The 65,762-nt window shown below is 34.3% G+C and overlaps 14 protein-coding genes and 1 pseudogene across 15 annotated transcripts; 5 read left to right on the top strand and 10 right to left on the bottom strand.

Moving 5' to 3' along the window:
* The first annotated feature begins 563 nt into the window (after positions 1-563).
* Positions 564-3,553, top strand: LOC106312611 (serine--tRNA ligase, chloroplastic/mitochondrial). The gene is made up of 10 exons (XM_013750193.1): positions 564-831; positions 909-1,057; positions 1,441-1,534; positions 1,614-1,762; positions 1,856-1,948; positions 2,195-2,374; positions 2,464-2,630; positions 2,716-2,850; positions 2,912-3,005; positions 3,090-3,553. Exons 1-10 carry the CDS (start codon positions 618-620, stop codon positions 3,363-3,365), a joined length of 1,551 nt encoding a protein of 516 aa, XP_013605647.1. The 5' UTR covers positions 564-617; the 3' UTR covers positions 3,366-3,553.
* A 182-nt stretch (positions 3,554-3,735) lies between these two features.
* LOC106312612 (GPI mannosyltransferase 2) lies at positions 3,736-5,956 on the bottom strand. Its single transcript, XM_013750194.1, has 7 exons — positions 5,569-5,956; positions 5,381-5,486; positions 5,206-5,298; positions 4,895-5,090; positions 4,541-4,719; positions 4,058-4,457; positions 3,736-3,972 (listed from the first exon to the last, which is right to left on the bottom strand). Exons 1-7 carry the CDS (start codon positions 5,906-5,908, stop codon positions 3,808-3,810), a joined length of 1,479 nt encoding a protein of 492 aa, XP_013605648.1. The 5' UTR covers positions 5,909-5,956; the 3' UTR covers positions 3,736-3,807.
* A 203-nt stretch (positions 5,957-6,159) lies between these two features.
* LOC106309846 (25.3 kDa vesicle transport protein-like) lies at positions 6,160-7,832 on the top strand. The gene is made up of 6 exons (XM_013746987.1): positions 6,160-6,256; positions 6,413-6,636; positions 6,845-7,005; positions 7,096-7,242; positions 7,343-7,419; positions 7,551-7,832. Exons 2-6 carry the CDS (start codon positions 6,449-6,451, stop codon positions 7,632-7,634), a joined length of 657 nt encoding a protein of 218 aa, XP_013602441.1. The 5' UTR covers positions 6,160-6,256; positions 6,413-6,448; the 3' UTR covers positions 7,635-7,832.
* Positions 7,833-8,520: 688 nt separating this feature from the next.
* Positions 8,521-10,219, top strand: LOC106311625. The gene is made up of 2 exons (XM_013748859.1): positions 8,521-8,882; positions 9,591-10,219. Exons 1-2 carry the CDS (start codon positions 8,600-8,602, stop codon positions 9,971-9,973), a joined length of 666 nt encoding a protein of 221 aa, XP_013604313.1. The 5' UTR covers positions 8,521-8,599; the 3' UTR covers positions 9,974-10,219.
* Positions 10,220-10,704: 485 nt separating this feature from the next.
* On the top strand, positions 10,705-13,704 carry LOC106311624 (F-box protein At2g32560-like). The gene is made up of 6 exons (XM_013748858.1): positions 10,705-11,060; positions 11,158-12,194; positions 12,294-12,373; positions 12,447-12,625; positions 12,707-12,781; positions 13,165-13,704. The coding sequence occupies exons 2-6, from the start codon at positions 11,592-11,594 to the stop codon at positions 13,350-13,352; spliced, it is 1,125 nt and encodes a 374-aa protein (XP_013604312.1). The 5' UTR covers positions 10,705-11,060; positions 11,158-11,591; the 3' UTR covers positions 13,353-13,704.
* Positions 13,500-17,087, bottom strand: LOC106311623 (aspartic proteinase A1). Of its 2 annotated transcripts, none has more exons than XM_013748856.1 (14): positions 17,017-17,087; positions 16,108-16,461; positions 15,958-16,018; positions 15,656-15,750; positions 15,470-15,582; positions 15,205-15,373; positions 15,079-15,118; positions 14,930-14,994; positions 14,729-14,842; positions 14,550-14,614; positions 14,290-14,446; positions 14,073-14,192; positions 13,896-13,984; positions 13,500-13,799 (listed from the first exon to the last, which is right to left on the bottom strand). In XM_013748856.1, the coding sequence occupies exons 2-14, from the start codon at positions 16,453-16,455 to the stop codon at positions 13,715-13,717; spliced, it is 1,521 nt and encodes a 506-aa protein (XP_013604310.1). In that variant the 5' UTR covers positions 16,456-16,461; positions 17,017-17,087; the 3' UTR covers positions 13,500-13,714. The 2 variants fall into 2 exon arrangements, with proteins under 2 accessions (XP_013604310.1, XP_013604311.1); XM_013748857.1 differs by lacking the exon at positions 17,017-17,087 and adding an exon at positions 16,648-16,668.
* A 3,624-nt stretch (positions 17,088-20,711) lies between these two features.
* On the bottom strand, positions 20,712-22,122 carry LOC106311008 (epidermis-specific secreted glycoprotein EP1-like). Its single transcript, XM_013748238.1, has one exon. It carries the CDS (start codon positions 22,106-22,108, stop codon positions 20,771-20,773), a length of 1,338 nt encoding a protein of 445 aa, XP_013603692.1. The 5' UTR covers positions 22,109-22,122; the 3' UTR covers positions 20,712-20,770.
* Positions 22,123-24,248: 2,126 nt separating this feature from the next.
* On the bottom strand, positions 24,249-25,239 carry LOC106310786 (lectin-like protein At1g53080). Its single transcript, XM_013748007.1, has one exon. The coding sequence runs from the start codon at positions 25,206-25,208 to the stop codon at positions 24,333-24,335; it is 876 nt and encodes a 291-aa protein (XP_013603461.1). The 5' UTR covers positions 25,209-25,239; the 3' UTR covers positions 24,249-24,332.
* Positions 25,240-30,709: 5,470 nt separating this feature from the next.
* On the bottom strand, positions 30,710-31,398 carry LOC106311094 (stigma-specific STIG1-like protein 1). The gene has a single exon (XM_013748329.1). The coding sequence runs from the start codon at positions 31,295-31,297 to the stop codon at positions 30,878-30,880; it is 420 nt and encodes a 139-aa protein (XP_013603783.1). The 5' UTR covers positions 31,298-31,398; the 3' UTR covers positions 30,710-30,877.
* Positions 31,399-34,269: 2,871 nt separating this feature from the next.
* On the bottom strand, positions 34,270-36,653 carry LOC106309359 (putative FBD-associated F-box protein At5g56700). The gene is made up of 5 exons (XM_013746389.1): positions 36,647-36,653; positions 35,071-35,846; positions 34,838-34,975; positions 34,573-34,755; positions 34,270-34,479 (listed from the first exon to the last, which is right to left on the bottom strand). The coding sequence occupies exons 1-4, from the start codon at positions 36,651-36,653 to the stop codon at positions 34,705-34,707; spliced, it is 972 nt and encodes a 323-aa protein (XP_013601843.1). The 3' UTR covers positions 34,270-34,479; positions 34,573-34,704.
* Positions 36,654-36,790: 137 nt separating this feature from the next.
* Positions 36,791-37,524, bottom strand: LOC106307732 (stigma-specific STIG1-like protein 3). The gene has a single exon (XM_013744765.1). The coding sequence runs from the start codon at positions 37,436-37,438 to the stop codon at positions 37,019-37,021; it is 420 nt and encodes a 139-aa protein (XP_013600219.1). The 5' UTR covers positions 37,439-37,524; the 3' UTR covers positions 36,791-37,018.
* Positions 37,525-39,383: 1,859 nt separating this feature from the next.
* Positions 39,384-42,289, bottom strand: LOC106307730. Its single transcript, XM_013744764.1, has 10 exons — positions 41,939-42,289; positions 41,733-41,849; positions 41,330-41,430; positions 40,987-41,058; positions 40,776-40,857; positions 40,541-40,621; positions 40,329-40,370; positions 40,187-40,243; positions 39,941-40,087; positions 39,384-39,858 (listed from the first exon to the last, which is right to left on the bottom strand). The coding sequence occupies exons 1-10, from the start codon at positions 42,209-42,211 to the stop codon at positions 39,694-39,696; spliced, it is 1,137 nt and encodes a 378-aa protein (XP_013600218.1). The 5' UTR covers positions 42,212-42,289; the 3' UTR covers positions 39,384-39,693.
* A 289-nt stretch (positions 42,290-42,578) lies between these two features.
* LOC106307729 lies at positions 42,579-46,206 on the bottom strand (annotated as a pseudogene).
* A 4,742-nt stretch (positions 46,207-50,948) lies between these two features.
* On the top strand, positions 50,949-52,579 carry LOC106309653 (1-aminocyclopropane-1-carboxylate oxidase 3-like). Its single transcript, XM_013746731.1, has 4 exons — positions 50,949-51,156; positions 51,361-51,587; positions 51,679-52,012; positions 52,103-52,579. Exons 1-4 carry the CDS (start codon positions 51,043-51,045, stop codon positions 52,391-52,393), a joined length of 966 nt encoding a protein of 321 aa, XP_013602185.1. The 5' UTR covers positions 50,949-51,042; the 3' UTR covers positions 52,394-52,579.
* Positions 52,580-56,483: 3,904 nt separating this feature from the next.
* LOC106310012 lies at positions 56,484-57,560 on the bottom strand. Its single transcript, XM_013747205.1, has one exon. The coding sequence runs from the start codon at positions 57,407-57,409 to the stop codon at positions 56,729-56,731; it is 681 nt and encodes a 226-aa protein (XP_013602659.1). The 5' UTR covers positions 57,410-57,560; the 3' UTR covers positions 56,484-56,728.
* Between the last annotated feature and the right edge of the window lie 8,202 nt (positions 57,561-65,762).

Raw genomic sequence — 65,762 nt, 5'->3', positions numbered from 1 at the left:
GTGGGGGGGTGAGGGGTCTAGGGTTTAAGAACCGGTTTTTAGTTTTTTTTTTCTAATAAAAAGTCAAGAGACGGTTTCTTATATTCCGCTAACATTCCACCCTAAAAACTTTCATTAATCATGCTCTAACTAAGGGTCCGATTGGTAATGGCTGTAGCTTTAAAATTTTTGCTAGACTTTTCGCTGTGATTTTAAATTTTATTACCGTACAATTTTATGTAAAGCACTAAAAAATTGTTTTGGATATTTGGCTCTGCAGAACACTTGTACAGCTATAGGTTATTTCAAGACCGGTGGTTTCAAAAAAAAATTTAAAATTTGATTGTTCTGAATTTGATACCGTAGAAATAAATACGGTTGTGGACAATACCTACAACAACTACCGATGACCTCGTTAATTATACCCCACCACAATTTATATAAAACACTTTCTTACATATAACCAACCGAACTGAACCAACCGAACTCAAACTGATCGATACCAGATCAATGTACATGTCCCAATAATTCGGTTGGTTCGGTTGAGTTGATTTAACGGCACCGTTTCAGCATCAGTACGCAAAGAGCAGATAATAAATCAACAGTCGCGGTCATCCCTTCTGTTCTCAGCTCCGGCGATGGGTTTACACACATTAAGACTCGCCGCGGTTCCGATGACCTTCTCCGCATTCACCTCTCGCCTCTTCCTCAAGCCACTTCCTCCCAAAACTCTCCAAACTCTAACTTTGGTTTCCCGTCATGTTCGACCGGGTAAGCCTTTCCTCGTCAGGGCCTTCTCTGCTTCCGCCGCCGTACAAGGGATTCCACCCACGCAAGCTTCGGATTCCTCTGGTATCATTCCTGTTTCGATCTCTCTTACCTCGTCAAACTCTTTGAAACGTGACTGGTTATTGGTTTCGAGTTTTCAGCTGCGAGGCCTCAGTGGAAAGCCTCCATTGACTTCAAGTGGATAAGGGATAACAAGGAAGCGGTCGAAATCAATATCAAGAATCGAAACTCGAATGCTGATTTGGGAGGTGTGATCGAGCTTTACGAGAACATGGTCAATCTCCAGAAGGTTACTTTCCTGTTACCAATTAAGCTCAATTTCAAAGTTGGGATTTTTAGTTATGGAAACATATAAAGTCTGCTGCTTTCAAGAGGAGGAGCTGCTAAAGCTTGTGTCTTTGTTAGTTTGTTTGTTTCTGGATAGTTTACTCATTGAGTGTTTTAATCTTCTCTCCTGTTACCAATTAAGCTCAATTCAAAGTTGGTACTTTTGGTAATGGAAACATCTAAAGTCTTCTACTTTGAATAGGAGGAGATGCTAAAGCTTATGTCTTTGTTAGTTTCTTGATAGTTGTTATTAATCTTGTGTTTTGGTGGCATTGGTTTAGAAAATTGAATTCAACCTTTATCTTTCTTCTCTCGGTTCGGCTAATCAACGCTTGCAGATAGCAGGAAGTCGAGGGGATTCGTGAGGAAAGGAACAACGTTGCCAAGAAGATGAAGGGGAAGCTTGAACCTTCAGAGCGTGAGAGACTCGTCGAAGAAGGTAATATGAGAGGAATTTCATTTTCTTTTTTCAGTTTGTGTTCTTTGTTGAAGATTAAAAAGAGTGTTTTTGACTTTAGGTAAAAGTCTTAAGGAGAGTCTTGTAACTCTGGAAGAAGACCTCGTGAAGCTTCAAGATGAGCTCCAACAAGTGGCGCGGTCTATACCAAATATGACCCACCCTGATGTTCCTATTGGTGGCGAGGATTCATCGGCTATTAGAAAGGAGGTAGTTAGTGTGATTATAACTCACTGAACTGTTGCATTGATTATAGCATTCTCCTGTTAAACACTGATTATAAATATCAATCATTTTTTGTAGGTTGGTAGTCCACGTGAGTTTACCTTTCCAATCAAGGATCATCTTCAGCTTGGGAAGGATCTTGATCTCATTGATTTTGACTCCGCTTCAGAGGTATACACTTTGTCTATGTAAAGGTATCATGTTTGGCTTTAGCTGATGGGCCAATATCTCATCAATATCCATTTATCCTACATTGAAAGACATCAAGTAAACTTTCCCCCCAGTAAAGTAGCTGATGAACAACTAATTTTTCAATATGTGCAATTGTATTTAGGTTTAAGCTTATCTTCAACATTTGAGTATATTTTAATAAAAAGATGGGGTGAAGTAAAGGCCTTTTGCTTTACATTCTCTCAGGTAAGTGGTTCAAAGTTCTTCTATTTGAAGAATGAAGCAGTGTTATTGGAGATGGCCCTCCTTAACTGGACGTTATCAGAAGTCATGAAGAAGGGTTTTACTCCCCTAACAACCCCTGAGATAGTGAGATCTTCTATTGTTGAGAAATGCGGTTTCCAACCTCGTGGAGATAACACTCAGGTTCCTACAATACTTATGTGCTTGCTCTTATTGATAAGTCAAAACTTCTTTTTATCTGTTGCCAATCTTATTTCTATTCTCCTGGATAGGTTTATTCTATAGATGGAACTGACCAATGTCTCATTGGCACCGCTGAAATCCCCGTAGGAGGAATCCACATGGATTCTATTCTTCTTGAATCAGCACTACCTTTGAAGTATATAGCATTCTCTCATTGCTTCCGAACCGAAGCTGGTGCAGCTGGCGCCGCTACAAAGTAAGTTAGCTGCTGCCTGTTCTTGGCTTCTTCAGTAGACGCATAGGTGTACTAAAAAGATCGTACCTTCTTGATTTTTTTGCAGAGGTCTTTACCGAGTTCATCAGTTCAGCAAAGCAGAAATGTTTATCCTGTGCCGACCTGAGGATAGTGAGACCTTCCACCATGAGCTCATTCAGATTGAAGAAGATCTCTTTACTTCTTTAGGATTACACTTCAAGTAAGATACTGAACTTGAATCAGATGTTTTTGTCTTCAGAAATCTAACTTTGTCTTTGCAGAACATTGGACATGGCCACAGCAGATCTAGGCGCTCCAGCTTACCGCAAGTTTGACATTGAAGCATGGATGCCCGGTTTGGGAAGATATGGCGAGGTAGATATAACAAAACCCTTATTTTATTTGTGTCCTGAATCTTAGTTTCTTCTATGAACTTGGTGTTTTTAACTTCTGAACTAGATATCAAGCGCATCCAACTGCACGGATTACCAAAGCCGGAGACTGGGAATACGTTACCGCCCATCTGAACCGCTTCAGACGGGTTCTAAGAAAGGCAAAGCGAGCCTTCCGGCTACTAAGTTTGTGCATACTCTAAACGCAACAGCTTGTGCTGTCCCAAGGATGATGGTGTGTTTGCTGGAGAATTACCAGCAAGAAGATGGATCTGTGGTGATCCCTGAGCCCCTTAGGCCTTTCATGGGAGGCATTGGGCTTATTAAACCCAAGCTTAGATAAGTTTTTAAGGTTAGCTCTAAGCGAGTCTTGTTGTAACTCATGATTGAGGTCTGTTTCATACATTATACAGTTCACATGAGGTGAGTTTTGTTGTGTTCTTTTCTTCAATTGTATAATGGAAAGGGAGTTTCCTTTTCTTTTCACTTATTTGTATATACTAAACTTCATTTTCAGAATATCTGAGGATATTGCATAATATTATCTTCATTTCATAATACAAAATCTTTTACAAAAGTCACAAACAAGATATATCAATGTCTTGCCAAATAAGATCACAGTGAGCAAAACCTAATACTAATGAGCTAGAATCCTGCAGAAACAACAGAACTGGTTGGTGGTTCTCTGGACTAACGACAAGTATCGTTATTTTTGCCGTTAGGAAAGGTAGAACCAACGTCATGATACTCTAATGAAACAACAAAGATGCTGAAAACTTTTTAAATCAAGTGAATGGATAAAAGTTTGAGAAGAGGAGAGTGCCAAGTAGGATATAGGCTGCACAATATGAGCATATCAAGTATTCCCATTTCCTATGTTTAGGAGATGCAATCAAATGAGATGCAAACCAGTAAAGAGAAGGGCTCGCTGACAAGAACCGTGTTCCAACCTGCAATAATCACAACACACACATGAGGACAGTGAACAACTATCCCACTAACCTTTATGTCATCTTAACTTCTGGGGATTGTAACCTGAACATGCATGATGAAGAACGCTGTGGCTGTCATTAAACCCAAGTGGACGACAAATGGAAAAACATCAGCTGAAAAGTATCCTGTTGTCTCCGGCGAGGTGGATTTCGCAGCTGCATTGATGACAGTCACGTCCTTTCTCCTCGGCTTTCGCTGCCTAATGTCACGGTTATCATTTGATGAAGTTATACCATCCAGTTCAAGTGCATCCTTCAGAGAATAAAGCCTTGCAGAAGATCTCTTTTCTTTCTCGGTAGCTTGAAAGCCCAGTGAAATGAAGAGCTCAGGCCTAGTCTTCATGTAACTTATAATTGAACACACAGCTAGAGAGAGAATTGGGGATGCGAGAAGAAAGTTTGGGAGCTGCTTAAACTGAAAGTATCTAAGAAAACCTACTCCCCTGTCACACAGTTCATACCAACGAGAAAGTTAAGGCTCATAATCAAATAGATGAACAAGAAACATGTTATTGTTCAAACTTACCAGTAATGACTTTGAATGAAGTTGTACAGCAAAGGTACCTTTGCTTTGCACCAAGGCCTCAATTCATCTAGCTTATGTCCATGACATATGTTATAGTATCCGTATGCTTGAAATGCGACGAAAGGAAGACAAATGCAAATGCACCGAAGTAATCCAGTAACTAAAACCTGCACAGACAACTGGGAAGACAAACAAATCACTAAAATATTAGATCTCAGAAGTACACCAAAATAAAGAGCTAGGATGTAATCATTAAGAGATTACATGAACCAATAAGCAGCTGCCATTTGAGAGATACTAATTCTAGAGACCATAACTTCTGAAACTTAAATGAAATATGTATAACTCACTCACACAAACGCGTTTTTTCAGATATAAAGCCTCATATGCTCGATGCATGGTCTGGAAGCAGATATAACCAGCATTAAGAATCCCATTGGACCTTGCACAACCAGAGAGTGCAAACCAGAGAACTGCTACATTGCTGGCGCCAGATAACAAGTGATACAATCCTCCAATTGAAAACAGAGCATACAGACTTTCTGAATATCTGAGATTCACATAGAAGTAGTTCAACATTCAATTAGTCACCATTTTAATAAAGATTGAACATTTTAACTCCATCCCCATAAATGAATTAAGAGATCATTGCTTGGATACATTACACTGATGAATAGAATATGGACGCTGGATTGAAACAGAACATAACTGAAGCTCTGAATGATGCTTCAGTGTCCTTCAAGACAATAGCTGAAACCCTGTCAGCAAAGACTGATGTAAGACACTTGTAGTGGTAAAAAGACTCAGACTTTGACTTATTACCAGAGCCAAAGATGTTACCTGAATAGATAGATAGCAGCAAACACGAAGGCCAAGTTGCTGACGACGTAACCAGACAACACCATTACAGCTCGAAGACCAATCAACGGAACCAAAGGCGCAAAAACTGAATCAAAAGATCACATTTTTCTCATCAGTGAGAACTCGAAGAGATCTGAAAGAGAATCAGAAACTAAGGAAAATGTCACCTGTGCGAGAGAGAAGAGAGATGAAGAAAGGAAGAAGAGGCAAGAAGGCGTAAGTCTGCTCATACTCATACCCACACTGACTGATCCTGACGAAATACACGCTGTCCCAAACGACGCTGTTTTCGAGAGTCTTCGAGACCTTATTGAGTGGAGGAGACTCCTCGGTGACTTCTTCGTGATGCAGACAAGGCGGGTTGAGCAGAGCGGATGTATCGTACGGTTGGAGGAAGCTCCGCCACGAGACGGTTAAGAACAGAACGAGGAGTCGCGAGAAGATGGCGTATCTGATCAAGATGGATTCCCTCCTGGATGTAGATTTTGATTCCATGGCTTTCGCCATTGATGACGTGATCGTCTTCGAGGAGAGAAAGCTCGACGGAGAAGACGATACGAATTTGATTTTAAGTTTCAAACCCTCTAAAGCGTAAAGAGGTTTCCGATTTGCTCATGAACCGACCGGTTTAATCAAACTAACGAGTCAAGCGTTATCAAACGCGCCATGTCAGCAAGACGCGTCAGAAGCCCAATCACGTGAGGCCAGAGCGTTGACGAGTCATCATAAATAACATTTCGACCAACAAAAAACTATTATTAAAAATAATAATTCACTCCCTTGGATCATCGTCCATCTCCTGGCTCTCTCATCAGATCCTTGAATCGAGAAGAACCGTTTGAATACTCGCATCAGGTTAGTTCGAAATTTTGAACTTCAATTTTTTTTTTTCTGGTGCAAGGGGATTAGCTTATTTGGAATCGAAATTGTTTGAATTCCGAAATGGATCTATGATTTATTTCGGATTAGATTACATGGTAAATTCGAAATTGATTATATTGTAATTTGCAGTGAGTTTGTTATTGGAGAGGAAGGGATAAGGCGGAGATGGTGAAGATGACATTGATAGCTCGTGTTACTGACGGGTTGCCTCTAGCAGAGGGACTCGACGATGGACGTGACTTACCAGATTCCGACATGTATAAGCAACAGGTCAAGTCTCTGTTCAAGAATCTCTCCAGAGGTCATAACGAAGCTTCGAGAATGTCCGTTGAAACTGGGCCCTATGTTTTCCAGTATCCTCTTTATATCTATCTCCTATTGATTTGATAGATTTCATGTTAGATGGTTGATTAAGATTTGCGTCTATTATGTAGTCTCTCCTAGGTTCCAGTCTTCTTGCATTATGTTTTACATGTCGTGACTACTTTTCTCATGTGTGGTTATTTGTATACGTCAAAGAGCCGCATATCCATATGTTATTCCTTGATCAGAGAACTTTAGTTATATCATAGAAGGACGTGTTTGCTACTTGACAATGTGTGACCGCTCTTACCCCAAGAAACTCGCGTTCCAGTACCTTGAAGATCTCAAGAATGAGTTTGAACGTGTCAACGGGCCTAACATTGAGACAGCTGCTCGACCCTATGCCTTTATTAAATTTGGTAATGTGTAATGGAGCTTCTCTTCGGTATTCATTTAGTATCATTGAAACATACACTCCTAGGTTCCTCACTCTTTTTTTCCTTGTGTAGATACTTTCATACAGAAAACGAAGAAACTGTACCAAGACACTCGTACGCAACGAAATATTGCTAAGCTGAATGATGAACTCTATGAGGTCCATCAGATAATGACGCGGAATGTGCAGGAAGTCCTTGGTGTTGGTGAAAAACTGGACCGTAAGCCCCTTTCTACTCTTTCTCCTTTGCACATTTGTTATAATCAGTAGAGCAATATGCTCATCATGTGCCATGCCCTCTTCTTGTTTTTTAATTGCAGAGGTGAGCGAGATGTCGAGTAGGCTAACTTCTGAGTCTCGTATATATGCTGATAAGGCTAAAGATTTGAACCGTCAGGTGAGTTTCATTGTGTATATTCCCTATACTAGACAATGCAACATTGGTCACCTGTTACAATCATGTTTAGTTTATATAGCTCAAGGTTTTGGTTGCATATGGTTCTGAAAGATTTTTATTTGGCAAACCAGGCTTTGATCCGGAAATGGGCACCAGTAGCGATCGTTTTGGGTGTCGTTTTCCTTCTTTTCTGGGTCAAGAACAAGCTATGGTAAATGAAAGGAGGAACTTAAAAGGCTATTTTCATAATTTAGCAGACTTGGCCGGCTCACATCTCCTGATTCCGGCACCCAGAATATCTTCTTTCTTTTAAAGAGAAACTTCGACACATTTTGTACTTCTATAGTATGCAGACTTTTATGAGACCTGGTCATATTATCATCATCTATTATACTCTTTAAACTTGATTCTCATATTCTCAATTGTCCTTCATCGATGAGAATAACCTTAGCATCTCATTCACGAAGCCAGCTCGTCCCAAAATATCCAAAACCGAGTTGTATGTGATCATATCTCGTTTACATTGCCACTCTTTCATCTCCTCAGTTATCATAAGGACCTTGACGATCTGTCGAGACTTGGCAAATGCAAGAATGATTATGTTTATCGCTATTAACCTACAGGGAAGAGAAGACTGATACTTCTTTGTGAAAGACTCAACAAGTTTACCCGCTTGGACCAACAGGCAAGCAAATGTTCTCGTCTTGTAAGGACTGCAACAGGTCATATGCAGCAGAGAGATTTCCATCTCTTCTATAATATCATTTCCAGGTTTTGATTTGTAAGGGACGTGCTTGGCCTACAGTGACAAATATACAAATAACTGAGCTATTTGGTAAACCGTTTCAAACTTTAGTGACTAAAAAGATAAATAAGCAAAAGTTCAAAAGCAAAGGTGGAAGACGACAGACCCGCCGACTTCAACTTTCCTTCATCGTCAGGTTTTGATTTTTGTAAAGAGAATTGTTCTGGCTAAAATAGTAAATGTATAAGTAATCGAGCTATTTTATAAACCATTTAAAATTATAGGGACTAGAAGGATAAATATACAAAAATTCAAAAGCGAGGTAGTAGAGTAGATGTCATACCTGCCTATTTCCTCCTCCTCAAGGACTTGAACTTTCCTTCTTCGTATTTGCCGACGGCAAGGAAAGTTCTCGAGATCACATCCATCAACACGATGCAGCATCTACTCTTCGCGGTTGTACTCGCCGAGGTCGCGGTGATACTCGCGCTCTCTTTCAAAACGCCGATTCGGAAGCTCCTGATCATGAGCCTGGATCGCGCGAAGCGCGGACGCGGACCGGTGGTGGTCCAGACGGTTTCCGCGACGGTTTGCGTGGTTCTGGTGGCGAGCGTGTACAGTATGATGAAGATCCAGAAGCGCTGGGTCGAGGAGGGTGCAATGAACCCGACGGATGAGGTCATCATGTCTAAGCATCTCCTTGAATCGACTCTCATGGGTAAAGCTCGTTCGCTTCTGTTGGTTAGATCCGGTTTTGGAAAATGGTTGTTAGTATTGTTAAACCGGAAATTAGTAGTGGAGAGAATTCGAGATCCGGTTTAAGGAAACTATGTTGTTGAGGGTTGAGATCTTGTGAGCGGTTGTGGTTACTGTGATGGATCTTGTGAGTGTAGTCGTGTTTGGAGTTGATAGAGTGATGATTTAGCTCTTGATTTTCCAATTTATCACTGAGTTTTCCTGCTCTGATTTAATCAAATTGGATTGCGGAGCGATTCATATAGTTTCATAAGTGTTTGTTATTTGAAATCAGCTTCTACAGTCTCAGTTTGAGACTTGGAACTATGTCTTCTGCTTTGTGTAAATCTTAGTTGCTGCTTGCTAGTGTGATTGCTTAGCTCTTCTCCTCCTTTGTATCAACTTACTACAGTCCAATTAGCTATGCAAGAAACCATATAGTATATCATAAAGCTTTTTGTTATTTGAAATTGGCATTTGGAATGTTTCCTCTTCTGCTTTGGTAATACCTTAGTTGCTACTTGATAGTGTGATTGCTTAGCTCTTTTGCTTCTCTGTATCAACTTACTACAGTAAAATTTGCTATGCAAGCATCCATCTAGTGTTATAAAGCTTTTGTTTTTTTTTAAATCGGCTTTCAAAGTTTCAGTTTGTTCGTTGGTGAAGCCTTAGTTGTGTGTTATTTTTCCAGGTGGGTTTCTTTTCCTTGGGCTGATGATAGACAGGCTGCACCACTACATGAGAGAGCTACGCATGAGAAGGAAGACCATGGAAGTTATAAAGAAGGAAGGATCGGTTTTGGAAGGTGAAAAGGCCAGAGCTTCAGATGAAGTCAAAAGCTTGAAACAAGAAATCAGGGCGTTTCAGGAAATGCAGAAGCAGCTGGCTGCTGAGATCGAGGCAAAGTCTAAAGAAATCCGTACTGAAGAAACAAGTGGAATCGCTCTACAGAAGCAGTCTGAAGGGTTCCTGATCGAGTTTAACCGGTTGTCTGAGGAAAACCAGGATCTTCGAAACCAATTGCACACTGTGGATTCAAGAATCTCGCGTTCAAGCATCAAGAAGAACACTTGAGCCGTCTCTACTTCCCAACATTTAAAAAAACTTGTTTGTGATAACGTTTGAAGTTTGTTAATAGGGTGATTTGTTGCTTGGTAATTGAATCTTGTGTTAACCATATGGAAGGTGATGGAAGCAATCAGAAGGAATACCAAAAAAAAACACCAGGATAGGTTTGTTTCTTCTTGTCCGAGTTGTTAGCTAAAGTTGAAATGATCAAATGATCTATATCTCAGATGCCTATACGAGTTGGTTTTTATTTTCTTCCATATTATATTACAGTAGCTGCAAGAGTAACTCAAAATCATCTACATAGCAAGAGTCTGCATACACAAGATATGATTTGTCAAACTCAAACAGCTTTTTATTTACTATTGGCCTGATTACTCTCACTAAACAAAAAATCATAGCTTACTATTTTGTGTATTTTTATGAAGTTCAAAATTCAATTTAAATTGGATGTTATTCGCTCTGTAATTTTAAAATTTATGTTAAATGATATATTATTAATTACATAGTTTATAAATCTTAAATCATTTGTTATTTAATTATATATATATATATATATATATTTTAATGAATTTAATTTTATAGTAAATTTTGAAATTTTCATTTGTGTAGTGCAATGAAGATGATTGGATACAATACAAGCATCTAGACCGGGTATACAAGCTTGTTATGACTCTATTCTGCTACCATTTTCTAATCTCAAGGGAAGATGTTGTTCCTTTTCTCATTCTTCGTGTGTGTTGTTGTGTAAAGATGTTTGCAGGCTGTAGAATAATAGACCACTGGAAGTTGTGGTACACAGGGAATGGAAATTGGATTGCTCTCTCTATCTATCTCTCTCTTTGGTATTGCTGACAAAAAGGGTAAATAAGCAGTAGCCCCTCATCTTTATCATAATCCAAGTTTTTGCTATTTTAGATGAATTTTCAAAATGGAGTTTTATAAGAGAGGAAGAGTTTATTGTTTGCATATTTTGTTGGTCTGGTATCTTGAGAGTCTGGGAGGAGGAAGAAGAAAGAAACCTGTTTCTTCTGTAGAAGGTGGAGCCTAGGTGCCAAACTCTTCAGGCTCCTCTTCTTCATCTTCCTTATTGGTTTGTTTATGTTTTTATAACAATTAATAATAAAGTGTTTTTTTCTTCTTTTTGTTTATTATTTTGGGTTCAATGAATCTTTTGTTTTTGTGCCCAGATCCGATTCTCTCTCTCTCTCTCCTCCCACTGCCCTGGGAATCCCAACGACACCAACTAGACCTTTTTCTTTTAAAATACTAAAAAATATTCTTTTTAATTGATTTATGAATTAATAAATAACACCCTTCGGCGTAATTGGCACATTCTTTACGCATTATCTCGGTTTTGTCTGCAAAGTTTTGATTTTTGTAAAGCCATTTCTTTCCTGTCATCTGGGTTTTTGTGGGTCCAAACCTCTCTCTCTATCTATCGTGATTCAACTTGGCAACTTCATTCAGCTTCAAGTTCCCAAAAAATAACAATTGTTTATTGTTTTTCATAAGTTGGTTAGGTAATCTCTCAATTCCTATTGGTCATCTACCTATCCCTTCCTTCCATTTATACTCTCACAAACAGCCACAACAGATCAAAAAGACAAAACACACCAAAATAATGCTTCTCTACTTTCTCATCTCTTGTCTCTCTTTCTTCTTCTTGTCCAAATCTTTATCTCTTCCTCCATGGGCATCTGAAACCAAAACCTTGCTCTCTTTCCACCTCTCCAAGAACCTCCTCTTCACCAACACTCTCCATCCAACCACCAAACCTGATCCACCCTCTCCCGCGCTAGACCAGATGACAATCCTCGACCTCCCTGACCTAGCTCTCGACCGAATTCTCCACCTTCTTCCACCCTCTGGACTCTCAAGCATGGCCATGGTCTGCAGCTCCTTGAGGGAGAGGTGCGTGAGTGATCATCTGTGGGAGAAACACTTGGTGAACAAATGGGGCAAGATCCTCGGCCCTGCTGCTCATAGAGAGTGGAAACGCTATCTCTCTTCTTCCTCGCGTCATCTTGATTCTTCTCCTCGTCACCAAACTGGCCATCATCCTCTTGGGTTTGACACAATCATCTCTTGTCTTCGATCTATTTCCTCTCTTTTGAGAGATGGTGATAGACAGAAGAAGGCTCTGCCAGTTGATTCCACTATGAGCTTCTATGTCTCCCTTGAAACTGGTCGGTTTTGGTTCCCAGCTCAAGTTTATAACCGTGAGGTAATAAACAACATAGTTACTCGATTTGAGTTAGTTTCTAAGTTTTTTTTTTTTTCTGGAATTGATCATTAAAGTGATGTCGTTTTGATGTAAGAGCAGAATGGGCATGTTGGATTCATGTTGTCATGCTATGATGCGGAGCTCAGCTATGACACTCACACTGATACTTTTCAAGCCAGGTATAAAAATATATGATGTTCACATTTGATCAGAATGGTTCATATAAAGTAAACTTCTGTTGGGGATTTTTAGGTATCCACCACATGGTAGAAGAGCAGTTGGGGTTGAGAAGGGTGTGACATGGGAGAGGCTAAGAGCAGCTCCCCTTGAGGCATCTCCTCATCATCTTCATTTGTCAGAGTCTCTAAACGAGTTGAAACCTGGAGATCACATCGAGATTCAGTGGAGAAGGAACAAAGAGTTCCCTTATGGTAAAATCTTTTGATGACTCTTGGTTTTGAACATACTCTTGATTCTGAAATAAAGCTTGTGGTGATGATTTGTTGTATTAGGATGGTGGTATGGTATCGTTGGCCATTTGGAATCGTGTGATGGAGATCTCAACCATTGTCATTGCCATCTTAGTGGTGAGTTCTTCTTTTCAGCTTCTTGTTCTGTTTTTTTACTCCTTTCCTCCATTAAATTCCCAAAACTTAGTTGAAAAATGTGGACATTGAAGAGGTCTAATTCGAGCATTGGTCCCAAAAAAGACAAATGATGATGGTGATGGCGATATGTCTTTGATTTTTCTAGACATTTTGGTAAATGTGTGTCTTGCATCGATGTTGAAAGCTCTACTTATGTCCTCATCGTTGGAATCTACATTACCAATATAGTGGTCATCAATGATTCTTTGTCTCTTTATCACTCCAAAAAATCTATTCTTTTGTTGGCACATCGCATGACCACATAAAGTAGAATTATTGGATTGATATGTTGTGCTAAACGGTTATGTATTAATAAAAATCAGAGACGGTGGTGTTGGAATTCAACCAGTACACTGTGGGATCAAGGTGGAGAAGAACGATGATCAACAAGAGAGATCACAGAGAGGAAGGTAACGAGGAAGACGGGTTCTACGGAGGAATCCGAAAGCTAATTTGTAAAGAAGAGATTGCAATGTGGACACGTCTCTGGCCATCCTCTAACTTGGAGTAGGATCAAGAAAAATCACATTGCGACACAACATTTGCACTAATGTAGTATGCCAATTTTAGATGTGTATTCTTGTATCCAATGTATGATTGACCGTTGATTATGTTTATTCGAAAATAATTGATTTTTCTGAAATCTGCGCAACACATATATAACCACAAAGGCAGAGCAACTTTTATTTTTTGAAGTTTTTCAACGTCGAACTTACTTAGCGAAAGCCGAAAGGTATATACAAAGCCATTGTCTTGAAAACTACAAAGGCCACCATTACTACTAATACTTCCGTCGTCTTTTTTTAACATAACATACCAACACTTGGAGAGACCGATTGTTCACATAAACCAAACTAAAATCATACTCGTGTTTTACGCTGCCTCTGCAAACCCGACCTGCTCTTTTCCAAAGTCAAACACGGTGTGGTATTTGCCCATGAACACATCTCCAAGGATCCTGTCACATTTTACAATCATTCTCCCGGTTAGTAACAAAAATATACACAAAGAAAAGAGATGAAAACTGTTATGCGGTATAGAACCAATTATTTACCAGAGAGGTCCACGAGGTGGAGCAACGTCGAGTGCAATAAAGCCACTGATACACTGTGCCGCAGGGCCCTCACCAACCTTCAGAACATACTGTTCACACCATACCAATGCCAAGACATTAGATAGAGATATAATTCAAGTGACCACTACGAGATATGAATCATGTTCTCAATCTTACCTCCTCAGGAGCAAGATCAAAGACTTTGCCTCCAATGGTGAGCGAAACAGTGGGCATGGTCGAGAGTTGTGCACAGTCCACTGCGGACTCTCCCATTGGGCTGGGAAGACGCTCGCATAGCTGTCCAGGAAAGCCAACAACATTAGCAAGTAAACAAGATCAGAACAAGAATGGTTTAACAGATTTTATCAAAGGTAATAGAAGCTTGTTGTGTTACATCGTTGATGTAGTCCAATATGCGTTCCTGAGTCATGTTCTGCCTCAACTGGCTCTGTATCCAAACAACTGCCATCTCACATGCAGAACACGCGGCATCTCCAACACCACTGGACGATTTGGCGTTTTCCTTGTCCACCACTGACTCAATGCCCATACTAAACAATAAGAGAAGAATCATAGTTAAGAGACGGTATAACAAGCAGAAAAGAAGATCATGGACTTAATTGCAATATCCATAATATATAGCTTGAAATTTACCTGACACCACGTTTACCATCGAAAGTGCACAGACCAATCTGCGAGCAGATTTTCTTCGGCTGGGTCTGCAAACCAAAGGGGTAGGGTACTGTAAGTCAATTCATATACATAACAAGAGTGGCATACACAACATATGATTTGTTACAGAGATTCTTAGCTAGTCTGAGAAGCATACTTACCTCAGACAAAAGCAGATCCAAAATGGTCTGTCCGTACTGATCCACAACAATCTTGCACTGCTGGCTAACAACTCCAGCTGCTCCAATAGCATGGTTTATCATTGTGATAACAGTCTACACAAAAAAGGAAAAAAATAAGAGCGTATTACTACCATTACTACTCTTAAGAAACCACTAGAACCAGTTCGGATTCGTGCTTACTGTTGGACCCGCAAGCAAAGATGTTCCAGAATCTGCTATCGCAGAACAGCCACTTTCGCAATATCCTGTATAACAATGACTAAAAACTTTAAATCCAATCGTTGTCAGCAAAACATATATATAGGACCAGCTATATATATTATACATACCAGTGGGTGCACCGCCAATGAGAACATCACCCATGTCAAACTATTACACACCAAAATAAAGGCTTGAGTTAGACCATTGGAAGACGTTTATGACAAAGCAAGGCAAGCAAGTGATATATAACAAACCTGCCAGTAACCCTTTTGTGTCACAGGGACATAAGTATGTTCTCCCTTGTAATGATTTGGATCAACACCTCCAAATACAAGTTCACCACCTTCTTCATCCTCAGCGTTACGGTTAAGCCAAAATGAAAACACCGGCTCCTTGATGAGGCCTTGCTTGAGCATGTTGTACCTGTTATAAAACCAAGACATCATGGCATGAGATTAAAAATACAGGAATGTATGTAGTAAGCTCAACCCAATCAGGAGAAGGAAATTGCAAGCATACCAAACAGGAGCGGCATTTCCAACTGAGATCTCTTGGAATCCAAGACCAAGGATACCATCAAATTTAGCTAGAACAAATGTTATACCAGGCTCTTTGGTTGCCTCAATAAACTCCTGATAAGATAGGAAATGATAAGAAGGAAGATCAATGATGTAGCATATATTTGTAAAAGTGTGTTAAGTTTACCTGATCCTTGACAACTAAATCACCAACCGTGACGGCATCATTACTAAAGAACCCAGCAATTGCCCCAGTTCCGTAGTGAATTGCGGCGGATTTTCCTGCATCAAAGATAAGCGACTTAGTTATAACATCATACATAGCTCACATCAGTAATGATGTTGCATCTTTGAACAAAGGTGAAAAAGATTCTCTGCTAAGTAAACAGACACCATTAGAAACACATCCCACACTTTCAGAACACAAAACCACAATAAAGACTGCATAACAAATACAGGAACGAAGTTTTAAATAGAGAGAGAACAAACCATTCTTCTCATATGTGCTTGAACGCGAGGACTTGTATTTGGAATGGAAGAGACATGCAATCTACACAACGTACAGAAGCACACATTAAATTCTCTTCCGCAATGTATCTTGACAAAATTTTCAAAAATTATAAACCATATGTTTCTCACCGAGAAATAGCATTTCGATGAAGGCACCCAGAGGTTAGAGCTCCCAGTGTCAAAAACCACAGTAAACTTCTGCGGTGGAGTACCAATAGCGATCTCGCCATAGTACTGAGCATCAAGATAATTCTTCAGCGTGACAATATCAGCATCTCCAGAATCCCCAAGACCGTAACCCCTCAAGGGCTTTAACTGCTTAGAACCCACACGCGCTGCAATACGGCTTTTGCGATCCAACTTAAGTTTCTTCAGCCCAACTCTGAAGGTCCCATCATTGCGCTCAGCAGAGGCAGAGAGAAACAGCAGGAACGAGACAATGAGTGACACAGCAACCGTCTTAGAGTATATTCCCATTTTCACCTATTCATCAACAACAAAGTCAGAAAAAGTCAGAATCAGAGTCCCTACAATACGATATTAGTCAACTAAAATATATTTTAAGAAACTATTTATATTGCAAAGTCACAATTTTTACTTGGTCCTCCTCAAACAGATAACGATGGACAAGGTAACACGCATTAAAGTACTAAAATTTATTGATCTTACTTAGTCTCCCCTCAAACAGCAACCAAGCAAGCACTAGCGTGGAAGAGAAAAACAACTCTCTTAGACTGATAAAGACTAAAACCCTGATTGCAACAAAACCCTAGAAACAAGCACCAGAGCATCCACAGCAACGCTAAACCAACACAAACAAAGGATTCACTATGAAATTGAGATCATAACAATCGATTAGCAGACAATTAAGAGGATGAGCTAACCAAATCAAAAGCTTTCAAAACAAAATTTCGCACTGATCGAGCACGATTACTAGTGAAAAAAGCAAAATTAACCACGAAGGAGTCACGAATCAACTAATCCGATACCGATTCACATCGAAACACAGAGAGAATATAAGGAGAACAGTACACTCACCGAAGCGAAGGCTCGAGATGCTCTGAAAATGAGGAAAGTATTGATGAGAGAGAGGTTGTATTTATCGAAGAGAGATGACTGTGACGAGGGAAGACGCTAGAGTAACAGGGGTGTTCGTTAGACGACAAGTACAGCGGGGCCCACTTTTGTAATTGCGTGCTTAATCCTACTTTTATCAGCCGTACGATTCTGTTTCGTGTAGAAATAGTTACCATATCAGCCGTTGGATTGAACTTAATGAATAGTAGGATTACATCGTTGTCCAATGGATATGAATGTTTAACGAATCAATTTTTTCTTATTTTTAGCGGAAAATATAATCACGTGCTTACGGAGTTGGATGGGACTACATGCTCTTAATGAATCTCAGCCGTTGATTGAGATGACTCAACTTATGGTTCACCTTTCGTATCTCCTCTAAAGCCCAATTTGTTTTTAGAAAAGGTGTATATCTCCCTCACATGGACAATGGTCAATGTAAAGTTTATATTTGGGCTTTTGTTCAAAGAAAAAAATATATTGGACCTTTTCAAACCCATATTTCGATCCAAACTAAACTTTTTTTTTCTCGACACAAATCCAAACTAAAGTTGTTTCATTTCAAGAATGTGATAAATACTGCTTCATACTGAGACCTTCATGCTGCATGGTTTACGTACGTTTTCATACGTAAGAAACGTCACATTAATCTTTCTGGTCCTCAGAGGATCGATCTTCTTCGGAATTCATTTTATGCAGCTTCTTCGAACCAGCCTCTGAGGTTTCTTCCTGCCCAAGCAATCTCTTACCGCCCGGTTTCACGTTGGTATCCGGCGAGTTTGCCGGTATGCAGTCTGCACCGATGGACTTGCTCGTCCCAAATATCTAAGTAATATATAAGAAAATAACACAACTCAGCAATTTTTTTAATTGATTAATCAGCCTATTGATTGATCTACTGTATATAGTTATATTTGATTACCAGCTTCTCATATAATTCGGACTGCTTTGCAAGTGCAGTGTTAGTCTTCTTCGTTTGTTTAAGCACTTCTTCATAAAGCTGTTGATTCTCCTCATGTACATCAGCCAACTAAAATCCAATAGGATAACGTATACGATCAAGAAAATCAATTTTTCCGAAATTAAAATAGTAAAATGTGTAATATTAGTTATATATTATCTTTGTATGACATAGAGATCTACTTTGCCGTTGTGTTTTAAAAAAGAAACTACTTTGCCATACATATATTTGGTTCCTCCGCACGATTTCTTCATAAAGCTTTGGATTATCCAAATCCACCATCTGAAAAAGTACAAGTAGAACCGCGCTATATACATTAAAACAAATAATATAATCAAAAGAGGTTCAATTATGAAATTTTACTATATGATAAAATAAGAGAGAAATGTAACTAGTGTCACGGTTGAAATCAACATTTTGTACTCACGTTTTCTTCCGTGCGAACATCTTCACAGGGAACAGAGAGGCTCACTGGTGAATTCACTTTTTCATTGGGGTCGCTGGAAACTTTCTTGCTTTGATCATCCGACTCCAGGCCACCACCATTTCCTCTGGAGCTTGACATACTCAACGAAGGAGTCGAACACAAACAACGAAGAGACAATTTAGGAGCGAGAGAGGGTGTGTGTTGTGAAGGCTTGTGTGTTAGCATCAGTGCTGCTCTCTCATATTTAAAGGATCTCAGCCGATCCATTGTTCATCGCATCTGCTAACCTAACCCCTTCAACTTTCTTGGAAAGTCATAATAAACGCCATAAATGAACTTCATATCAAATATTTATGATAATTAACTTGGGGTTGATCGATTTAAAAGGGTCAATGATAATTAAGAGGAAACCCCTAAGAAAATAAGTTAACTTTTCAAGATTAATTAAGGAACTTACCTAGTTTAATTTTCAGGGTCTAGGGCTTAGTCTAAACTTCGTTGTGAGTACATGCATGTACATATCAAATATTGTGTATTTATATAATTTCCAGAGAAACCTTTTTAAATATATACATTTTGATATTCACAAGATCTCAAAAACATGCATCTAACATTTAGTTAAGCACGCCCATAACTCAAGATCCCTCAATGTATCAAAAGGAAGGTTGCGTTGTGTTCTTAAGCTCGAATCTTGTTTCACGCCTTTAAACGTAGTTCTGCGAATGATGCCAAAAAGAGTTCAGCGACTACTTATAAAGATAGGTCCAAAGATGAAAGGAGATTACGAACCCAAAGTAGTCGGAACTTCTTATTAGCAAAAAAAAAAATATCACCTCCTCTTTCGCAAGCATTTTCACAGAACGACACGAATACGTGCCTATATTCATATAATGTATAAGTCATTACTCTCTCCAATCCACAGAAGATTGGTGTTGTACCGATTTCAATTTCTGAAACCTTTTTGGATTCTTTGGGACTTATCCTTGTGTCAATGGATTTACTCAAAAAAGTTTAATGGTCTCTTTCGACTTCCTGGCTTTCTTTTTTTTTTTTGAACACAACTTAATTTCATTAAAACCTTAACATGCTTGATTACAACGATTAGAGGGAATTATACCTCCTCTTTGATTGAAAGCATAAACTACAACAATGTAAAATAAACGAGATAATTCTTCACCCGAAGATGACAGCGGATTCGAAACGGAGCTTGAATGCGTCGATGTAGCCTTCACGACAGAGTCGCATAGCATAGAAATAGTCACATATAGTGACGTTGAAAACCAGCCCTCATGGATGAGGAAGCTGAAACCGAAGCTCGACATCGAGTTCAGATAATCGTCTCCTTTCATAGAAAAGAGGTATGGAGATAAAGACCAACCCGGTGAACCCACCGGTAAACTATTCTTCTTGAAAGAAAGATATGACATTAAGCACAAACTAAAGGCCCCGGTGAACCCACCGGAAATCCTTTGCATCGTTACCACGTAGATCAAATCATCAAACACCATAGACATGAGTTTAAGATTTGGTGGGCTGACAATATAAACGGTAACTTCATAATTCTTAAAAGGGACTTCCTGGCTTTCTATAGCCTAATAATACATCATAATAATTTAACAATCGTTAATGTCCAGGTATAATACTGATACATAGTTAGTATCCTATCTATGATATATGAGATTTGTTCTAGGTTTTTTCATATAGTTTTGTCTTGTGTTCTAAAGTTTGAGATGTGTTCTAAAGTTTGAGATATTTTGGTTATACTTCAACAATTATAAGGGACTTCTAGTATAACGTTCATGTTTTTAGAACAGTTTTTTAGGTTTAAGTTATGTAATGTCCGAGATAAAAAAGGATATTTTGTCTGGAGCTGTAGTTGCAATCACGGGATGTATGCATAATATCAAGATCGAGGATGAACTGAATTTTTCATACTTCCTTTCGAAATTAAAGTTTTATCTGGAGGAAGTTTTCATATATTACAATATATTTAGTCTACTTTGTGATTGCAAATTCACGTATTGTACCTAGTTATATATATACTGTATATGTTCTCAGCAAATTTTTTATGTATGTAGTAAAAACTTATAAAAAGAAGATAAGTCTAAACAATATTCGTTCTTTAATATCGAGTCGAGGTAAGGAATTTTTAATAATTACTTAAACATGATTGATAAATTTTACTTCATTTATTAAGATATACGCTGAGAACCAGCATATCAATACTTAAAATAAGATAAAACCGATAGCAACAACTTTTAAGAAAGGAAAACAAATGACAAATGTAGCATTGGTCAAAACGACACACAAACAAAGTAGTTGACACTTCAAATGGCAAGAGCTGAGTTCTTGTTAGCATTAGGAGCCTTGACATAAGCAACGAGGGAAGCATCTCCGGTTCTAGTCAATGTCTTGAGCTCATAACCCAACCAACACCTCGAACTCTTCCTATTGTAGAAAAATCCTAAACACTTACAATCTCTCGTACACTTGTCCCCACACGCTTTCTCCGTCGTCGACGAGCCTCCGTTATACTTAGTCATAAAACTATCTGCTCCTTCAATCTTGAAGTAATGAAACGTCTTGGGATCGCAACTAGTCAGACTCGGAGTCTTACAAGTAGCCTCGTCCCAACCAAGAAGCCCTTTGTCGCTAGGACAAGCGTTACACTGTCCTGTCTTACACAAACCAAACTCACCACAATGCTCAGCGAGTCTACACTCATCGTTACCATCAGTATTCGCGTTTGTAAACGCCGTGTATGTAACGTCCCAAGCGGTAGAACTCGCTGACGTACTGTAACTCCAAACTCTAACGTTTCCGTCTGATTCTAACCGAAGAAAACTCAACGTAGCGTTGTGTTTAGGCCGCGAGAGGAAAGTGGAGACGTTGAACTGAGAACCAGAGTCCACACCTTCCATGTGTAGACCCCACGTGGTGTCCGAATCCTCCACAGCTTGGAATGTCATCGACTGTAATTGAGTTATCTTGGTAAAGAACTCATATTCGTAATAAGCGATTGGTTTCGGCGTTTTGTTTGTCGTGTAGTACAAAACTAGCTTCTTGGCTTCCATCACGAGACTGTATGGTCCGTTTGTGTTGACCGATGGAGACCTTCGGCTCACGAGCTTGTTCTGACCGTTGGCTTTCAAAGACTGTCCGACAAGAAGTGTATCGGTCGGTGAATCAAAGCTCTGCCATAAGAACTTCCCGTTTGAGTCATATATTACCATATTGCCATTCTCAAAGATTTTGATACCAACGGCATTTTTGTTAGCCGTGTTCGTTTGCCACACCACGCGACCATCGGCTTCGGCGAGTACTAGGTTCCCGTCTTCACCGAAAGTCAACGTCGCGTCTTCTTTGACCGGAGAGTCTCTGTTTGCTTCCCAGACCCATCGGAGAGTTGATTCTTGGGCTCTGTTTCCGATTCTTAGAGCGAGAGTGTATGCATTTGGAGTTGTGTTGTAGAAGCAGAGACGGAAGTTGTCGTTGAAGGGTCGGAAGCCACGTACGTCGGCACTGTATTCAATGGGACTGTAGTCGGTGTAGTCTCCTTCGTTGACAACTCGGAACTGCTCATCGATGGGGACTTTGGCTTGTGCTCCGGTTAAGGAGAAGATGGAGAGAGTGAGGAAGATGGCAAATGTGATTGAGGTTTTCATTTTTTTGTTATGTGTGTTTGATATGGATTTGATGTGTTTGAGTGTACAATGTGAGCTTCTATTTATACAAAACCAAGGAAGTGTTTTAAGAAGTGTTTTGTTTTGACTCATCAATGACCTGAGTGCATGATGGTCTTTCTTTTATTAGATTTTTTTTGTTAACTTTGGAATGTCGATATTCGGTGTAAAGTGAAGATTTATATATATTTAGCAAAAAAATAACATGTCTCTGGTACAAAGCGAGTTAGTATTGAATTATTAATTTTACTTTTCTGTTAGTTTCAATTATACCTCCTGTGGCTACAAGACTACAATACATTAGTTGAACTATTTGGAAGTGTAGGTAAATATGCTGTTGGTCGGTTCCCTCGTCCGTTGGATTTTTTCTTTTTGATGATTTGTTGACGCCCTGTTGCATATATAGAACTCGAAACAATTCGTAGAAAGGATAAAGACTTGTTTATATATTATGATCTTTGGTGTTCATGTGTGTCCCAATACCCGGCGGCTGGTAAATCCAATTTTTAAAACGTTTCTTTTTGCAATTTTTTCGGAACTTTTTATGATTATTTATCCATGTGCCAACTTGAAATTTTATATCAAAAAGAACTCACTAGTTATAGATAAACAAGCTATATAGAAATAACTTTAATGTTGTACTATGGTTTCAGATGGTGACATTGGATCATATCGTGCATATCGGGCCAAACAGGCGAAACAAACGAGGTTCAAACAGGACAAGCAAATCATGTGGTGCAACAGAGTGGAACTAGTGGTGTTAAAATTGATGTGATTCTTATTTATTAAGTCATCTTCAGACTTCAGGCATATCATTGTAATTCGATTTATTGCATGTACTCTTAATTAGAGTTACGATCCCTTTTCTTTTCTTCAATGTGTGCAATTGATTTTAAGGATGCAAAAGGATATGATAGGTTACAAGGTTAGGAGTACCATTCAATTGACTGGAATTGAACCAAAACATAAAATTTTCTATGATAACTAGCAATATGTCGGCTAGTAGGTCGCCTTATTTATCTCATGATAACTCGTCCGAAGTCAGCGAGCTACGTCATATACATTCTCTCTTAGTTATGCATGAACATTGCCAATGCCATTGAGATGTTGCACTTCATGAACTAGTTTTCAAAAAATTATCTTACAATGCATTGGATATCTAGGAGTGGGCACTTCAGTTATTTTCTCGGTTTGGTTCGGGTTTGGTTAGTTCGGTTCTAGTATTTTTCCAACTGAAATAAACCATAGTTAGTTTGGTTCAGTTTGTGTTCGGTTCGATTTATATTCGGTTCGGTTTGTATTCGATTTGGTTCGGTTTGTTTTTGGATCAATTTAATTAGGTTCTTCTTAGTTTAATTTTTTGTAAAAAAAATTATGTTTTAAAACATAACTTATGTAAACATAAATTATGTGAATTAAATTAAATATAAAACTGAAATAAAAACCTTTTAAAAAGTCATAAAAGTATATAAAATTAAAACAAATGAAAGTTAACTAAAAAAACCAACATCACTAGTAATGTCTCTTATATCATTATTAAAAAGTCTTTAATGAATCATCTTCCATGTGACGCTATGGAAAGAACTTTTGTTTTTAATAAAATTTGCTTTAGGTTTAGATATCCACGTTTACATTAATAAGAATATAAAAATACAGAGTTTTCTATTTTTTTTAATCAAATATTTTGAAGATTGCATATTAGGTTAGAATAATATATGTTAATGAATGAAAAAATGGAAAATATGTAGTTTGGTATTATAATTTTAGTATATTGGTATTACTAATATTTTTAATTTAAATAATTACAAAAATACATCGGTTTCTCGGTTCGGTTCGGTTAAAACCAAACCGAATCGAACCATTCGGGTTGGAGAAATCTTCAACCGAATGGTTTGAAATAGAATTTGGTTCGGTTTGAATCGGTTTGATTCGGTTGGTTCGGTTTGACTCGGTTCGGTTCGGTTTGAATATGTATTCTACAAAGCAAAAAAAGAAAGATTCTTTTTCACGTGAGAAGTTTTGCTAATTAATTTTAATCTAATGGTAATATAAAGATCCAGAAAGAAAACCATTGTTGTATGGAAATATTTCGAAACATGCAACGAAAACCACAATTCTGGCTTTTTATTCATTAATTCGATTAAAAGGTTACAACTCGAAAGATAAAACCGGTAACACAAGAAACAAAAGCAAAACGAGACGAGTCCTAACCGGACAGGACCGGTTTAGTTTCTTTGGGGGCGTTGTTCTCGAACCTCCATGTCCATATATCGTGACGCTCGACTTCACGGCCCATTGAACCGGAAAAACCGGTGAACATATTACCAAGGAAAACCTTGGAGAGGTCGATCTGGGTTTCGATCAACGGCTTCTTCGGTTTACTAAGATACGCTGGCGCGATGGTAACGGTGACAAGTTTAGTCACGTTATCATACTCAATCCAAGATTTGTATTTATCACCACTGCTCAGTTTCAGTTCTTTAAACTCCCACACTTTCTTTCCTTCCGCGGTTCTGGTCTGGACCCAATAACCGGCTTTCTCAGAAACGGTTGATTTAACCGAGTTAATGTCGATACCAACATGGTTATCGTTAATGTCTCCAAGATCTTTGTCTTGGAAAACGTCAAACTCAACAGCAAAAATGTGGTTATTAGGGTTTCCGTTGTTGGTTCGGTTTAAAAGACCAATGAAGCCTTTTCCGGCGGCGCCGTCGTTGTCAATGGTAGGGACCACGATGAAGGCGAGGCCGTGGCCGGGAGCAGGGTTTGTTTTCCGGCGAGGAGAAATAGAGAAAGTGAAGGAGGTTTTGAAAGAGTAAGTAGAAGAAGAAGTATTAGAGGGCTTGAAAGGGATTTCACTAGCGTATTTACCTTGGCCGTGAGAGAAACGGGAGGTGTCACGTGTCATTGAGAGAGCTCCGGAGAGGCTCGAGCCATCGGCAGTGGAGCCGAGCTCTGCGTCTCCGAGGAAGACTAGGTTCGAGCCATCAAAGTGTTCGAAGTTGAATCTCGCGACGGATGTGGTGTGAGAGCTGAATATAGCTATGAAAAGAGCAAGAAGACAGAGATTTTGGATCTGCATTCTGTTTTTTTTTTTGTGTTGAAAAATTAGAAGTGAAAATGATGGATGATTTGCTAGAAGTGAGAGTTTCTATATATTATTCATAGTGAGAGCATGATTAAGGGAGAGTTCTTAGGGTGAGGTTCTTAGCGGAATATAAGAACGCGTTTCTTAACTTTCAACTAAAAAAACTAAGAACCGGCTCTTAAATAAGAGACTTAAGAACCGTTTCTTAGCTTTTTTAGTTAAAAGTTAAAGAGACGGGTTCTTATATTCTGCTAAGAATCTCACTCCAAGAAATCCCCATTGATCATGGTCTATACAACTTTTTCCATTCGAACTATATGATAGACTTTTTAAATGTATGATTATTTAAAGCGGTGTCATAATAAGTAATGAGAAATATAGGTGTACCATGTTCTCCAAAGTTTATTTTATTCGAATATGATACACCAGTATTACTAAATAACATAGTGATTTAAGTCCTGCTTTAATTAATTTAATAATAATGTGTACTATGTTTGAAATACTTTTTCTTCTAAATTCACCAACTTGGTTTATGTATTCCATTTTAGATGCTAGATCTAAATTTATTGTAGCTAGGGACTATTTTCTGCTGCCCAACAATGCAATGATAGATAAATGTGATCCTTATGCTACCTAACACATGTGTTTCTGTTAACTTATCTTCATACATGTACCTTTTGATTCGATTAATTGAATGTGTACTTAAGAGGGAAAATGGGTATTTTATTCCCAAACTATTTGAAGTCAGCACATTTAATACCCAAGTATAGGTTGCGCAGAATTATTCCTGAACTAGTTGTTGACCGCGTAAAATTGGACATGAAATAGTCAACCGTTAAAGTATAAACAGAAAACTACCGTTTTCCGTCCAATTTTTAACGGTTGACTATTTCAAACCCAATTTTGCGCAATCAATAATTTTATGCAAGTAATGCTTGAGTATGAAATGTGTTGATTTCAAATAGTTTGGAAATAAAAATCTATATTTTTTATTTTGAGTTTTAAAATCAAAATATCAATCATTTTTTTTTTCAAAATTCAAGTTAAGAAAATTTATCAAGTTGGATGAATATAATTTGTTATTTATTCCGTAGTCAATTTCTCAATGTGTATATATAGATCATTATAAAAAAAACTTATATAGTTCATAATAAAAAACTATATTTTATTATAATTTTTTAAGATCATCGATATATATTTTTATTATGATTTATGTAAGTTTCCAAATCAAAATATATATTGAGTTTTCAAAGTCCGAGTTAATAAAACTTATCAAATTGGATGAAACCAATATACCTTTCTAAGATTCGTTTTTGGATACATCTCTGTAATGTTTAATTAAGCAATCTAGATTGGAAATCTAGATTACAAGACAAAAATATATGTATTGTATAGCTTATGTACAACATACATTTATCTAAAACAGAGATCTAAAACCATCTATCGACGATCTTATAAGACTGGTAATATTAGATGTTTTACAGTATTTATATATGACATAATGTGTATAGGGGTGGACGTTCGGATACCCGTTCGGGTTCGAGTTGGGTATTTCGGATTTTCGGGTATTTCGGTATAGGGATAGAGAACCCGTTCGGGTATTTCTGTACTTCGGATCGGGTTCGGGTATTTTTAGTTCGGGTTCGGTTATTTTGAATCGAGTTCGGATATTTAGATTTCAAAAGAAAAAAAAATCATTTTTTAAGTTTCTTGTATTTAAAAATATAGATTTCACTTAACTGATTTTTTTTTATTTTTTATAGATTGAAGGATTAATAGGTTTGGAGATAATATTTCAAAAACAAATAGAAATTAATTTAGATATTGTTTTAAAACTTTGAATGTAACTTTTGTTAATACATGAAACATAAGGGTTGACATGCATTTTAAATGAATATCAAATCATTTTTCCATAATTATATATATACTTATGATCTTAAAGTATGTGTAACATCAATATTAGATATTTTAAAAAAACATGAGAGTGTAAAATAGAAATATAAGCGTAAGATATATATGTTCGGTTATCTTCGGATATCCATTCGGGTTTGGATATTACCCGTTCGGGTTCGGATATCCGATCTCTCCTAACTTAATACCCGTTCGGGTATTTTGCTACTTCGATTCGGATTTCAGTTCGAGTTTTTCGGATTGGGTTCGGGTGCGGCTTCGGGTATCGGATAAAGTGTCCACCCCTAAATGTGTATAAGCTTTCACAATTTAAATATTTATCCTCAAAATTAACAAAAATTAAAGTAAAATTACTTATATAGATGGTTATGGATCTCAGATTTAGACAATCTATGTTGTGCAGTTAGCAAATCTCTAACTGGATCCTTGATAAATTTTCTTAACTTGAATTTAGAAAAACTTATTGATATTTTGATTTAGAAACTCAAAATAAAAAATATAGATTTTTATTCTCCAAATATTTGAAATCAGCACATTTAATATCCAAATATTACTTGCGCAAAATTATTCTCGAACTAATTGTTGATAGCGCAAAATTGGGTTTGAAATAGTCAGCCGTTAAAAATTAGACGAAAATGTTAGTTTTCCGTTTATACTTTAACGGTTGACTATTTCATGTTCAATTTTGTGCATTCAACAGTTAGTTCGGGAATAATTTTGCACAACTAATACTTGAGTATTAAATGTGCTGATTTCAAATAGTTGAGGAATAAAAACCCATTTTCCCGTACTAAGACCTAGCTTTAACCAAACGTAGATCTGAACCGAAATTAATTTCTAACTAAACCCTAAATAACTATCAAGATTAGTTTCGTAAAAATGAAAACTCAAAAGATTAGATTCGACTATTACAACATTGGATTGGATAAAATTTGATTGCTACTATTTTATAAAATAAATAAATTTAAAATTTAAAAAAAAACTTGAAAATGAGACTCATGCACGTTGTCAGATTTAGTATTATATTATAACATCATATTTAGCCATCAAAACTACCAATACTTTTGAATTTATGTTGTTATAATAATATTAGTAAACATCACAATTGTAATTGTTTTTTTTAGATGGAAAAAGTTAGAAAAAAATATAAAACAAATTTCCAATTACTATCAAACTGTCTCCCTTTGTTTTTTTTTTTTTTGATAAATTCTATTGGCTGATCTGGTCTCCCTTTGTTACAAGACATTGGGAACGATACTTTCAGAATGCTTTTAAAATTTGTTTGCTGCCATACTATAGTTCTCTTTAGTGCTGTGACTGCTCTCTAGCCGCCCAACAGAATCATACAAATGAATGTGGTTCTCATATTTATTCATTTTTCATTCATGAGATGTTATATTTATTTTACTAGGATAAGACCTGTGTCTTACGCATAGTAAATTTATATGAAAATTATTTAAGAAATATCGTATGGAAAACAAATTTTATATTATTAATCGAATTAATATTTTTGGCCCTTAAACAATTTTTTAAATTTTATTTTGTTAATTACACATTTTGTTTACTAATGAATTGATTCCATTTTTTAAAAAAATTTAGGTCAAAAAATTATTTATCACATAAAAACCTAACGTTTAGGCCGAAGAATCTCATGCCTACTATTTGGTTACAATGAAACTATGTCAGCTCGGTTTTATATTATGATTTAGCAATTTAAAAGGTAATTATGGTTATGAGAAGTTTACGTTCCCGCGCCAATCCTATTGATCTTCTATAATTTTTTTTTTTGGTCATTTTGGTTATTGCTCGATGTAAATATTAATTTTTGAGGTTATTCTCATTTCTTTCTTTTATTTTGGCCTAAGATTTAAAAAATTATTAAAGAGATACATACTTAGGTTAAGATCTGCGCCTTGTGCAGAATAAATATTTTATATTTATTACTTATTTTATATTTTTCTGCATATTATAAAATAATGAAATAATAATTTATATTAAATAACTAAGAAACCAGTTACTATTATGTAATAGACTGGCTTTCACATATAATTTGCATATATAAATCAAATGACCGCTCTTGTTTATTCACAATCATTTTAGGATAAATAAATCAAAACAATCAATCTTATCTATCGTATATGATATATAATTAAATTTAAACTATATGAAGTGTATATATATATTAACATAAATACCTGTTAAAATAAAATTATTTATTTATATGATTTTATTATCATTGTATATTATTATAGAAATAAAATTAAACATTGATCACAAAAGTTTATGTAAGACTTTTAACAGTTTTAGTAATTTATACTCGTTTTGAAAAATTCAAAATACAACATATAAAAAAAATCTAAAATTTTAATATATGATTAATGTAATTGTGTGATTTATTTTAATAATAAAGAATTAAACAAAAAGATAGAAAGTATACATATTATTCGTAAATCTTCATTATTTAAAATCATTAATTACTATATATATCATAATCACATTAGGTAATTCCGTAGGTTTTATTTAAGAAAATGATATATAAAAAATTTCAATTTGATAAATGAATGGTCCATAATGAACATACTATATAATATAACATTCTCTAGCAATTTAATTTTGGACTAACAAAATTCTCAATTTAGTTTCAGGTCGCCACATAAACAAATTAACATTCCAATTACATGAAAACTCAGCATGACACTTTTTTAATTGGTACAAACTATATGTTCTAAACTTTTTAAATGTTTCTCTATTAATATATAGGAGGACGTTAAACCATTGATCATTAATTTTTAACATAATAATTTTTAACAGTTTTCGTAATTTTGTCATTTTCTAAATTTCAAAATATAAAATATACGAAAAATATATATTTTAATTCTATAGCTAATTTGACTGTTTAATTTATTTTAATAATATAAAATTAAAAAAAATAATGGATGAGATATAAATTGTTATCAAATCTTTATTATTAGAATCATTAGTTGTCATATATATATATTAGTCATATTTGGTAATTCCGTAGCTTTTATTTAAAGAAAGAAAAGAAAATAGTAATTGTACACTTTAATTAATTTTATGATTAGTTTAATGAAAAGTATAATATATATTTAATTGGACCAACATATTTTCTAAGGATTCTGAATTTCATTCTGATGATGACACGTGACTACACTTAAAAGTTGTAATGTTTCTCAATTAATATATAAGGGATTAGTCTTGTTTTCAAGATCCACAGTAATAACGTAATGCCAATACCTAGTTAGACAATCTCCAATCTATGTATCTAATTTTTAAAATATAACAATTTAGATTTTAATGTATTTACTTATTATAATATATTTCAGATATATTTTTATATTTTATTGTTAACATATCTTATTTATAAAACTTACAAGTGACCTTTATTTATTGTAATATTTACAAAACCTTAATAAATTAAGATGAAATACATTACATCATATAAAAGTATAAACATAATAAACTTTAGATTAACCATAAAAGCATACATTGGTTTGTTACATGACACATGATATAAAAATTAAACAATATTACAACAACGATGACAAACTTTCACAAGACTCTTTCTAATTTTAGTAACAAGTTGACCACCCTTATTTAAGCATATATTATTTTACGTTTTGGTAAAAGTATATATAATATTTTACTTTCAGATTGTAATATGAATGTAAACCAATCTAAACCAACAAATTAAACTTCCCTTTCTCTGTAACCATTATACCCACAATGTTTCTTCAAGCATAGCTGCACATCCCATATGCACACGACCTCCCTTTGTTGCACTTCTTAAAGCAACCTCCACAATGTCTCTTATCAAACATCGGGTTTACACAGTATCCATTGCAACAAATTTCTGAGTATTGACAGCTTTTTCCACATCTTCCGCAGTTCAGTTTGTTGGTCCTTAAGTTGACACACCTCTTACGACAACAATCACGACCTGGACTGCCTTTGAGACGACATACTTTAGGGCTTTTATCACATGTCATCGCACTTGTACGGTTCCCACCTTTTTTCCCTCGTGTAGCAGCTATCAACTGACCATATCTGTTTCGGTGGTTCACCTCAACCCTTAGCGGTTCGCTAAGTGGTATTGCAATGGCCATGACCATTATGAGTACCACAACGAAATAAGATATCTTGAATGTATTCATTCTTCTTATTTTGTCGTCGACTTTCAAGAATCAAAGGAGTTAGATAAAAAAAAAGTAAACAAAGTTTTTTGTATCGGAAGATGTGTTTGCGTGTGTTTGTATGTGTATTAATATATTTGGATGAAGAGTAATGAATGGCGTGAATGGTATTTATACACGAGAGCATGATGCATATGTCAACGGACAAGTTTTTGAAAAATTAGGTCTTCTAAGAAAAATATTTGACTTTTCCAGACTCTTTTAGTGGAGTGGTCAATTTCGAAGGGTTGCGATTTCAGACGAAATAAACGAGTTAGGCTCGCGTAGAAAAAAAAAATCGATTAATATCTAAATTAGGCAGAACAAAAGTGGAACACATGCAATTCAATTGATCATTTGAAGATAGTTTTACTTTGGGTTAACTGAAAAAAAAAACATGCATGAAGCACTCACGCTAGCTAAACTAATTGAATTTCTTTTTGTAACTTAAAACTAATTGAAATTTTCAGTAGGGAAATTGAAACTATAATCTCTCCATTGTCTGCTTTCGTGAGTTAATATCAATGTCATACATGATGATTAGATTTAGACCAATAACATTTATTTGTTAAATGATAAAGAAGTAAATCATCATGCAATAAAATTTAGATATTATTTTCTCCTCAGCAATTTTTTTTTTTTTTTTTTTTTTTTTTTTTTTTTTTTTTTTTTTTTTTTTTTTTTTTTTTTTTTTTTTTTGAAAATTAAAAAATTATTGGGCCAGAACCCTCCACCGAAACCCAAGCGGAGCCGCTCAACTTCCGTAAAGTTTCTTTTTCTCCTCAGAGCATGATTGTCCGGGGTCTTTAGTGGGTTTCTTAGTGCGTGGGCCCCTACAAAACCCTTAAGGATCGGTTACAAAAACTACTAATTAAGAACCGATTTTAGTGAGTTTCTTACACTGTTCGCGGGCTCCACTGACACGTGGCAGCTCGCGATTGGTTTGCTTTTTAATTTTTAATTTTTTCTTTAAAAACTAAGATTGAGTTTCTTAGGGATAATCATGGCCTCATCAATTTATACAAGGAATTTGCAGCTATGAAATACTAAAAACTCATCTCCATCCACTACGTGCAGTATCATATTAATTATGTTTGCGTAATTGCGTATTGATTTGGCACTCAATGTTGATCCTTTTTTTTTGAAACACTCAATATTGATCTCATTGTACTTTCTTTGCTCTTTATTCTGTTAGTTTACATTTGAACTATCAAACTTCAAAAAAAAATTGTATTGTTTAAAAAAGAAATTATTCCTCAAAATGCTTTTTCCTCAATGTGTTTCAATATATTTAGGTATCCATTAGCCTACCAATTATGGATCAATTTATATCAGTTATATTTTTCAAGATCTTTGTCCATTTTCGCTATAAGAAAATCTTTTACTATTACGGTATTACCATTGATTATTATATTTCAATACCAAGTGTAATTGTTGTGTGTGTATACACTTGCCATGCCATTTTTTTTTTTGAACTTAAGAAAATGTCTTTAAGATTTTATGAAGCATCCATATTTGTTATCAACTCGTTATCATATCTTTTCCTTGACTAGTTTTCATATCTAAGCAAATAATAAAAGATCATACATACAATACAAAATTCCCCTAGTACACGGTACATGGTTTTTTTCCGAACCTGACTAAAATCCGTTATAAGAGCACTCGAGTACATGATGACTTTGTGGATAACTTGATGAATAGTATACTTGCGTACCTAAACAGGTACAAGTAGTTTTAAATACGCATCATGTCAAAAATTACGCTGTAGAACAACTGAAATTTGGGGTTGAACTTGAAGTCTTGATTTTGTTTTTAGTTTATATTTTTGGTTTAAAATTAAAAGAAAGAGCTCATATTCTCTATTACTACGCATGACACTACAAACAGTATATAGTTTTCTTCTTCTTGGCGTCAAGAATGTTTTAATATAACGAAATTCACACTTACAATTTTCGTATGTTATTACAATTGTATCACTGCTATATCTTTTTCGGTGTATCATTGCTATATCTATTTCATATATTCATCAACACATGGAACATGAATCGCTGTTCAAAGTTGACAGAACTTAACTTAAATCCGTTGTAAGAGCACTCGATTACGTAGGTTTGACTCTTTTGGATAGTTTGGATACATATACACTCTTTCAATGACAAATATCTTTCCCTGCTAAAATTAAAAACAAAATTGGATACTATTTCAGGCATAATAATAGAAACCTCTAACACGAAACAAAATTTCACTTCGTTAGTGATGTCTAATGTATCAATTCCCTACTTTATGTATGTTCTTTGTTGCTTGACCTAAAAAAGAATACGTTGCCTTCTTCAGTTAGTAAACCTAAAAACTTACTGACACTGTTGAAGAGTTATAATTTATAAGGTTGTGTTTATTGATGATTCTATTAGTCCTTCGCTCACAAGGTGCATAGCTGCTTCTTTGTCGAATTTTCTTGCAAAGAGAGAGCACGGGACATGTTTGAAGTCGGCTTTACACCATTCTGTTCGTGATCCAGACTCGTAATTGACATGGTTTATACTCTGTTCCAAGAAAAACAAAGAACCAGTGATTACTCAAAGGACAAAGACACAAACAAGTAACTATATACCTTTATTTCTTTGACCAAAAAAAAAAAAATATACCTTTATTTCTTTTATATCCTCAGGGCCTGAGTTTTCAAATGTGAAAGTGGCAGGAAGCCAAGACTTGGCTTACATGATAAGGAGGCTACCAAGTTTTGTTGGAAAGCAAGTCCTCACTCAGTTTAACTACCTAAATAACTTTTTATCAGTCTCTTAACTAGGATAGGTCTTTTTTTTTCTTTAAACAAAGGTAGCATAGATTGTACAAAGGTTTTTTAAGTGAATAAATTTAAAATTCTTTCAAAAATAAAAAGAAAGATTTTGTAGATAGTGAGATCACAATTTTAAAACATATCTTATAACACAAAACCGTACTTATAATGTGATTTTATAAACTAGAGCATAAGTTCAAACTTGACTGAAACACACAACCATTACTTAGAAGTTCATTCAGATTAACACATTGTAATCGCAACCAATGAGTCTATGAACTGCAGCGTTCATAGAATCACTTTTCCATATGCAGGTGACACTGCTATTTTTGTAGCCACACTTCTCCCATTCTTCAGTGCCATCAATAACCTGTAATGAACGAGAAAGTGTCACGTATGTTCCACAACAGAGTTGGTTTTCTTCTACAACAAGACTATATTTATTTGTTGTTGAATCAAATACCTCCTTGTGTAGCACAATCAGTGATTGATGTAGACTTTAAGCAACAAGCATTTTTGAAGAAAAAACTCAAGAAATCCCCCTCTTCTTGTGTTCCCATGAACCCTTCAAACTTGAAAGTTTCAAGAGTGTTCTTCAAACATTCAGGAACAGAGCTCCGATTTTTCCACTCAACCTTATATGCATCTGCGATAGAGAGAAAGATAAGACTCAAGAGTACGTCACCACACCATGCTTTTTAGCTGAACAGTAAACAAGAAAAACTTACATCAGTGTAAAGATTGAGGACTCGCAGTTTAGGAGAATTTCTAAGCAACCAGACAAGGACCTTGGACCAATCCTCCCTCAATATACACAGCTTCAAATCTTCAAGCTGGTGGAAGACGGTACCAACATTAAGCTTAGACTGCACATACACACACACACGCATGATAAGAAACGTAATTACAAGAAACCTCAATGATATATAATTTGTTTGACATATGGAAGGAAACATGTTACCTGATCTTCTTCAAGGTTTGTAATCTGACGTACTGAAAGGTGTTTGACGGATGTCATTGATCGAAGAAGCTCATCGAGAAAATGTGCAACATCAATAACTGCCTCTTCTAGCTTTGGCATATCCTCAATAATATAGGATAAATTATCTCCATCTTCATAGATTTTTAAATACTTCAAAGAAGGAGTAACGATGACATGCTGTACAGAAGGATATTCACTGCGCGTCTTCAAGGTCAATCGCTGCAAAGTAGAGACCTTAACAATTACTGCCCTCAAATTGTCATCGTAGTCTCCGTGTCGGTCAATAAAAAGATCTTCAAGAGCAGTGCAATTAGACAGAAGCAGTCGAAGAGCGTCGTCGTTTAAGTAAGTAACGTCTCGAAGCTTCAACGTCTTCAAGTTAGGGAGATTAACACTTTGAGGCACGTCCACGAAGATAGACTCCCCTTTGAGTTTCAAAGCCGTGAGGGAGTTGCAGCACGTGTAGAGACTACTCGGCAACGGCACAAAAGGTTTGTTATCAATGGTGTCATAGCAGATCCTTAGACTTAGCTCACGCACGCAGCGAGAAACCGCGATTCCAACCCATAGTTTGATATTCTCAGGTCGAAATAACTGAGGATTTCTAGATTTTAGGACCAGACTTTCTATGACGGGAGCCCTATGTAAGGGCAGATTCTTGTGGATGAAGTCTCGGTACCTTAAGTCGGAAGTGTTGGGGTAACACAACACAAAGCTTCGTTCTTGCTGTTGATGCTCATCAGATTCAGTCGCCACTCAGACCGTTAGGGCTTCCTCTTAGAAAATAACTCATGGTAAAAATGTCTATGGGCCTGGGCCTGGGCCTGGGCCTGGTATAGTTTTATTAGGCCAACTATTTGATGTCCTGCCATTTGCTGACGTTCTTTCTTTTTTTTCCGCAGGAATGTTGGTCAATAATTCAAATATGCAACATGAAAGCCAGATATTCTGGAAAAAAGATTTTAACATTTCAAATGAAAAAAAGAGATTCACAAATTTCTTGTGTCTAACTAATTGTTAGCTTGATCCTCTAGCCACCCAGCAGAATCAAACAAAATAATGTGGTTCTCATATTTATTCATCATTTTTTCATTCATGTGATGATATATTTAGTTCTTTAGTCTTGTGTTCAAGATCCACAGTAATATCTTAAAGGTAAGTTTACCTAGTTACCATCTCCAATCTATATATCTGATTTTTAAATATAAGATTTTTGAAATGAAATACTGCCATAGTTCTCTTTTTAAGTTGTGACTGCTTTCTTGCAGCCCCAACATAATCATACAAATTAATGTGATTCTCATACGTATTCACTTTTTTCATTCATGAGATGTTATATTTTTTTCTTTAGTGTTGTGTTCAAGATCCACAGTAAGCACTTAACGGTAAGATTATACCAAATTACCAATATAGGCAATCTCAAATTTATATATGTATTTTAAATATATTTTTTTTAATGAAAATTTTAATGCATTTTTTATTTTTATTTATAAAAAATATTTCAAATCTATTTTTTAGTTTTTATTGATAACTATTTTATGTATAAAAAACTCACAAGTCATCTCTCTTTGTTGTAATTTTTACAAACTTTAATAAATTAAGATGAATTACATTACATCATATAAAGTATAAAACATAATAAATTTTAGATTAATCATACAAGTATACAACATAATACATTGGTTTGTTACATGCCACATGGATATAAAATTAAACAGTAACACAATAATGATGACAAACTTTTACGAGAGCCTTTCTAATTTTAGTAACAAGTTGACCAACCTTTTTTCAAGTTGACCAACCTTATTCAAGCTAGCTATATAATATTTTAATTTTAGATTGTAATGTGAATGTAAACCAATTTAAACCAACAAATTAAACATCCCTTTCTCAGTAACCTTTATACGGTTATACCCCTATTGTTTCTTCAAGCATAGCTGCACATCCCATATGCACACGATCTCCCTTTGTTGCACTTCTTAAAGCAACCTCCACAATGTCTCTTATCGAACATCGGGTTTACACAGTATCCCTTGCAACAAATTTCTGAGTATTGGCAGCTTTTCCCACATCTTCCGCAGTTCAATTTGTTGGTCCTCAAGTCCACATACCTTTTACGACAACAATCGCGACCTGAACTGCCTTTGAGTCGACATACTTTGGGGCTTTTGTCACATGTCATTGCACTTGTACGGTTCCCACCTTTTTTACCTTGTGTAGCGGTTATCACCAGACCATATCTGTCTCGGTGGCTCGCCTCAACCCTTAGCGGTTCGCTAAGTGTTATAGCAATGGCCAAGACCGTTATGAGTACCACAACGAAATAAGATATCTTGAATGTCTTCATTCTTCTTGTTTGGTCGTGACTTTCAAAAAATTAGAGGAGATAAAAAGAAAACAAAGTTGTTTTATATCGGAATATGTGTTTGTATGTGTATGAGTATATTTGGATGAAGAGTAACGAATGACGTGAATGGTATTTATACACGAGAGAACGATGCAAAGGTTTTTGAAAAATTAGGTCTTATAAGGAAAATTAGGTCTTATAAGAAAAATATTTGACTTTTCTAGACTCCTTTAGTGGAGTGGTCAATTTCGAAGGGTTGCGACGAAACAAACGAGTTAGGCTCGCGTAGAAACAAATATCAGTTAATATCTAAATTAGGCGATCACAGTAATCGCCACCGCCTATGAAAATCGATTTTTTACACCATATGAAGCACTAAACTAGCTAAACTAAGTAGGAAAATTGAAACTATAATCTCTAAATTGTCTTCTTTCATGAGTTGATATCAATGTCATACATGATCATTAGAATTAGACCAATATCATAGTGTTTGTTAAATGATACAGAAGAAAATCATGCAATAAAAGTTAGATATTATTCGACCAAAAAAAAAAAATGTTAGATATTATTTTTCTTTAGTTTCTCCCGAGCAATGTATACAAAAAGAATTTGCAACTAACATTGTAACGTCTCGATCGCGTCTGTTTGTGATATACTAAGAGCATTATTAATCTGAGGTTATTAGGATGGAGTTCTTATCGGAAGTTAAGAAACTGTTTCTTAACTTTTAACTAAAAAAACTAAGAACCGGTTCTTAAATAAAGATTTTAAGAACCGGTTCTTAGCTTTTTTTGTTAAAAGTTAACAAACAGTTTCTTAACTTCCGCTAAGAATCCCACTGTAACAACTCCGGGTTAATCATGGTCTAAAAGCTCACCTCCAACCACTACTTGCAGTATCATATTATATCTGCGTAACATTGCGTATTGATTCGACATTCGATATTGATCTCTTTGTACTTTATTTGCTCTTTTATTCTGTTAGTTTATATTTATCTCAAACTGCAAAACATTTTTGTTAAGAAGGTTTTTTAATCTTTTATTCCTCAATGTATTTCAATATATCGATCAGCCTACCAATTTTGGATTGATTTATACTATTTATGTATTATTCAAGAAATTTGTTCTTTTTCGATATAAGAAAAATCTTTTACCATTACGGTATTACCATTGATTATTATATTTAAATACCAAGTGTATTTCTTGTGACTCGTGTGTGTGTACACACTACACACTTGCCGTGCCATTTTTACGTAAGAAAGCATCTTTAAGATTTTATGAAGCATAAAGCATCCATATTTATTACCAACCAGTTTCCATATCTTTTTCTGAACTAAATTTTCCAATCTATGAAGCAAATAATAAAAGATCCATATACATACAATACACAGAATTCCCGTAACACACGGAAATGAATCTTTCTCCGAACTTGACTAAAATCCGTTATAAGAGCACTCGATTAGAGGTTGACTTGTGGAATAACTTGATGAATAGTATATTTGCGTACATAAGCAGGGACAAACAATTTTAAATACGTATATGTCGAATGTTACGCTGTAGAACACTCTTTCAATTCTTGTTGAGATTATGGGGTTGAAGTTTTTATTTTGCTTCTTCTTTTTTTCTTTTGTAACAAATCTTTGTTTTGCTTTTAATCTATATTTTTGGTGTAGAAAATAGAATTGAAAGAACTCACATATTACTCCTTTCGACACTACAAGCAGTATATTTGTTTTTCTTCTTCTTAGCGTCACGAATGTTTTAATACAGCGAAATTCGCATTTTTCATACGTTTATCACAATTATATCATTGCTATATCTATTTCATGTATTTATCAACGGCTGTAATACATGGAAGATGAGTCGCTATTCAAAGTTGACATTAACTTAAATCCGTTGTAAGAGCACTCGAGTACGTAGGTTTGACTCTTGGATAGTTAGATAGATAGACTCGTTCAAAAACAAATATTTCCCCCCGCTAAAATCAGAGCCGTGCCAACAATAACAGCTGCCCCAGGCGAAAATAATACTATCAAATAAAAACAAGTCCACCTCAAGCTTGAGTAATAGAATGAACGTTTGACGTCAAAAAAAAAAAAAAATAGAAACCTTTTAACGCCAAACATAAATTCACTTCATTAGTGATGTCTAATATATCAATGGCGTTCCCTACTCTATACTCTCTGTTGCTTGACCTAAACTTTGCGTTTTTCAGTTTAACCTTAAAACTTACTGACCCTGTTGTAGAGTTATAACTTATAAGGCTACGTTTTTTGATGATCCTATTAGTACTTCACTCACAAGGCGCATAGCTGCTTCTTTGGTGAATTTTCTTGCAAAGAGAAAGCACGGGACAGGTTTTGAGTCGGCTGTACACCATTCTGTTCGTGATTCAGACCCGTAATTGACATGGTTTATACTCTATTCCAAGAAAAAAACAACCAGTGATTACTCAAAGAATAAAGATCCATTTGATGTTAATCACAAATAAGAAACTATGTACCTTTATTTCTTGTATATCCTCAGGTCCGGAGTTTTCAAATGTGAAAGTGACGGGATGCCAAGACTTGGCTCCATGTTTTGTACCCGAGACGTTCCATACAGTGTACGTCAGTGTTCTTGGTTCCATTTCATTCTCTAGTCCACTCATCTGAAAAAAGAAACAGTGTATTACATAACTAAGAGCATATTTAACTTACGTCTATATTTGATTGATTGATTCTATTATAGCATTTAGACATCAGATTACCGTAAGCAATGTTTGGATATAGTGTTCATCGGGGATGCAATTGCGCAGGTTCTGTCTCTAAGTTCACATCAAACGGCAAAGGTTCAAACATCCATTTGACTGATAAAGAAAGAGGTTATGCTAATGTTGAAGTATCACTTACAAAAAACAGCTGTGCCTCTTGTGAACCAAAAGGTGGAGCTTTCTGCAAATTTAAAAGAGAAATCAGGATATAATCAGTTGTTCCTTGAGCAAAAAGGAATCAAGATTGGCATTAGAACAATAAAAGATACTCTGAGGTTTCACTTAATGGTGATTGCTACTCAATTAACCAAGCAGTTACTAAATTGAATCATCATAAAGCCTGATCTTTACCTTGCAAAATTTCTCAAAAGCTGAGAATACAATACCATCATTAACTATGAGCTCTGCATGACTTCTGATCACAGATATCCACTGAAATAGATGAGAACAAGAATTAGATAAACTGCAAAGGAACCCTTGTCCCACTCACCGTCAATTTAATTTTCAAGAAGAAACTAGGCTTCAATAGTCTTAGTAACAAATCAATTATGTAATGTTTATTTGAAAATCAAGTTAATGAAGCTACTTGTGACCCTTTTCGCCATTTCTCTTCAGGTATGACTGAAGACATATTCATACTGTACCGTCTCTCTTTAGTATTAATAAAACTGCAAATAGAGAGAAATCACAGTTACAACATCTAGAAATCTCCATAAAGTCAAGCGGTTCACTAACATAGTTACAAGCACTGAAAAATCTCCACACAGAAAAAAAAATGAGACTTGCAATTTACCTACCTATCCACAAAACTCCTCGGTGAAGAGATGAGATATTGGTATATATAACCAAAGTCATATAACGGAGCACAACTGCAAAACCGAATGTAAAAGCAGAGAGAAGAATGAGAAAAAATGGCATATCACACATATATGCAATAAGACATGGTCAGATATAAGAATAAGATCTAAAAGCGAATTTGCTCAGAGTGCGGGAAGACAAATGAGTATATGCATGTGTGTTTCGTGCGTCACAAGTCTGAAACTGGCTAACCAGCTACAGCCAGTTAATCATATGCAAAAATAAAGAAGCATTGGAGATATATCAAGGATTTGTTGAATAATAATGCTCAGAGAACAGTACCTGTCAGAGAGAAGAACAAATCTCTGGTTTGAGTGATCATCTATAGCAGTTGAAAGCAACAATCTCTCTGCTTCGATCATGCTGTATTCTCCCCATATAACCTATAACCATTACACCCTAAGTTTCAATTCATCCACTATAATCCTTAGGAACCGTGGGATATACTTAGATCAATAATCACAGTTAATTATGAACGAACTATTATGAATAACCGCAAATTAAACTCCTAGAATACTAAAAAACTGAAGAGAAATTTGATTGAGTCAAACATCCGTTTTAAGATTTCTTTACTAATGATGTGAATAAACATCCGTTTACAAAGCTTTAGACATGTATTAATCCTTTTTTTTTTACTAATTTACTGAGGTTTAAGTCATCGATGATAACATGAAACAAGACTCACGTTGATGCTATTGTTTAGCTGGCGGTTATAGAAATAATGTGATCTCGTGGTCTCTTCATTGAACACGAAACCAGGTTGTGAATGTATATAGACAGAGAAGTTCGCCTGATCAGCCCCCTGCGAGAAACCACCAGAAGCATACAATCTTGCAAACTTAGAAAACAGCCAGTGACAGGAGCTGACCAAAGACAGTCTAAGAGCAAAACCTTGAAGAATCTGTCCCACATAAAGTCAAGCGGGAGATCACGCCGAGTTAAGAAAAGGAAGGCGACCTTCGGACAGTCGCGGGGGTATTTACGAGGCGGTATATGAGACCCCGCGACGGAGAGCGGCTCCAACATTGTCACGGAATAGTACTGAAGGTGGATAGAGAGGAGGGAAAGAAGAGATAGCGCGACGTATAAAAAGATAACGAGCTTCCATGGGAGCCATACGACGCCGTGACGTGACACTGGATGCAGCTGCGACTTCCTCGTCATTGTGTCTAGAACTGTGATCACTAACCGTCGAGTGATTGTCCACGTCGTCGTTTTCGGATAGTTCACTCCACGTAACGTTTATACTTCAGAGACAGGATCAGTAAATTATTAGTCAACACCTAAATTTTTCCCTAAATGAGAAATAAATACGTAAAAGATTATCAAACTTTTTTAGAAAAAAATCAAACTGGGAATATGTCAGAAATGGTATAATATCTATACGATTTGACTTAAGGAGCGTTGTTAAAATAGTTAAATATCCTCCAGTTGAATTTTAATTACTATACAAGATGGTATTAGTATAGCAAACATGTACTAATTCTCGTTTTACCACTTCTAAAATATGGATAAAGTATTGTAATTGCTATTATAGAAACATATATTAGAATCTCTCGTCCATATATTATATCTATATTTGTACACTAGAGAGAAAATAACATTTAGTGTGATGGAAGATTAAGCTTAAGATGGAGACATAGTCTTCAAAATTTAAAAAAGAAGAACAAACGTGAACGGAGAGCAGAGAGTGAAAGGAAGGCCGGTTAATCGAGAGATTTATTGAGCACCGAGTTCGAGAAGTAGAGTGTGGCTAAGAGAATTTGAACCAGGTCCCGTGAATTGGATTGGACCTGGGCCAGACAATAACATTTCCGACAAGAGAACAATGAGAACCAGGAACAAAAGATGCATTATTTAGAACAAAAGAAAAGTTGGTAACGAACCAGGGCTGATGTATCGGTTCTTCAAGGCCCATTCCTCGCGCAGCGATGCAAATTTCTTAAACCGTGCACCTGCGGATTCCAAACACACAAAATACTTAGTATGACCATTTAACCACCACATCAAAAACTATGAGAGGGAATCAAAGGGTCACCTTCAAGCTCCACCATTGCCTTCTTGATCACAGGCTTGAACTTACCTGCATATTGAAATCAACTCGGAAATTTAATATCTAGATTTTGAATGTTTCTTAGCAAACTTTATTGGTTTAGTTCCATACCGTGTCTCCTCTCCACATCCATCAAGGCCGTGAGAGCAGTCCCACCCACAGTCCATTCTTCCACAGGTGCAGCCAAGTTCCCGACCTGCGCCAATAAGTTAACATATACATAAGAACTAGAGGGAAAACTGAATTTGAATGAAAATGGTGGAGTGCTAACCGAAGAGATCAGACCGGTTTTTCCACTGTTGAGGAGTACTCCAGCGCCATAACCAAGTGCATAACAATAGGTGGCATCAAAATTTGTAGGCAAACCGCATCTTCCTTCATACCTGTATATTCATGTACATGAAAACAATAACCAATGTATTATGCAGAGCTACATATAAAATTTGGTTGGTTCACTCAGGGAACAAAGTATGAGAAAGTACCCGAAGAAATGAGACTGCCTCATGAATTGTCTCTTGTATGAACCAGCTAGCTTTCTTTTCTCCAGTTCAGTTTCAACCATTTGAATAAGCATCTTCTCAGTCTCAATCTTTGCCACCTATCAAAATGAGGAACATAATATGTTAATAATTCATGAGAGACGAAGGTAATTGCATCTTGGTGGGAATTTAGTATGAGGAGACAAAACTATGATCAAAGAACCTGGACATTTCCGTGTGGGTCTCTCTCGAGCATCAGCTGTTCTTGAATCGCTTCAGGGAGAAGATCAAACAGCTTCAGGGATTGTTCGGTGAGCTTCTTCTTCCACAGTCCATTATCATCAACAACCTCATTTGCCAGAATTTCGTTTAGCTCAGCGATCAGCTCCTGGACCTGGGAAGTCAAGAATAAATAACGATCATCAGTTATATTAATTTTATTAAAAGTGGTAGTTATGGCACCTCAGGAATAAAATCGATCAAACCTTCTGGAATCAGTATAACACCGTAATTGTAACCAAGTTCAGTACGCTTGCAGATAACATCTACCATGTAATCTGTGACATTCTTCAGAGTCTGCTTCTGTGCAGACACCTACAAAAAGGTATTTCCAGATTAAACATGAGTAAATATAAGACTAATTTACTGAGGCTTACCAAAATGAACTTCATATGCAGTCTAGTTCTATCATTAGATTCAAAAACATCTTTGACTTTATTTGAAGTCAAACAATGCCATACCTCCTCTCCAATGATAATTATGTTTGGGTGCGTTTGTAAAGCACACTCAAGCGTAATGTGGGAAGCAGCACGACCCATAAGTCGTACAACTGCAATGAAAATGTGATAAAACGTTGATGGCATCAGTAAACAAGTCGAGCACAACAGAAATGATGTAACTTCAAGAAATTCTGTTTTATCCAATTACTTACAGTGATAGTACTTTCCAGTTGACCTTGCATCGATCATGACATTTCCAATCATTTCAGAGTAAATCTGCATAGCAATAGAGTGTAATTTTCTACCTTCAACATATTTCTTCTCATGAAACAAACACTCAGATTCTTGACGAGGAGTAGAGTCAACATCATACGATTTTTTATGTAACAGTAAGAGTAGAGAAAGCATTTTTTTAAGTTATCACAGAGGAAGGTCCAGACAACAATTGATCAAAAGAGAAGCTCACCTTGCAAGCTGTATCAAACCCAAAACTAGTAGGAACCTCTTTGCATTTCAAATCACCATCAATGGTCTTAGGGCACCCAATGACTCGGGTTTTCAAATTCTTACTCCTAATCAGACAACAAAAAAATTGAATATAATTTAAGCAACAAATAAAAAAAAGATTTTGCTCACATCGATTACCTGAAGTTTTCAGCAAGGAGGCAAGCATTGGTGTTGGAGTCATCTCCACCGATAACCACCAATCCATCCAAATCTAGCTTCTTTGCTGTTTCTTCAGCTTGTTTAAACTGCACATGTGTGCCAAAATAAAATTAACTACTGCATTCAGTTTGGAAGCACTAGCCCCTTAAAAACTACCAAAAAAAAAAATTCAACCTGCTCAGGCGTTTCAATCTTGTCTCTTCCACTGCAGATCATGTCAAACCCACCCTGTTGAAACCGAAAGAGAGTAATAAACACACAATGTAGCCAGCCACGAATTTATGATCCACTGTGAATCATCATAGTGTAATACTTGAACAAGGTCGAAAATGATGATCTACTTCTAAAATTCAATCAATCATAGAGAGATTAGAAAGGATCCATAAACTAAAGTTTCCAAGTACCTGGTTTTTGTAGGGCTGGTGGGCACAATGTCATCTCTGGACTAAGTAACTAGGCTCCAAACCAGTGCTGCTACAGGCACCTAACAGTCCAGAGATGACATTGTGCCCACCAGGTGCCTGACCTCCAGACAGAACAACACCGATCTTCAGCTTCTGTCCCGATGAAGCAGCACTCTGGTCTGGAACAACTGATACAGATGGCTGACCATATAGACCCGGAAACAACTTCGCAATCTCATCTGCAATCATATAAAAGCCAACACTAAATCCTCCAGAACTCTATAAACACACATATCCGTAAGAGGATCCTCACGTTCCTCGAAACCATACTTAAACCTAATCACAATCAACCTAATACAAGACCACACAGTTCCTCAGGTCAGGTCAAGCAAATCTATACACAATCATCAGAGAATCCTCAAGCTCCTCAAGACCATACTTAAACCAAATCACAACCAAACTAATACAAATCACAATCAAACTAATACAAGATCTTGAGTTGTACAAATCAATCAAAGCGATAAACAAACGCATCAGACCTGGAATCCCGGCGGCGGAGCTAGCGGGACCTTCGACGATTTTGAAAGCTCCTTTGAGCACAGAAGGCAAAGGAAGGGCGTTGTTGATCCGGCTCGACTGAACTTCACTGTACACCGAAGCGCGTCCTTTCGCCGGAGCGTTATCCGGAGATCCGGCGACGAGATCTCGATTAACGGCGAGTGTGGGAGCCATTGCTTTGGTTTTCACCTAACTGTCTCTTCGCTTGGTGTGAGTTTGTTCAAAGTCAAGCTTCGCTCTCTTTTATAGTAGTCAGCGTCGATGGAGTGGTGAAATGGGAGAAGATTAATCTTTGACCAAAGGGCTTGTTTAGTCAAAGATTAATTGACTCATCCTACAAGGCAAAGGGTGTTTTAGGGATTTTTGCGTAACGGCCCACTCTCGGATCATGTAATTTAAAAGGCCTAATATTTTACAGGCTTTGTAGGCTTCTGATATTTTACAGGCCTTGTGGGCCTTCTGGTTCGACATTAATACTTAATGCTTTTTTTAATAATAATTGTAACTTAAGAACTTTTTGTTAAGAAACTTTCATTTTGAGTGGTGAAATGAGAGTTTCTTAATCAAGGGTTCTTAAATTTTTTTTTTTTTAAGATAAAATTTATTTATTAAATAAAACATATTAGAAGATAACATTTAAAACATAGATTTCAAAAAAACATAAAAATAAAGATTAGTACAATAATCAAGAATAATTTGAAAAAAACATCTGAACTGAGTAGTTGGCTTCATCACGTCCAAATTTACGTCATATATGTTCTATCAAATCATCTTTCAGTTGTTGATGCATTTGTCTATCACGAATTCTAGTTCGAATACCCATCATATTGGCGATATTTGTAGGGATATCTGTAGAATATGTGAGATCCACATGTGAACTTCCGTTGTCTTCTCCATGTAGGAATTCTGAAACATCAAATTGAGTGTATCCATCTCATTCGTCTTCTATTATCATATTATGGAGTATGACACATGCTCTCATAATCTTTCCAATCTTGACTTTATCCCAAAAAAGTGATGGATTTTTAACAATGGCAAAGCGAGTTTGCAAGACTCCAAAAGCACGCTCGACATCTTTTCGGACAGCTTCTTGATGAGAGAAAGAGAAGTGTAGACTCTCTATCTGACGCGTGTCCCTTTAGGGACGGCTCTTGTATTGCTTAATTAAGCGATGCCTCTTACATTAACATTTAATTTTTTTTTCTTTTAATCACTATTAATCTAAGCACCACTTCTAAACAACCTCAATAATCATGGTCTAAGTCTTTGTGCTTTAATTTGCTAATAATTAAATATAATATTTTAAAATTGTTAGAATACTTCCAACAATGGTCTCTAAGAGGATTTTTTAAAATAAAAGAAAAAGAAAATAATTAGAAAAGAAAAAAAGAGAATGCACAAAAATTCTTAAATTAGAAGTTTATAGATATTCATTAGAACCTCATTAGCCCTGATCTTTTATGTTATATAAAAGTTGATTTTTTTAAAGAAAATAAACACTTTAATCAACTCACATTAGAATAATAACACCTTTTTTTTTGTTTAAAACCCCATTTGAATTTTGGAGTTCTCCCTGATAAGGGTGCTCTTACACATCTCGTAAAGTAACCTATTATCAGTTCTGTATAAACCATTTGAATCCATTATTATAAACAAGAAAAATATATAAAACCAAAATAACACAGTCATCCATTGTAAACAAGAAAAATATATAAAACCAAAATAACACACTCATCCATTGTAAACAAGAAAAATATATAAAACCGAAATAAATGTACACAAAAGACTTTTATCTTTTTTATTTTTTTTGTCAACTCAAAAGAATTTTTTTATCTTATGTGAAAATAAAATGGGAGATAAGGCCCAAACTCCTCCTACTAACAAAAAAATTAAAAAAAAAAAGAGTGGTATGTGAGGGAATTTTGTGTGTGTAAATGTTCAGATTTATAAAAAATGAATATTAATGTTACAATTATTAATGCGCAGCGCAAGGGTAGTTTTTTGTTCAATGGAGAACGTAAAAGAATGATGCATGTACTATGTAGACAATAATTGACGTCTTAAAGAAACTAAAGTTATAAAGGGAATTGACTGTGGACAAAACTAATAAGAGGACTATATAGGTTACAATTATATATAGCATTACGTAGTGTAAAGGGTACTTTTATTACTTGTAACAAAAGTTATTTATTACATGCACATATACGGCAGTACGTGTATATTACAGCTTTTACTCTCGCTTTTTTCGAAACTGTGCAATGTGTACTCAATATCGTGGCGTACCAGGATTATAATTGTCAATTGTGTTATACTAGATATTAGCAAATATGTGTCGTTAATTAGCAATACAGCGACATCCACTTCCTGTTTATTTTTCCTTTTTTTGGTAAAACATCCATTTCCTCTTCCTCTCCCTCTTCCTCTTCTTATTTTCATTGCAAAGACGATCAATATTATAAAATGTATTTTTAAGTCTCTGAAATTTTTTCCCCTAACTAGTGTTCCATATTCGTTATATAACAAGTGACAACCATACAGTACATACTCTACTAAATAGGTTATTTGTATGTGCATAAACACGATTTTATGACATATATACACAGTTCAAATCGAACAAACCCGTAAATTAATTAAGCTTGATAATTTATTTGTCAAAAGAAAATGTTGATAGTTAAAGATGATAGTTTCTACGTACTTTTATCACACATTTAGTTTATTAATTTTTTAAATGTCAATGTGTAGACAGATCCACTTTATGAATCTATAATTAGTAATTCGGCCGACTTGCTTGTTCTACGTTTCCATTTAAAAAAAAATTATAAATCACTAGCACACGGATTCGTGCATCACTGTTCATACGACGACGCACCCATGCGTAGACACACATTGCACAGAATAGGAACAAAAGAATCACGTACAATGAATTTGATTATGATGGAATTAGTGTATATATTCTAACAAAACAAAATTAGTGTGATATCTAAATACAAAAGCATTAGTGCATTTAAAACAAAAAGAAAGAAATATGTAAGTTAAGCCCATAAGTTATTATTAGTTGTACCAAACAATCAATTAGGACATGTAACAACAAGAAGACGTAACCGGGCCTCGTAGTCTGGTGGTAAAGGAACCTCGGCTGAGGTGCCCGCCACCCGAGTTCGAGCCCCGGCCACGAGGGGTATTTACATGGGCTGCCTCTCGCCCTCCAGACCACTTCGCGTAACCAGGGGCCCTTAAGTGGACGCTTAAAAATCCTGTAATGGCTTGGGCTTAGGCCCGGTGGACTAGTCGATCACGCAAAGTGGTCGGATACTGGATTATCAAAAAACAACAAGAAGACGTCTCGAACTAAAGAGTCTCAACATCTCCTCAATTAATGTGTTTCCTTTTATAAAATTTGTTTAGAACTTCTAGAAATATTCCCTTAGCTGTAAATGCAGTACTGCAACTTCTTCTTTCTGTAAAAGGTTAATACTCCATGTAAGAAAATAACCATTTAAAATGTAAACGAATAATTAGATGATCTCACATCACCACCTTTTAACTTCGTTGGTTAATTTCTTGAAAAGAAAATCATCATCATATTTTACACCAAAAAAAAGATCATCATTGTTGTCATGTGTTTGATGATACTGACTTACGAAACTCGATTATAATAATAAAATAACATGATATAGGCTTTTAGATTTTATATGAGTTACTAGTTTTTTCACGCTTCGTCATCATGTATATCAATAACCTCGCTAAGATCATCAGTTCACCACCAAATAAAAAGTAGCCAACTCAAGTCTCTTTTCTCAATTTGTGTTGTCAAATTTGTCATAAAGTATTAATTCTCATTACTTAATACATATAAGTATTATAATTTGCTACAATTCATCAACTATTGAACTTGTAATTGAATAATAACATTTTGTGTTAACTTTTTTTTACGACGACGTCTGAATTGTTATGTAGTCTTGGGGGGCATCATTAGAAAAGCAAAAGAGAAAGTACTATCACTTCAAACTTCTTTTCATTTTTCTACTTCTTAGTGAGTTTGGGAATATTCTATAACTTCGATTAATATGAATGAATGTATCAATACTTTGTATGCTTTTCAGCCTTTTCTTACTAAACATCTGATCAAAGATCTTTATTGATTTGTTAGAAATATGGAGGAATATTTTTCCCTATTATGGAGGAATCCGAAGATAACTTATTGTAAGTAGGTCGCGAATGGCAACTGATATTATTGCAGAAACAATCTCATAAATGATCAAGTTACAAAAAAAATGTATTACCAAGCTTATATACGTTATTCCCAAAATTTACCAAGTCTATTTGTAATCCAAGAGGGCCAAAATCATTAAATTTAAAGCATTCATAAACATATACAAATTTAAAGCTTATAGCGTTATCCTTTTCTCATGTATAAACATATTAATCTATTTACCAACATCCATACCGAAAAAGTAATCAGTCGATTTATGAGGCCGGTAATTGATTTAGAATAGCGGGTTTTCAGCTTTTCTTGTATAAGACCATCTCCAATGGTACACCAAAAACCTTACAAAATGACTCTTGAAAGTAAACTAGATAATTAATTCAAATTCTTTCTATATAGTTTGTTTGTTAAAGGGAATTGGTAGTTTCGAAATTGTCATTCATATCCCTTCTTTTGCATATAATGACTCCCCGAAGGGGCTAAGCACCAGATAAAAAGTATTCGAGTGCTTCTCTGATTTGTAACAACCCATACACAATTATTCATATAAAATAAAAGCAAAAGAAAAAGCCAATATAATCGCAGAGAATAAGAGATCGAAATGGAAAACACCAAATTTATCCCACCAATTATGTTGCGCACACACACACCATCGTATACAACTTCCACAACCTCCTTTCTTTTCTAGTAAGGAAAAAAAACAAATTTATATCTACTAACTTTATTTAAATGGCACAATTATATAATATAATATAATATTTTTTAAAGATCTTTGATTTACTATCTGCGCCTATAAATAGCGATCCTCCCTCAACTCCTATAACTCACATTTGACAACTAACATCATCAACAACATTAAGTTGCCAGTTTAAAGCGATTCATAAGTTTACATAGAGAGGGTCTAGAGTAATGGAGAAAAACATTAAGTTTCCTGTTGTAGACTTGTCTAAGCTAAATGGTGAAGAGAGAGACCAAACCATGGCTTTGGTCGACGATGCTTGTCAAAACTGGGGCTTCTTTGAGGTTATTGTCTCTCTTCTCTTGTTTTTCCTTTTTCCCTTTTTGCTAGTGTCTGAAATATAATAAAAATCTTGAAAGATTAATTATATTCGTTTTCATTTGTTATGAAAAGAAGAAATATTAGATACCTAGGTTCAAAAACTCAAATTACTTCCCATCATTTATTTTTAAATGGGTTATTATAATTCTTAAAATCTGTAATTTCAGCTGCTAAACCATGGAATACCATATGATCTTATGGACAATATTGAGAGGATGACAAAGGAACACTACAAAAAATTTATGGAACAAAAGTTCAAAGAAATGCTTCGTTCCAAAAATTTAGATACTCTGGAGACTGAAGTTGAGAATGTTGATTGGGAAAGTACTTTCTTCCTTCACCATCTTCCTCAGACTAATCTCTACGACATCCCCGATATGTCAGATGAATACCGGTACACAAAAAAAAAAGATTCAGCCCTAAAACACATATCACAATATTATAACAAAAAACTATTGATTTGCTTTTATGCCTCTTGAAAACAGAGCGGCCATGAAGGACTTTGGGAAGAGGCTAGAGAACCTAGCGGAAGAACTGTTGGATTTGTTGTGTGAGAATCTAGGGTTGGAGAAAGGGTACTTGAAGAAGGTGTTTAGTGGGACAAAGGGTCCAACTTTTGGGACAAAGGTTAGCAACTATCCACCATGTCCTAAACCGGAGATGATCAAAGGGCTTAGGGCTCACACGGATGCAGGAGGCCTCATATTGCTATTTCAAGACGATAAGGTCAGTGGTCTTCAGCTTCTCAAAGATGGTGTTTGGGTTGATGTCCCTCCTCTCAAACACTCCATTGTCATCAATCTTGGTGACCAACTTGAGGTACAATTATAACCCGGTTAATGATACTAAGGGAGGAATTATAATTGGTTTAGGTTAACCAGAATCTTTTTCATTAAAATGTGACTATAGGTGATAACCAACGGGAAGTACAAGAGCATAATGCACCGTGTGATGACACAAAAAGAAGGAAACAGGATGTCTATAGCGTCGTTCTACAACCCTGGAAGTGATGCGGAGATCTCTCCCGCACCATCTCTAGTGGAGAAAGACTCTGATGAATATCCGAGTTTTGTGTTTGATGACTACATGAAGCTATATGCTGGAGTCAAGTTTCAGCCCAAGGAGCCACGTTTTGAGGCGATGAAGAATGTTGCAGCAACCACGGATTTGAACCCGGTGGCCACAGTCGAGACGTTCTAAATGGATGTGGGATTCTTCTATGAAGGCAAGAAAGATGGGGTTTGATATGTGTGTGGTGGGTAATAATGTAAAATAAGTATTGAAGTTAATGTTATAGTAGAATCAAGAACTAAGTTGTGATCACTTATGAATCTAGTGTGGTTAAGTGTGGGAGTGTTTATGCAATAATTGTATTGGAAATATGAATTTTAAAGATTATACTACAAGTTCGTAACATTTGAGATATGAATACTTGAAAAAAACTCGAATGTTTACAAAAGTAACAAACTCCTCACACATGCATAATTGAAATCATCAACAGATTTGGGCTTATGTATATTGGATCAAAGGCCCAAAATATTTTAAAATTGTATTAGGAGGATGCTAGGGCATCACTCTGTATCCTACTATAAATACTCCTCTAGAGCTGAGATTTCTAATACAGCACGGGTTACAGTCGATGAATCATTAGAGTTTTTCTCTTTCTACACAGTAGTACAGTACACATCTCGTTTTGTTCGGTTGATTTTTTATTTTGAAATTCATTTTTGGGAAATAAAAAGAAAACCTCGTGGTTCTTAGAATCGGGCAAGAGAGAGTACGGTGTCTCTGAGTCCTTGAATGAATCTTGGCGAGGGAAATAGATTTGGCCGTGATATATCGTTTCAGTCGTCCTTTTTATTGGTTGACGATCTGATTGTTGCTCGTCCACATTCTGTCTTTTTTAAAAAGAAATATTCTTCAGAATCATTATTTTTAATGATTTAAATTACGAATCAGAAATTGCTAATGATGAACTTCAAATTAATTATTTCTTCACTATGATCCGACTGGGTAACTAGATATCCCTGTGGACAATAATCTGATTCAATTTTTTCTCAACATAACTTGATCTTTTAGGACAAATATGCTGAGCTATGTAACTTTATAAATAATCGACAAAATTTTGATAGAAATAAAATTATAATCAGGAACAGTGACAGAAGAAAGTAATCATCTTAAAATGTTTAATCTGCGGTGATATGTGCAAGTGCAATGTAAAAGATGAAATGAAACAATATTTTGAACTTTTGCTATATTAAGAAATTATATAAAGTTCTTAAAAATTGGTGGACTTGTTAGTTTCAAGAAATCCTAGCGCTTAAAAATCTGGACGTGAAGGTGATGTCCTCAGAGCAATACGATGTCGCAGCGTTCGTTGTTGTTAAACTTGGGGTTTTAATAATGTAAACAATGTTGAAGATTGGACTGGACATCAACACTCGTAACGCTCTTGTATGGGCTTTTCATCGGTTGAATGAAACTGTTAGTCTAAAATAAATTGGTGTTTATCATACCAGAATTAGTTTTATGCAATTCAATCGGGGATCGTATTAAAATATGAAAGAGCCCACTAAATTTTATTCTTTTCACAAACTGTAACGGCCCATATAATTTTACATGAAGATTGAAGAGTATTTGAGAGCAAAAATATTAAATTATGTTCTATAATAATACTTTCGAACATATATGTATTAAATAAATATAGCAAATTATATATGATATATATATATATATATATATATATAATTTTACGTAAATAAGAATTGGCCTCTAATTCGTAGACAAATAATAATGATCTTACCGTCAGTAATAATGGCTTAAGGTTTATAACATTTCGCAAAGTTTAGACAAAAATCAAGCTAATACGCAGACACACAGAACAAGTCAAAGACGTTGTGTTTACCATTTTAGTCCAAATTATTAGCATAGTATATAAAAGTTAAAAACTCTCAGGCACGCCTCCTCCTCAGTCAGTCGTGATGACTGATGGCATCTTTTTCCTCTTACATATTTTAATAATTATAAGTATAAAAAATCACATCAATATGACTAGACATTTTTCACTGACAGCATATGTTTCAACGACAAGTAAAAGAAAAAATTCAACAATACTTCAATAATCTAAACCATGTTAACTAGATACGTAGTTCGTACTAATACTCCATCTGTTTCAATGGGATGGTAGACTTTTTTTCTCTCTTCTCTCTGGGATTCCGAGAGATTAAGAATTGTGGGGGTCCCCTCGACGGTGGAAAAATCTGATTCCGGTATACGGTGGTCCTCTCGACGGCGTGTAGCCGGCTCTTGCTTCTGGTGGTTTCGCGCTTCTTCTGGCGGAACTATCCGACTTTCGTTTCTATGGTGATGAAGCTCTGACGGCGTCTGTGTGCTCTATCTTGAGCCGGTTCGTTCGTCTGCGGTGGTGCTCGCCGGTTATAGTATCTATTGTTTGGGTTGTGTGACCGAGGTGTGACGAGTTCATGGTGTGTGAGGACCTGAGATTGGATGAGCCCTCGATTTCAGTTTTCGATTGAGCTCTCCATAACGTTCGATTGAAGAAATTGTTTCCATTAACCTTCCAATACAGTAGTTGGAGGTGGTTGTGGTGATTATGTTAAGGTCCTTAGCGTTGGCGTTCTGTTCCCGGCGTGTTCCGGCGAAGTTTGCGGTTGTTTTCCGTCTTCGGGTTGTGCTCTGTGCCGGTGTTTGTTTGTGTGACGCGTGTCTCGCCTAGATGTTTCTGGCTGACACGTGTCTTCTCGTTTCTTTAAAAGCAACACGCGTTTCGTTGGCGTGTTTTCTTGTCGGTTCGTCCGACTTTGTTATTTTGGGCCTGAGGCCGTGTGTAATTTGTCTTTGTTTTGGTCCGTTTGGTCTGTTTCGTTGGGTCATGGTGTTTGTTTTTTGGTGTTTGGACTTGGTTCGTTTATTAAAATAATATTTAGATGGAAAAAAAAAAAAAGATACGTAGTTCGTACTAAACCATACAAGTTACAGCAAATTGATTATTGTTGTAAATGAATTATACAAATATAATTTAATATATTTTGATCAGTTCAAACAAAAGTAATTCTTTCTTTACGGGGAAATATGTGAGGAAAGTATTACACTGATACCAAAGCCATTCTTTCTGTCTCCACTTTCGCTATTTATTCGTGCTACCCGATGTTTCAATATCCGTATTTCTAGGATTTAGTTCCCTCGTTTTGTCTGAAAAAGAAAGTTAAATCATGGAAGTTAAAAACCAAACCGAGAGCTTTTGGTCTGGTGGTAATGTAACTCTAGCTGGAATATCCGCCCTGGGTTCGAGTCGCCTTAGCCACTTTCCCGCCTATAACTGTGCGAGTCCGGATGGAAAGCTTCGTGTAAATTAGTCTGTGGCTTACCACCTGGGATTTCCCACGGTTATCAAATAAATAAATAAAAAAGTTAAAAACCATAACCATTGACACTAGATAAAGGGTCAACACATATCAGAGCCATGATTACCTAACCAAATACAGATGTTTAAGTTTAAATTAGAATGAAAAATGTAACCTAATAAGCTGGTATCGGTTGGACCGGAATTAGGTTTGAATATAGTGCCGTCGTTTGAACTTTGAAGAAAATGGTAGTGGGGTTCATATTTGACTTTCATCAAAAATGTCTACTCAAAGTTCTAAGAAATTTATCTCTGTATATTCCTTTTTATATCCAATAAAAGAACCTGAAAAACCATACAAATCTACTTCATACTCTGTGTGAATCAAATGGATATTGGAACTATACTAAAACAAGTATTACCATCTAGTAACGGAGAAGTGAGAAATCTAACTCAGTTGACATGTTTAGAATGATAGTTCTGAAATGATTATTCTTTTATATTCCATTTATCAGCTTACAAATATAAGTTCAGAGTTCATACTTACTTTTAACTTTAGACTTTACGCTTTGATGAAAGGGAAAAAAAAGTTGTCCAAAAGAAAAAAATGAAAGGAATCAGATTGAATGACCCGCAAAGGGCAATAATGTACAGACAAATATTGTGACAACAACAATACATGGGCAGCATCAAAATGGCTGTGGTGGTCGGCAGCACAAAAAATATTGTTGGACCCGAAATAATTATAATATAGTTTTGTAGATTTTTAGACGAGTACACTTTTATAAAATCAATATTCCAGTAAAAGCCACTATCACTATAGATAATTCATTTACATATGTCTAGGTAGTATCTAGGAAGTAACAATTCTACTTTGTATTCTGTTCACTAAAAGACTCCATAATTTAATCTTTGGCGGTATCAGTTTATATATTTGTGGTCACAATTAGTGAGTGGTATACATACAAACGTATTAAATACGTGCAACTAATACTAACATTTTTGATGTAATCAAGATGTTATAATACAATGATACTTTTGTCGCATTATATACTATAGTTAATGCAACACATGAAAACTTTCGGTAATCTAACATGTTTGTCCTAGAAAAGAGAATAAACAGAAGAAAAAAACATTTCTACTTTTCTTTTTTTTTTCTCAGTAAAATTTTCTTATCCCCAAACACCAAAAACTTTCTCACCAATGAAACTCACAAATCTCCTGACTGAACCCTTCTCCTCCTCCTCCGCCGCCCCCTCTTCACAGGCCTTCCCGGTCTGTAACTCCGCCGTAGATTCCAAACTGTCGTTGCAACTACAAGCACCATCAACCAACTCGCTTGAACTCGAACTTGTGATGGATTCGTCACTGAGTCGACTCGGAACCTCTGAATCGTTCGGACCAAAGCTAGGACTGGCAAGAGCTGAAGACTTCCCTGAACGCTTTCTACGGTCTTTCTTTCCAGTTATGTTCTTCTTCTTTTTCGTTTGTTTCTTCTTCTCTAAGCTGTCTTCGAATGCGTCGATGATTTCATGAATCAGCTGGCGACTAGGTGAAGAGTCCCATCTGACCCAGTAACTCGTGTAGCAGCTGAAACAGTCGCAGTGGAAGAGAGGCGAGTGGTTGTCGGAATGAGATACTATGCGGGGTTTGGTTTTATTCACGCGAGAGGTAAAGTTTCGTTCGCCGGAGTAAGAGGCGGTTGATATGAGATAGGCCAAGACTTCACGGTCTTGGGGAGAGAGCACTGCCGCTAGTGAATATATAGCAACGGGTAGGAGAGAATGAAGTTGGTTGTCGGATTTTATCTGCGGCGACGGGTGTACTGTTCCTTTCTTGTAGAGCTTCTTCATTGCGTCGTATAGAAGAGAGAGAGAGAGCTTGACTTTATTGATTACGGTGTTATAATTGAGACTTTAAATACCGAAAGGGTCATTAGGTTTTTTGTTCGTTTCATATTTTTATTGTTTTGTGATTTACTACACGGAACTAGGCTTGATACAAATCAAACTTGGTAGAAAGTATTAAATGCTCTCATTAAGATGTTTAATGTGGTACTAAGTGACTGGTCCGCTCATAAAAAAAATCTTCAAATTTTAGAAGAAGCTAATGTTGTTTAATTTTAGAGTTTTCATATTTTATATTTGGAAAGTCGTATTTTAAACTCTGAAAGTGTCACAATTTCGCACTTTAAACATTGTAGTTTTTTTCACTAACACTTTAAACTCTGAAAGTGACATTTTTATCTTAACAAACCTCCAATAAATGTTCTTCAAGTCAAGTATGTGAACCGCACTACTCATTTCATGAAAACGTGTCAGTTTATTTTTCTTTTTCAAATAAAAAATAATAAAATACTAAAAAAATTAAAAAATTTGGAAAAATAAAAAAAATAGAAAATTTCAAAATTAAAATAAAACAAAATATTTTTAAAATATGTTAATTTTAAATAAAATAAAAATTTATCATTTTTCTTTTCTATATGTTAGGTTTTGGTGTGAGTGGAACTTTTTAGATAAGTAACATATATTTTAAATCTCTAAAGTTTGATTAGTAATTTATTTAATTTTAAAGTTATTTACTATATTTAAGAGCTTCACTGATAAATATTATTCTAATAAATAACACCAATAGATCTCTTAACAAATATATAAATTTTACATAGAATAATTTTTATCATCCCTTTTTAAATAAAATACTAAAAATTCTATTTTAGGAAAGCTTTCATTTTTGTAGAAAAATATTGTATATTTGGGGTTGTGATTAAGATATAAGGATAACAAGAATTTTTGTTGATAGATGAGTATTGTTTTAGATTTTCTGGTCAATAGGTTGTTTTTTGAAATAAAATTCTCAAAAATTCTATTTTAGGAAATTAAAGTTTTCATTTATATAGAAAAATATTGTAGATTTGGGGTTTAGATTTAGAAATTAAGATAAGAAAATTGTTGTTGATAAATGAGTATTCTTTTAGTTTTTTTGATCGATAGGTTGTATTTATTAAATAAATTTCACAAAAATTATATTTTAGGAAAGTTTTCATTTTTATAGAACATTTTTGTAGATTTTGGGCTGTGATTTAAACATTAGGATAACCAGTTTTTTTTTGTTGATAGTTGAATATTATTTTAATTTTTTTGATTCATAAGTTAAATTTTTTAAATAAAATACATAAAATTTTATTTTAGGAAAGTTTTCATTTTTATAGAAAGATATGTATATTTGGGGTTGTGATTAAGATATAAGGATAACAAGAATTTTGTTTGATAGATGAGTATTCTTTTAGATTTTTGATCGATATGCTGTATTTTAAAAAAAAAATCTCAAAATTTCTATTTTAGGAAAGCTTTCATTTTTATAGAAAGATATTGTAGATTTGGGGTTTGGATTTAGAAATTAGGATAATAAGAATGGTTGTTGATAGATGAGTAATCTTTTATTTTTTTGATCAATAGGTTGTATTTATTTAATAAATTTCACAAAAATTCTATTTTAGGAAAGTTTTCATTTTTATAGAAACATTTTGTAGATTTTGGGTTGGGATTTAGACATTAGGATAACCAGTTTTTTTTGATGAAAGATAAATATTCTTTTTGATTTTTTGACTCATAGGTTTTATTTTTAAAATAAAATACTAAAAAATCTAATTTAGGAAATTTTTCATTTTTATAGAAAGATTTGTATATTTGGGGTTGTGATTAAGATATAAGGATAACAAAAATTTTGTTTGATAGATGAGCATTCTTTTAGATTTTTGATCAATATGTTGTATTTTAAAAAAAAAATTCTCAAAACTTCTATTTTAGGAACGCTTTCATTTTTATAGAAAGATATTGTAGATTTGGGGTTTGGATTTAGAAATTAGGAGAATAAGAATTGTTGTTGATAGATGAGTAATCTTTTATTTTTTGATCAATAGGTTGTATTTATTTAATAAATTTCACAAAAAATCTATTTTAGGAAAGTTTTCATTTTTATAGAAACATTTTGTAGATTTTGGGTTGTGATTTAGACATTAGGATAACCAGTTTTTTTTGTTGATAGATGAGTATTCTTTTAGATTTTTAATCAATATGTTGTATTTTTAAAGAATTCTCAAAAATTATGTTTTAGGAAAGTTTTCATTTTTATAGAAAAATATTGTAGATTTGGGGTTTAGATTTAGAAATTAGGATAAGAAGAATTGTTTTTGATAGATGAGTATTCTTGTAGTTTTTATGCTCAATAGGTTGTATTTATTAAATTAATTTCACAAATTCTATTTTAGGAAAGTTTACATTTTAATAGAATTTTTTTTTATAGATTTGGGGTTGTGATTTAGAAATTACGATAACAAGTTTTTTTGTTGATTGATGAATATTCTTGTAAACTTTTTTGATTCATAGGTTGTATTTTTTAAATAAAATACTAAAAATTCTATTTAGGAAAGCTTTAATTTTTGTAGAAAACTATTGTAGATTTAGGGTTGTGATTAATTGAGATATAAGGATAACAAGAATTTTTGTTGATAGATGAGTATTGTTTTAGATTTTTTGATCAATAGGTTGTATTTTTAAATAAAATTCTCAAAAATTATATTTTAGGAAAGTTTTTATTTTTATAGAAAAATATTGTAGATTTGGGTTTTAGATTTTGAAATTAGGATAAGAAAAATTGTTGTTGATAAATGAGTATTCTTTTAGTTTTTTTGACCAATAGATTGTATTTATTAAATAAATTTCACAGAAATTATATTTTAGGAAAGTTTTTTTTTTTTATAAAATAATTTTGTATATTTTGGGTTATGATTTAGACATTAGGATAACCAGTTTTTTTGTTGATAGATGAATATTCTTTTAGATTTTTTGATTTGTAGGTTGTATTTTTAAAATAAAATACTAAAAATTCTAATTTAGGAAAGTTTTCATTTCTATAAAAAGATATTGTACATTTGGGGTCGTGATTAAGATATAAGGATGACAATAAATTTTGTTGATAGATGAGCATTCTTTTAGATTTTCTAATCAATTAGTTGTATTTTTAAAATAAAATTCTCAAAAATTCTACTTTAGTAAAGTTCTTATTTTTGTAGAAAAATATTGTAGATTTTTTCTAACTAGTTTTTTTGTTGATAGATGAATATTCTTTTAGATTTTTTGATTCATATGTTGTATTTTTAAAATAAAAAAATTCTAATTTAGGAAAGTTATCATTTTTATAGAAAGATATTGTATATTTGGGGTCGTGATTAAGATATAAGGATAACAAGAATTTTTGTTGATAGATAAGCATTCTTTTAGATTTTCTAATCAATTAGTTGTATTTTTTAAATAAAATTCTCAAAAATTCTACTTTAGTAAAGTTTTTATTTTTGTAGAAAAATATTGTTGATTTTTTCTAACCAGTTTTTTTGTTGATAGATGATTATTCTTTTAGATTTTTTGATTCATATGTTGTATTTTTAAAATAAAATACTAAAAAATCTATTTTATGAAAGTTTTAATTTTTGTAGAAAAATACTGTAGATTTAGGGTTGTGATTAAGATATAATGATAACAAGAATTTTTGTTGATGATGAGTATTCTTTTAGATTTTTGATCAATAAGTTGTATTTTTAAAGAAAATTCTAAATAATTATATTTTAGGAAAGTTTCATTTTTATAGAAAATATTGTATATTTGGGGTTTAGATTTAGAAATTAGGATAAGAAGATTTTTTGTTGATAGATGAGTATTCTTGTAGTTTTTTTTTTTGCTCAATAGGTAGTATTTATTAAATTAATTTCAGAAAAATTCTATTTTAGGAAAGTTTTCATTTTTATACATGATTTTGTAGATTTGGAAGTTATCATTTTGTAGATAAGTATTGTAGATTTGGGATTGTGATTCAAAAATTTGGATAACAAGAGTTCTTGTTGATAGATGGATATGTTTTTGGAATTTTTGACCAATAGGTTATAATTTTTTTAAAAAAATTTCCAAAACCTGCCATTTTTGGAAAGCTATCATTTTGTTGATAAATATTCTAGATATGGAATTGTGATTTAGAAATTAGGATAACAAGAGTTTTTGTTGATATATGAGTATGCTTTTAGAATTTTTGATCGATAGGTTATATTTTATAAATAAAATTTATAAGAACTGCTATTTTTGAAATGTTAGCATTTTTGTAGAGAAATATTGAAGATTCAGGATTGTGATTTAGAAATTAGAATAACAAAAGTTTTTATTAATAGATGGATATGGTTTTAGAATTTTTGATCAATAGGTTATAATTTTTAAACAAATTTTCCAAAACTTGCTATTTTTGAAAAATTAAAATTTTGTAGAGAAATATTATAGATTACGGATTTTGATATAGAAATTAGGATAACAACGGTTTTTGGTTATATATGGGTATGGTTTTAGAATTTTTGATCAATAAGTTATAATTTTTAAATAAATTTTCCAAAACCTGCTATTTTGGGAAAATTATAATTTTGTAGAGAAATATAGTAGATTTGGGATTGTGATTTAGAAATTAGGATAACAAGAGTTTTTGTTAATAGATGGGTATGCTTTTAGAATTTTTGATAAATAGGCTATAATTTTAAAATAAGTTTTCCAAAATCTGCTATTTTTGAAAAGTTGTCATTTTGTTGATAAATATTATAGATTTAGAATTTTGATTTAGAAATTAGGATAACAAGAGTTTTTGTTGATAGATGGGTATGCTTTTAGAATTTTTGATCAATAGGTTATATTTTATAAATAAAATTTCTAAAAACTGCTATTTTTGGATAATTATCATTTCTGTCGAGAGATATTGAAGATTTAGGATTGTGATTTAGAAATTATAGTAACAAGATTTTTTGTTGATAGATGGGTATGGTTTTATATTTTTTTTCCAATAGGTTATAATTTTTAAATAAATATTCTAAAACCTGCTATTTTTGGAAAATTATCATTTTTGGGTAGAAATACAATAGATTTGTGATTGTGATTTAGAAATTAGGATAACAAGAGTTTTTTTTGATATACGGGTATGCTTTTAGAATTTTTGATCAATAGGTTATATTTTGTAAATAAAATTCTAAAAACTGCTAAATTGTTTTAGAAAGTTATCATTTTGTAGAGAAATATTGTAGATTTGAGATTGTGATTTAGAAATCTGGATAACAAGAGTTTTGGTTATAGATGGGTATGGTTAGGGCTGGGCAAAAAACCCGGATCCGAAAAACCGAACCGAACCCGATCCGAAAAAGTAGTATCAAACCCGAACCGAAATTGATTAAATATCCGAATGGGTTCAAAATTTTGGTATTTAGAGAACCGAAACCGAATCCGATCCGAACCGAAGTATTTCGGGTACCCGATTATATCCGAAATTGATTTATATACCTATATATATTAATTATTTTTAGATTTAATATATATTATGAACATCAAAATATATAAGATACTTTTAACTTATCCAAAATACTTATAAATATATACAAATAGTCAAAAGTAACATGTCTAAAATAGCTAAAGTATACTCAAAACACCAACAATACTTATTGATTCTCAATCCAAATATTCAAACCAAACCAATTTATATGTTAATTTTAGGTACTTTGACATATGCTATTCAAATTTATAAGTAATATATTGTTTTGTTTATAGATTTTGAGAAATTTAAAGTATATAATGATTTTTAAAAAATTTAAAATAATTTAAATGGGTTATCAGAACCCGAACCGAACACGCAAAGATCCGAACTGAACCCGAACCGAAATTTAGAAATACCCGAATGAGGCTGAAATCTTTGAACCCGAAAAACCGAAACCCGAATAGACCCGAACCGAACCCGAATGGGTACCCGAACGCCCACCCCTAGGTATGGTTTTAGAATTTTTGATCAATATGTTATAAATTTTAAATAAATATTCCAAAACCTGCTATTTTTGGAAAATTATTATTTTGTAGTGAAATATTGTAAATTTGAGATTCTGATTTAGAAACCAGGATAACAAGAGTTTTTGTTGATATATGGGTATGCTTTTAGTATTTTTGATCAATGGCTATATTTTTAAAATAATTTTTTAAGAGTTGCTATATTTGGAAATTTATCATTTTGTAGATAAATATTGTGGATTTGAGATTGTGATTTAAAAATTAATTTTTAAATAATTTTTCCATAACTTGTAATTTTTAGAAAACTATCATTTTGTAGGGAAATATTGTAGATTTGAGATTGTGATTTTGAAACGTGGATAACAAGAATTTTTGTTGATAAATGGGCATGTTTTTAGAATTTTTGATCAATATGTTATATCTTTAAGAATTTGTTTTAAAAACTGCTACATTTGGAAAGTTATCATTTTGTAGATAAATATTATAGATTTGGGGTTGTGATTTAGAAATAAGGATAACAAGAATTATTGTTGATAGATGGGCATGTTTTTGGAATTTTTGATCAGTATGTTATAATTTTAAAATAAATTTTCCAAAACTACTAATTTTCAAAAATTGTCATTTTGTTGATAAATATCGTAATTTGGATAACAAGATGTTTTGTTGATATATGGGTTTGCTTTTAGAATTTTTGATTAGTAGGTTATATTTTAAAAATAAAATTTCTAAGAACTGCTATTTTTGGAAAGTTATCATTTTTGTAGAGAAATATTGAAGATTCAGGATTGTGATTTAGAAATAAGGATAACAAGAGTTTTTGTTGATAGATGGGTATGGTTTTAGAATTTTTGATCAATAAGTTTTAATTTTTAAATAAATTTTTCAAAATTCGCTATTTTTGGAAAATAATAATTATGTAGAGAGATATTGTAGATTTGAGATTTTGATTTGGAAATTAGGATAACAAGAGTTTTTGTTGATATATGGGTATGCGTTTAGAATTTTTGATCAATAGGTTATAATTTTTAAACAAATTTTCCAAAACTTGCTATTTTTGGAAAATTATAATTTTGTAGAGAAATATTGTAGATTTTGTATTGTGATTTAAAAATCTGGGTAACAAGAGTTTTTGGTTATATATGGATATGGTTTTAGAATTTTTTATCAATAGGTTACAATTTTTAAATAAATTTCTAAAACCTTTATTTTTAGAAAATTATAATTTTGTAAAGTAATATTGTAGATTTAGGATTTTGATTTAGAAATTAGGAAAACAAGAGTTTTTATTGATAGATGAGTATGCTTTGAGAATTTTTTGATCTATAGGTTATAATTTTTAAATAATTTTTTCAAAACCTGCTATTTTTAGAAAGTTATCATTTGTAGGGAAATATTGTAGATTTGAGATTGTGATTTAGAATTTATGAAAACAAGAGTTTTTGTTGATAAATGAGCATTCTTTTAGAATTTTTGATCAATACGTTATATCTTTATGATACATTTTAAAAAACTGCTATATTTGGAAAGTTATCATTTTGTAGATAAATATTGTAGATTTGGGATTGTGATTTAGAAATTCGGATAACAAGAGTTCTTGTTGACAGATGAGTATGTTTTGGCAATTTTTGATCTATACGTTATATCTTTAAGATAAAATTTCAAAAACTGCTATATTTGGAAAGTTATCATTTTGTAGATAAATATTGTAGATTTGGGATTGTGATTTAGAAATTAGGATAACAATAGTTCTTGTTGATATATGAATATGTTTTTGGAATTTTTGATCAATATGTTATAATTTTAAAATAAATTTTCTAAAACCTGCTATTTTTGGAAAGTTGTCATTTTGTTGATAAATATTTTAGATTTAGATTAATGATTTAGAAATTAGGATAACAAGAGTTTTTGTTGATAGATGAGTATGCTTTCCGAATTTTAGATCAATAGGTTATATTTTATTAATAAAATTTCTAAGAACTAATATTTTTGGAAAGTTATCATTTTTGTAGAAAAATATTGAAGATTTGGGATTGTGATTTAGAAAATAGGATAACAAGAGTTTTTTTTATGATAGATTGGTATGGTTTTATATTTTTTTACCAATAGTTTATAATTTTTAAATTAATTTTACCAATAGTTTACAGGAAATTATCATTTTTGTAAAGAAATACTATAGATTTGTGATTGTGATTTAGAAATTAGGATAACAAGAGTTTTGTTTTTGATATAAAGGTATGCTTTAAGAATTTTTGATCAAAAGGTTATATTTTATAAATAAAATTTCTAAGAACTGCTATTTTTAGAAAGTTAACATTTTGTTTGATAAATATTGTAGATTTGGGATTGTGATTTA

Source organism: Brassica oleracea, chromosome C8 (genome assembly GCF_000695525.1).
Source record: "Brassica oleracea var. oleracea cultivar TO1000 chromosome C8, BOL, whole genome shotgun sequence".
In the NCBI taxonomy this organism is placed as follows: Eukaryota; Viridiplantae; Streptophyta; class Magnoliopsida; order Brassicales; family Brassicaceae; genus Brassica; species Brassica oleracea.
This window is presented reverse-complemented; position numbering and strand designations above follow the sequence as displayed.

What these genes read in the sequence shown, in the direction of transcription:
- LOC106312611 (XM_013750193.1), top strand. Translation starts at nt 618, where the DNA reads ATGGGTTTACACACATTAAGACTCGCCGCGGTTCCGATGACCTTCTCC. An exon ending in ACATGGTCAATCTCCAGAAG is followed by an intron (nt 1,058 to 1,440) that starts GTTACTTTCCTG and finishes TGCAGATAGCAG; the next exon opens with GAAGTCGAGGGGATTCGTGA. An exon ending in ATTTTGACTCCGCTTCAGAG is followed by an intron (nt 1,949 to 2,194) that starts GTATACACTTTG and finishes ACATTCTCTCAG; the next exon opens with GTAAGTGGTTCAAAGTTCTT.
- LOC106312612 (XM_013750194.1), bottom strand. Translation starts at nt 5,908, where the DNA reads ATGGCGAAAGCCATGGAATCAAAATCTACATCCAGGAGGGAATCCATC. An exon ending in CTCTCTTCTCTCTCGCACAG is followed by an intron (nt 5,487 to 5,568) that starts GTGACATTTTCC and finishes CTTTTGATTCAG; the next exon opens with TTTTTGCGCCTTTGGTTCCG. An exon ending in ATCTGAAAAAACGCGTTTGT is followed by an intron (nt 4,720 to 4,894) that starts GTGAGTGAGTTA and finishes TTGTCTTCCCAG; the next exon opens with TTGTCTGTGCAGGTTTTAGT.
- LOC106309846 (XM_013746987.1), top strand. Translation starts at nt 6,449, where the DNA reads ATGGTGAAGATGACATTGATAGCTCGTGTTACTGACGGGTTGCCTCTA. An exon ending in CTATGCCTTTATTAAATTTG is followed by an intron (nt 7,006 to 7,095) that starts GTAATGTGTAAT and finishes TTCCTTGTGTAG; the next exon opens with ATACTTTCATACAGAAAACG. An exon ending in CTAAAGATTTGAACCGTCAG is followed by an intron (nt 7,420 to 7,550) that starts GTGAGTTTCATT and finishes TTGGCAAACCAG; the next exon opens with GCTTTGATCCGGAAATGGGC.
- LOC106311625 (XM_013748859.1), top strand. Translation starts at nt 8,600, where the DNA reads ATGCAGCATCTACTCTTCGCGGTTGTACTCGCCGAGGTCGCGGTGATA. An exon ending in CCTTGAATCGACTCTCATGG is followed by an intron (nt 8,883 to 9,590) that starts GTAAAGCTCGTT and finishes TTATTTTTCCAG; the next exon opens with GTGGGTTTCTTTTCCTTGGG.
- LOC106311624 (XM_013748858.1), top strand. Translation starts at nt 11,592, where the DNA reads ATGCTTCTCTACTTTCTCATCTCTTGTCTCTCTTTCTTCTTCTTGTCC. An exon ending in CTCAAGTTTATAACCGTGAG is followed by an intron (nt 12,195 to 12,293) that starts GTAATAAACAAC and finishes ATGTAAGAGCAG; the next exon opens with AATGGGCATGTTGGATTCAT. An exon ending in TTGTCATTGCCATCTTAGTG is followed by an intron (nt 12,782 to 13,164) that starts GTGAGTTCTTCT and finishes AATAAAAATCAG; the next exon opens with AGACGGTGGTGTTGGAATTC.
- LOC106311623 (XM_013748856.1), bottom strand. Translation starts at nt 16,455, where the DNA reads ATGGGAATATACTCTAAGACGGTTGCTGTGTCACTCATTGTCTCGTTC. An exon ending in GGAAATGCCGCTCCTGTTTG is followed by an intron (nt 15,374 to 15,469) that starts GTATGCTTGCAA and finishes GTTTTATAACAG; the next exon opens with GTACAACATGCTCAAGCAAG. An exon ending in TATTGGACTACATCAACGAT is followed by an intron (nt 14,193 to 14,289) that starts GTAACACAACAA and finishes TTTCCTGGACAG; the next exon opens with CTATGCGAGCGTCTTCCCAG.
- LOC106311008 (XM_013748238.1), bottom strand. Translation starts at nt 22,108, where the DNA reads ATGAAAACCTCAATCACATTTGCCATCTTCCTCACTCTCTCCATCTTC.
- LOC106310786 (XM_013748007.1), bottom strand. Translation starts at nt 25,208, where the DNA reads ATGCAGATCCAAAATCTCTGTCTTCTTGCTCTTTTCATAGCTATATTC.
- LOC106311094 (XM_013748329.1), bottom strand. Translation starts at nt 31,297, where the DNA reads ATGAATACATTCAAGATATCTTATTTCGTTGTGGTACTCATAATGGTC.
- LOC106309359 (XM_013746389.1), bottom strand. An exon ending in CAAACCTTGAAGAAGATCAG is followed by an intron (nt 34,976 to 35,070) that starts GTAACATGTTTC and finishes GTGTATGTGCAG; the next exon opens with TCTAAGCTTAATGTTGGTAC. An exon ending in TCCTCAATCTTTACACTGAT is followed by an intron (nt 34,756 to 34,837) that starts GTAAGTTTTTCT and finishes TCTCTATCGCAG; the next exon opens with ATGCATATAAGGTTGAGTGG.
- LOC106307732 (XM_013744765.1), bottom strand. Translation starts at nt 37,438, where the DNA reads ATGAAGACATTCAAGATATCTTATTTCGTTGTGGTACTCATAACGGTC.
- LOC106307730 (XM_013744764.1), bottom strand. Translation starts at nt 42,211, where the DNA reads ATGACGAGGAAGTCGCAGCTGCATCCAGTGTCACGTCACGGCGTCGTA. An exon ending in AAGAGGCACAGCTGTTTTTT is followed by an intron (nt 40,244 to 40,328) that starts GTAAGTGATACT and finishes ATGTGAACTTAG; the next exon opens with AGACAGAACCTGCGCAATTG. An exon ending in ATATCCAAACATTGCTTACG is followed by an intron (nt 40,088 to 40,186) that starts GTAATCTGATGT and finishes TTCTTTTTTCAG; the next exon opens with ATGAGTGGACTAGAGAATGA.
- LOC106309653 (XM_013746731.1), top strand. Translation starts at nt 51,043, where the DNA reads ATGGAGAAAAACATTAAGTTTCCTGTTGTAGACTTGTCTAAGCTAAAT. An exon ending in AAAACTGGGGCTTCTTTGAG is followed by an intron (nt 51,157 to 51,360) that starts GTTATTGTCTCT and finishes CTGTAATTTCAG; the next exon opens with CTGCTAAACCATGGAATACC. An exon ending in ATCTTGGTGACCAACTTGAG is followed by an intron (nt 52,013 to 52,102) that starts GTACAATTATAA and finishes ATGTGACTATAG; the next exon opens with GTGATAACCAACGGGAAGTA.
- LOC106310012 (XM_013747205.1), bottom strand. Translation starts at nt 57,409, where the DNA reads ATGAAGAAGCTCTACAAGAAAGGAACAGTACACCCGTCGCCGCAGATA.